This window comes from Gossypium raimondii, chromosome 8 (genome assembly GCF_025698545.1).
Source record: "Gossypium raimondii isolate GPD5lz chromosome 8, ASM2569854v1, whole genome shotgun sequence".
NCBI lineage: Eukaryota > Viridiplantae > Streptophyta > Magnoliopsida > Malvales > Malvaceae > Gossypium > Gossypium raimondii.
This window is the reverse complement of record NC_068572.1, coordinates 58,022,813-58,091,575: the sequence shown is the minus strand read 5'-3', so window position 1 is coordinate 58,091,575 and position 68,763 is coordinate 58,022,813. Positions and strand designations below refer to the sequence as shown.

At 33.0% G+C, this 68,763-nt stretch overlaps 10 protein-coding genes and 1 long non-coding RNA gene across 16 annotated transcripts in view; 3 read left to right on the top strand and 8 right to left on the bottom strand.

The window, feature by feature from the left end:
* LOC105792486 (topless-related protein 3) overlaps positions 1-1,844 on the top strand; it is an 8,121-nt gene extending 6,277 nt beyond the window's left edge. The window contains exons 20-25 of the mRNA XM_012621084.1: positions 1-91; positions 161-289; positions 392-487; positions 813-995; positions 1,089-1,264; positions 1,382-1,844. The exon at positions 1-91 is cut by the window's left edge and continues 89 nt beyond it. Coding sequence (XP_012476538.1) covers positions 1-91; positions 161-289; positions 392-487; positions 813-995; positions 1,089-1,264; positions 1,382-1,601 — 895 coding nt within the window. The 3' untranslated portion in view covers positions 1,602-1,844. The remainder of the gene's footprint in view (positions 92-160; positions 290-391; positions 488-812; positions 996-1,088; positions 1,265-1,381) is intronic.
* A 4,125-nt stretch (positions 1,845-5,969) lies between these two features.
* On the top strand, positions 5,970-12,412 carry LOC105792487 (eukaryotic translation initiation factor 3 subunit A). Of its 2 annotated transcripts, none has more exons than XM_012621085.2 (14): positions 5,970-6,095; positions 6,394-6,476; positions 6,712-7,193; positions 7,868-8,083; positions 8,188-8,556; positions 8,631-8,660; positions 9,276-9,503; positions 9,618-9,779; positions 9,919-10,140; positions 10,236-10,442; positions 10,524-10,730; positions 10,991-11,071; positions 11,209-11,410; positions 11,617-12,412. In XM_012621085.2, the coding sequence occupies exons 2-14, from the start codon at positions 6,431-6,433 to the stop codon at positions 12,162-12,164; spliced, it is 3,000 nt and encodes a 999-aa protein (XP_012476539.1). In that variant the 5' UTR covers positions 5,970-6,095; positions 6,394-6,430; the 3' UTR covers positions 12,165-12,412. The 2 variants fall into 2 exon arrangements, with proteins under 2 accessions (XP_012476539.1, XP_052490375.1); XM_052634415.1 differs by having other exon boundaries at positions 6,013-6,095; positions 6,372-6,476.
* A 3,009-nt stretch (positions 12,413-15,421) lies between these two features.
* On the bottom strand, positions 15,422-16,027 carry LOC128032056 (uncharacterized). The gene is made up of 2 exons (XM_052620313.1): positions 15,791-16,027; positions 15,422-15,694 (listed from the first exon to the last, which is right to left on the bottom strand). The coding sequence occupies exons 1-2, from the start codon at positions 16,004-16,006 to the stop codon at positions 15,542-15,544; spliced, it is 369 nt and encodes a 122-aa protein (XP_052476273.1). The 5' UTR covers positions 16,007-16,027; the 3' UTR covers positions 15,422-15,541.
* Positions 16,028-23,289: 7,262 nt separating this feature from the next.
* Positions 23,290-26,062, top strand: LOC105792484 (single-stranded DNA-binding protein, mitochondrial). Of its 2 annotated transcripts, none has more exons than XM_012621082.2 (6): positions 23,290-23,506; positions 23,805-23,983; positions 24,821-25,029; positions 25,131-25,231; positions 25,513-25,572; positions 25,724-26,062. In XM_012621082.2, exons 1-6 carry the CDS (start codon positions 23,434-23,436, stop codon positions 25,738-25,740), a joined length of 639 nt encoding a protein of 212 aa, XP_012476536.1. In that variant the 5' UTR covers positions 23,290-23,433; the 3' UTR covers positions 25,741-26,062. The 2 variants fall into 2 exon arrangements, with proteins under 2 accessions (XP_012476536.1, XP_012476535.1); XM_012621081.2 differs by having other exon boundaries at positions 23,292-23,506; positions 23,799-23,983.
* Positions 26,063-26,831: 769 nt separating this feature from the next.
* Positions 26,832-30,373, bottom strand: LOC105792483 (probable protein phosphatase 2C 5). Its single transcript, XM_012621080.2, has 8 exons — positions 30,115-30,373; positions 29,105-29,360; positions 28,664-28,835; positions 28,367-28,584; positions 28,154-28,261; positions 27,946-28,071; positions 27,630-27,862; positions 26,832-27,454 (listed from the first exon to the last, which is right to left on the bottom strand). Exons 2-8 carry the CDS (start codon positions 29,312-29,314, stop codon positions 27,235-27,237), a joined length of 1,287 nt encoding a protein of 428 aa, XP_012476534.1. The 5' UTR covers positions 29,315-29,360; positions 30,115-30,373; the 3' UTR covers positions 26,832-27,234.
* A 3,693-nt stretch (positions 30,374-34,066) lies between these two features.
* LOC105792482 (protein DEHYDRATION-INDUCED 19 homolog 3) lies at positions 34,067-36,382 on the bottom strand. Its single transcript, XM_012621079.2, has 5 exons — positions 36,052-36,382; positions 35,691-35,833; positions 35,255-35,332; positions 34,654-34,910; positions 34,067-34,433 (listed from the first exon to the last, which is right to left on the bottom strand). Exons 1-5 carry the CDS (start codon positions 36,125-36,127, stop codon positions 34,325-34,327), a joined length of 663 nt encoding a protein of 220 aa, XP_012476533.1. The 5' UTR covers positions 36,128-36,382; the 3' UTR covers positions 34,067-34,324.
* Positions 36,383-40,771: 4,389 nt separating this feature from the next.
* Positions 40,772-43,342, bottom strand: LOC105792481 (exonuclease DPD1, chloroplastic/mitochondrial). 4 transcript variants are annotated; one of them, XM_012621075.2, is made up of 4 exons: positions 43,049-43,342; positions 41,584-42,243; positions 41,178-41,383; positions 40,772-41,085 (listed from the first exon to the last, which is right to left on the bottom strand). In XM_012621075.2, exons 2-4 carry the CDS (start codon positions 42,219-42,221, stop codon positions 40,871-40,873), a joined length of 1,059 nt encoding a protein of 352 aa, XP_012476529.1. In that variant the 5' UTR covers positions 42,222-42,243; positions 43,049-43,342; the 3' UTR covers positions 40,772-40,870. The 4 variants fall into 4 exon arrangements, with proteins under 4 accessions (XP_012476529.1, XP_012476531.1, XP_012476530.1 ...); XM_012621077.2 differs by having other exon boundaries at positions 43,168-43,342; XM_012621076.2 differs by having other exon boundaries at positions 42,915-43,052.
* Positions 43,343-46,342: 3,000 nt separating this feature from the next.
* Positions 46,343-47,810, bottom strand: LOC105792480 (uncharacterized). The gene is made up of 5 exons (XM_012621071.2): positions 47,476-47,810; positions 47,300-47,387; positions 47,138-47,208; positions 46,768-46,824; positions 46,343-46,680 (listed from the first exon to the last, which is right to left on the bottom strand). The coding sequence occupies exons 1-5, from the start codon at positions 47,584-47,586 to the stop codon at positions 46,552-46,554; spliced, it is 456 nt and encodes a 151-aa protein (XP_012476525.1). The 5' UTR covers positions 47,587-47,810; the 3' UTR covers positions 46,343-46,551.
* A 2,262-nt stretch (positions 47,811-50,072) lies between these two features.
* Positions 50,073-50,993, bottom strand: LOC105792479 (uncharacterized). The gene is made up of 2 exons (XR_001133308.2): positions 50,668-50,993; positions 50,073-50,374 (listed from the first exon to the last, which is right to left on the bottom strand). It is a non-coding gene; the product is annotated as an uncharacterized LOC105792479 (long non-coding RNA).
* Positions 50,994-52,917: 1,924 nt separating this feature from the next.
* LOC105792477 (calmodulin-binding protein 60 B) lies at positions 52,918-55,607 on the bottom strand. The gene is made up of 7 exons (XM_012621069.2): positions 55,397-55,607; positions 55,231-55,309; positions 55,077-55,129; positions 54,500-54,993; positions 54,248-54,408; positions 53,927-54,133; positions 52,918-53,835 (listed from the first exon to the last, which is right to left on the bottom strand). Exons 1-7 carry the CDS (start codon positions 55,492-55,494, stop codon positions 53,224-53,226), a joined length of 1,704 nt encoding a protein of 567 aa, XP_012476523.2. The 5' UTR covers positions 55,495-55,607; the 3' UTR covers positions 52,918-53,223.
* Positions 55,608-62,362: 6,755 nt separating this feature from the next.
* On the bottom strand, positions 62,363-63,296 carry LOC105792476 (uncharacterized). Its single transcript, XM_012621068.2, has 2 exons — positions 63,013-63,296; positions 62,363-62,655 (listed from the first exon to the last, which is right to left on the bottom strand). The coding sequence occupies exons 1-2, from the start codon at positions 63,212-63,214 to the stop codon at positions 62,531-62,533; spliced, it is 327 nt and encodes a 108-aa protein (XP_012476522.2). The 5' UTR covers positions 63,215-63,296; the 3' UTR covers positions 62,363-62,530.
* Positions 63,297-68,763: the final 5,467 nt, after the last annotated feature.

The following is a 68,763-nucleotide window of genomic DNA, read 5'->3' as shown; positions in this document are numbered from 1 at the left end:
GGTACCATGCATAGCACTCTCAAAGAATGATTCGTATGTTATGTCAGCAACTGGCGGAAAAGTTTCTTTGTTTAACATGATGACTTTCAAGGTATGCCTTCATATGCTGGTGTTTTGGATTTACTTGTTGCTTGTCATGCTAATAACTCGTGATTTGCAGGTAATGACAACATTCATGTCTCCTCCTCCAGCTTCAACCTTCCTAGCATTCCATCCTCAGGATAATAATATCATAGCAATCGGAATGGAGGATTCAACTATCCATATATACAATGTTCGAGTAGATGAGGTGACACTTCCCAACTCTTTTGTTGTGTTCTTATTTATCTTCTCCCCTTGTATCATCTTGCTCTCGTGGGTGGTTCCAATGTCCTGTTTTTAACCTTTTTAGGTGAAATCAAAATTGAAAGGTCACCAAAAACGAATAACTGGTTTGGCTTTTTCAACCAGCCTCAATATCTTGGTTTCATCAGGTGCCGATGCTAATGTAAGTAGCAGGCTTGTCATATTTACTTATTTTATTCTTTGTTTGTGTATAAATGATGCAATCAACTAATCATATTAGGGGGAAAAAAAGAAAGATACAAGCATTCTATTAGCTGGTTTTTAAACCTAATTTCATTGTTGTTTTGTGTGTTCCATCATCTCTGAAATACATTTGCACATCTCTCTTTTTTGTTTAGTCTGTATGGTCATGTTCATGTTCATTTTTATTTTTTCCTTTTCTATTTTAATGTCCATGCTTCCTTCAAACAGCGAAGGACTTCAAATATGTTATTATTTACTTATTAGCATCTTGCTACTTTCTGCAGCTGTGTTTGTGGAGCATTGATACGTGGGAGAAAAGGAAATCAGTTGCAATCCAAATTCCAGCTGGAATGGCACCTACAGGTGATACAAGAGTACAATTTCACTCCGATCAAATTCGCATGTTGGTAGTTCATGAAACTCAGTTAGCAATATATGATGCCTCCAAGATGGAGCGCGTTCGACAGGTAGGGAAGTAAAAAAAGTGGTACAGAATTTGGTGATAAAATATTTGCTTTTGATGGAGGCAACGCTTACTAATGCCCATTCATCTACTGCAGTGGATTCCACAAGATGTATTGCATGCACCCATATCTTACGCAACATACTCCTGTAATAGTCAATCTGTTTATGCCACCTTTTGCGATGGTAACATTGGGGTATTTGATGCTGATAGCCTGAGACTTAGATGCCGTATCGCTCCATCAGTGTACTTGTCCTCAGTAATCTTAAAAGGGTAAGTTATCTGTTATTTACATCAATAAGACTGTTTAATTGTCCCTTAATTGCATGAACTGCAGCAACCATTAAATTCTCCGGTATTTGTTTCATAAAGAGGACACTGGTTTTGCAGAAGTCAAACTGTGTACCCGCTTGTTGTGGCTGCACACCCGATAGAAGCAAACCAATTTGCAATCGGGTTGAGCGATGGAACTGTGAAAGTACTGGAGCCCTCCGAATCTGAAGGGAAATGGGGAGTGAGTCCACCAGCAGATAACGGTGTCCAGCTTAACGGTAGGACGACATCATCATCTACCACAAGCAATCACACACCAGATCAATTACAAAGATAGATTTATGAAATGTAGATTATTAGGTTCTTACTTTTTAGTGTTCCATATGTCCCAAAAAGGTAAAACCCTGAATGATTAAGAATGCCCCAATTCTTGTATAATCCTCCTACTTGATTGATAGTTGTTCACTAGTTTTATTTACTTGTATTAACCTTTGGAGTGCTGTTCTTTTTCAAAACAATGGCTGTATCGACTTCTATTGAATTTATTTCCTAATAAAACCCTGTTGTAAGTTTGATTTTTTTTTCTTTTGTGAAATAGTTATCAATAATTCTTACCCATGGACCAACTTTCATTGTTAAGCAGACTTAATGCAGTGAATAAGAGATGATCATAAACATACTTTGGCTTTTACAGCTTCCATACTTTAGAAAAAGTATATTAAAATAAATGAAGAAATAAAACAATCGAGAGGAAAAAACTATCATCAGCCAGCCATCATCAAAGTGGGTAGTCAGGGGAGGGTATACTCTGGTAACAAAATGCCATTGTCATCATACTGAATTACACCAGATTAATTCAGAGGCTTGCACTTTTCTCCCATTAATATCCTCTTCCTCCATACTTCTTCTTCCTTACTTTTTACTCCCACCACCTTTTCAGTTATCCTCTTCACCAACCATGCTATCTTCGGCTTCCGTCTTCTAGACTGCGACCAAGTCATGTCATTGCTTCCATTTCCTTCCTTCATTCCAAGAGTCCCCTTTCCTTCATTGTCGTCCACGCAAACAACACCTGAATCATCGTTGCCAACATTGCTGATCTTTTTCGAGTACGTCTGCAGCAATCTCAGTCTCTCTTTCCTCTCATTTCCAGCCTCCACCACCATTGCCAGTTCCTCTTTCCCTTCATCTCCCTCTTCAGCCTCCACCATTTCCTTTTCATCGACTAAAACCATTACCCCATCATTAAAAACATACTCATCTTCACCATTTTTCTCCGACTCCATGTCAAGGCTTTCAATCATTTTCTTTAACTTCATCATCGCTTCATCGGAGGCAGCCTCAGGGGAGTTGTTATTTTTACCAAACACACTGGAAGCCATTGATCCAACCTTCTTCCTAAAACTCTCTTTCTTGTGGATGGCATCATTTTCACGGCGGCCATGATTTCTTCTTTGCATAGCCTTCACCAACACCTTGGGAATCTTGATTCGTATCGTTGGTTGCGGAAGTGTAATGCTTAAAACATAAGAGAAATGTGAGTTTTGGGAAACCAAAACCCCATTTCTTTCATGAATTTTGGCAGGCATCTTCTTTGTGTGTGTAGAGAGAATATTATTTTGGTTTTTTTAGTTCAATTTTAAGAAGCATTTAGAGTTGTATGAGAAGTGGGGAAGTATGAAGATTTACATGATCCAGTTTAAAACAAATTTTTCCTATAAACTGCATGCTTATATATATCACGTTACAACTTTTTGGATAGATAAATATATGAAAAGGATATTACAACTTTCTGGAAAGATAAATGAAGTGAAGATAAACGGTACTTAGGGGTGGATTGTATTTTGACCCTCTACTGAAAAAATTAGAAATGTATAAATTAGTCCATCATGGAAGGTTAATTTAGATGGTTAATTACTAATTTGGTCCCTGAACTATAGCTAAAATATCATTTTGATTTTTTAAAATTTATTCTTAACAACAATTCTAAAAAAAACAAAGAAATCTTAACAATAAATATAAATCATTAAAATATTAAAAATTATGTTAAAATATTTTTAAAAAATAATTTGATAAGTTCTCTGCAAAATTCTTTATTATTAATAAAAGGAACAAGGTGACAGAGAACAAATTAAGGTGCAAGAGCATCAAAATTTCTGGTTCACTGCTAACAACAAGAAGATATTATGATTGCTTGATCATCAAGCTTATCATGTCAAGACTAATGTAGGAGACGGTAGTCAGTTGATTAGTGACAGCTGAAAATTTTGAGGAGCAAGTGCGTCATATGCCTCCTTACGGGCTTGATACTTTTTTTTTTAAATACTCTTCACATCATTTTTTTTAAATGCTTAGAATCACGCAAAATCCCTCTCCAGCCTATAAATAGAAGAATAATGTGTTTCAATGCATTCAAACCCACATCCTCCTGCATTGATATTAATACTCATGCCAATTGAACTAAGACTCAATCAGCAATTTCACAATACTTGTTAATTAATTAGAATTGAAAACTTTAGGGTTAATGTATTTTTAAACTATATTAAAAATTATTAAAAAATAGTGAAAGTTAAATTTATTGAATTTTTAACATAATTTTAATAATTTATATTTATTTTAAGATTTTTTTCAATTTTTAAAATTATTGTTAAGAAAAATTTTAAAATCAAACTGATATTTTAGCTATAGTTTAGGGATCAAATTAGTAATTAATCATTTAAATTAACGTTCCATGTTATCATTTAATAAAAAATTTAACCAATCACTAATTTATATGTTTTGAAATGTATAATGACTAATTTAACCTTTTTATTAAAATAGATCGAAATGCATCGAAATGCAATCCACCCTAATTACATGGACTTCCGATATTTTTATCAAAGATAAACCACTCTCTTTGGTACAAACAATAAATCAACCTAATATTCATCCAATCCCTTTAATATTTTTAAATTAAAATAAAACTAATTAATAAAATATAATTTTCAAATAAAGGCTAAATATATAAATTGACTCTTGAATTTTGTCATTTTTCTTAAGTTGACCCCTAGATTTTTATCAAATTGGTCCTTAAAGTTGGTATCTGTTATGTAAAGTAATTCTGACCATAAAAACATTTGTTTTTGAACAATTGAGTGATGTGACCAAATTAGGAAGTGACACCTAGAAAAATAGGGGAACAAACATGTCTTTCCTTCTTAATTATTCTAAAAAATTCAAAAGGAGCTTAAAAATTTAAAAGAAAAAACATTAATTTAAAAAATCTAAAAATATGTAAAAAATGAGAATTCAATATATATAAATATGAAAAAGATAAAAATATTTAAAATTTTAGAATTTTAGAATTTTACAAAATCAAATTGAATAAAAAAAATAGTTACAACTCTCTCTCCCTCTCTTTTCCTCTTGTTTTTTTTCTCTTCTTATCTGTGTTAATTGAACTGGTTCGGTTGAGGACCAGTTCGAAAAGTAATTTCGAATTAATTAGATTGAAAATTAGCATGAATCGGTTGAATCAAATTATTTTAATTTTTTAATATTTTTAATATTTTTAATTGAATTGATTAAACTGATCAGATCAATCGAATCAACGAATTTGATTTAAAAAAAGCAGTGCTTCCTATCTTTCCTTCTTTTTTTCTCCCAAAATAAAACCCTACTTGCAACCGCTTCCACCACCCTTCGGTCACCTTCTTTGTTGTTCCACCACCTCCGACCAAATAGTAGGGGATTTGATAATCTCCAGCAACATAAACATCATCCTTCAATTTTTTAAGTATTAAAAAGAAAAAAGAAACATGATAATTTTTAAGATTACTTGATAACGTATATTAATTATGAAAATATAAATAGTTTGATGACAAAAATTAAGCATAAAAAAAAGAGAAATAAGAAAATTGTTGAGAAAAGAAAATATTTAAGAATAAATTTAGAAAAAAAATTAAACTAACCAGTATTATCACGTATTTGAAAAAAAAATTATTTTTATTTATTTTTAATAAACCTATGACAGAAAGAAGGTGTGGAGATCTGACTTATTATTATTATCTATCTCAATTTTTTTTTACTTCATTTTATATGAGCGTAGTATGATCATTTTTTGATACAATGTCTAGAATTACTCATAGACTTTTCTCAGAATAATGCGCATCAACTGATTTGAACTCATATCCTTTTGCACTGACAAAAATACCGATACTAACTAAACTAAGACTCTATCAGTGCATCTCAATTTTTATCTCTACCTTTTGCATCCATCATCAATAACAAATATTAATCCAACATTGAAAAAAAGTTTAATATTTTTCGCTATGAAAAATCTTGGGATTTGCTGTGGACAAAGGGAACATGCCTAAATCATAAGTATCAACTTGGGATAATGTATCATAGAGGTCAAATATATATTTAAACCAAAAAAAAAAATGAAATTTGCTCAAAAATAAGAAGCACAAGGACTTGTTGTACAATTTGACTTAAAAATTTTCACATGAAATGATGATATTAATATGCCACATCAGCTTTCCGTCACACAGAAGTTAACGACTCACTGATCAATGATCATAATGTAAAATTGATAATGTTTGTGACCATATAGTAAAATTTAAAAGTTTGGTGACTAAAACATAATTTTAGGCAAATGGAAGTGACTAAACTTGTAGTTTATCCTAAAGTATATAGGGCCGAATTTATTTGGGCCGAATTTATTTGAAGTTTATTTATTTATTTTATCTTTCTTTTCAAGCAGAAGCCTCAGACAAACCCTCTTTCTTTCTTTCTTCTTCTTCTACTTCAGTTATCATTCATCGCGGCCGCTCTTAACCCTCCTTTTCAGGTGAGTCTCCCATATTCAATCTCATATTTATTTTCTAGGGAAAATTTCATCGTTATTTTTATATCAGATCGGGCTACGAGACCGACTTAATTTTTTTATTTGTATTTTAGATTTTGTGTGAATTTAGTGGATATATTTTAGGAATTGTAATACAATTTCGGATCGTAGTTTTATTTTATTTTTTATTTTGATTGGGAACTTGTATTTGGCTTCCTTCCTAGATTGAAGATAAAGTTTTTTTAAGATTAATTATTCTTTAAATTATTTGATTGATAGAAAACGGCGTTGTTTGTTTTAGGCGACCAAGGGCGGTTTTAAGAATTTGATTCAAAAACATGGCGAATTTTGCGAAACCAGAGAATGCCTTGAAGAGAGCTGAAGGTTAGCTACAAAAGTTTCCTTTATTAGTTTGTTCGTTGTTTATTCAATTTTTTTTTTGTTAATATATGCTACCCATTGTTTAGTATCAGAACGATTATCTGCTGTTAATGTGAATCTGGGTCTTGCAGTCATTGCCCTAATTTTTTAAAAGTTTATGTTGGGTTGTGATATTTAATTATACTTTTATGGTATAATGTGTTTGTAATGTATTGACTTTGTGATGTGGTTGATGCAGAGTTGATTAATGTTGGGCAGAAGCAAGATGCTTTGCAGGCTCTTCACAATCTAATAACTTCAAAGAGATACAGAGCTTGGCAGAAGCCGCTTGAAAAGATCATGTTTAAATATGTAGAGCTGTGTGTTGACATGCGGAAGGGTCGTTTTGCCAAGGATGGTCTGATTCAATATCGTATCGTATGTCAACAAGTAAATGTTAGTTCTCTGGAGGAGGTGATCAAGCACTTCATGCATCTTTCTACTCAGAAAGCCGAGCAGGCTCGAAGCCAGGCAGAAGCCTTAGAAGAAGCTCTTGATGTTGATGACCTTGAAGCTGATAAAAGGCCTGAAGATCTAATGCTAAGCTATGTCAGCGGAGAGAAAGGAAAGGATAGGTCTGATCGTGAGCTTGTTACTCCTTGGTTCAAGTTTCTCTGGGAGACCTATAGAACAGTGCTTGAAATATTGCGGAACAATTCCAAGTTAGAGGCACTCTATGCGGTATTTCCTGTCTTAATGACTTTCCATAAATGTTCATCATTTGTTGCAACTATATCTGTAAATTTTAAATTTTTTACTACTACAGGAAAATTGACAAACCTGTTTTTAGCATTATCATAGGAGGGACTCTAGGTTCTTGCATACTATTTTTGTGTTCGTAGTCTTTCATTGAAAGATGAGTGGAACTGTTAATTAATTTGGTATTTAGAATTGAAGTATTCTTTGTATTACAATCTTTAAGCTTTAAAGGATAAGTTTTGAGTAACATAGGGACTTACAGTTGTTATTTGGTGAATTACAAAGAATTAACGAGGTTACTGAAAAAAAAGGAACATGGGAAAAAAAAAAGATTTTGGTCTTGGGAAAATGATAATTAATTTAGCATTTGGAATCAATGCTTCTTTTTCTTTCTGTTTTTTTTTTTTTTTGGGGGGGGGGGTGGTTAACAATATTTTAGCTTGAAAGGTAAGTTTTCAGGAACATAGGATTTAGTTTGTCCAAAAAAATTGTTTTTGGTCTGGTGTAGGTGATTTCACCTGCACATCCTTACAGTTGAAACATAACGGCATTAATGTCCCTTGTTTTGTGTTTGTACTTGATAATGTCTTGTTTCCATGGTTATATGTAAAAATTTGGAATAACTAAGCTTTCTGTTTTTAAAAACTATCCTGTAGATGACAGCACATCGGGCATTCCAGTTCTGCAAGCAGTATAAACGGACAACAGAGTTCCGAAGGTTGTGTGAGATTATAAGGAATCATTTAGCAAATCTAAATAAATATAAAGACCAGAGGGACAGACCTGATCTTTCAGCACCTGAAAGTTTGCAACTGTATCTTGATACAAGATTTGAGCAGCTAAAGATTGCTACTGAACTTGGACTCTGGCAGGTATGCTTCTTGCCTTATCCACCTTTTTGTTCTTAATGGACGAGTTTGCTATCATGTAATGGATAGATCTTACCTGCTTCCTATTGTTATGTTGGTCCTTACAGGAAGCTTTTCGTTCTGTTGAAGATATTCATGGATTGATGTCCATTGTCAAGAAAACTCCCAAGGCTTCCTTGATGGTGGTTTATTATGCCAAGTTAACTGAAATATTCTGGATTTCAGGCAGCCATCTTTATCATGCTTATGCATGGTTCAAGCTATTTTCACTTCAAAAAAGCTTTAATAAAAACTTAAGTCAGAAGGACTTGCAGTTGATAGCGTCATCAGTTGTTTTGACTGCACTGTCAGTTTCCCCTTACAATCAAACACGTGGTGCATCACACTTGGAACTTGAAAATGAGAAAGAACGCAACCTTCGAATGGCAAATCTTATAGGATTTAATCTTGAATCTAAACTTGAGAACAGAGAAGTGGTATGTTGTATTTTCATTTGATGTGCTTTTGTTTTTCTTGACGTTAACCAACTCTGACATTATGTTTCTTACAGTTGTCAAGGTCAGCAGTTCTCACAGAGCTGGTATGCTTAAATTTTATGAGTTCTTTTTGCTTTGTTTCTTCTTTTCTCTGCATGTTACTTTTTTTTTTATGGCTTGTTTCTCATGAATTTTCAAAGTTTAAATTGTTCAAATAGCCTTTAAAAAAGAAGAAGCAAGATTCTGGATGGTAATGTTGTCAATTACTGATTGTTGATACTCTTAACAATGACATTTCTCAAATCAATTTTAATATGGTAGAACTTAACCCAACTAGGGCCGCTAATCACAAACTATTTGGGTTTGGCTACATCACATAATTTCTCCATTGTTTTAAGGCGAATAATCAATTGCTATATAGGCTTACTCTTTATCTAGGTTATCATAGCCTTAAAAATCTGCTCTATTCCTGGATCTCTTTTTGGTCCTGAATCATTATATTCATGAAGTAATGGTTTCTCTTTGCTATGTTCTTTAAGATAAAGAAATAAGTCTTTGCATTTTTGCAAGTTAGACTTGAGTTCTCTCTCTCTCTCTCTCTCTCTCTCTCTCAGTTGTATGGGATACCAAATAGTACTGGCTCTACATTTATGTGACTAGAATTTTTAATGTCTTTAGAGTCTTGACCAACTGCTTTTTGTTATTTCCTTTTTATTTAGGTATCCAAAGGTGTACTTAGTTGTGCAACTCAAGAAGTGAAAGATCTTTACCATCTTTTAGAAAATGATTTTCTCCCTCTTGATGTTGCATCTAAGATACATCCTTTGTTGATGAAAATATCAAAACTGGGTGGGAAGCTGACTTCAGCTTCATCTGTTGCCGAAGTTCAACTCTCTCAATATGTTCCTTCCCTTGAAAGGCTTGCTACCCTCAGATTGCTTAAGCAGGTCTGTTTCTGTTTTTTGTTAATTTTCTTTTCGTTGTTCTTTTTTATTTTTTACTTGTGTTAAGCTTAAGCATTTGTTTTCTTGTGTTTATGCTTGATTTACTTGCTTCTCCAGGTTTCCCAACTTTACCAGACAATGAAAATTGAGAGTCTGTCTCAGATGATCCCCTTTTTTGAATTTTCTATGGTTGAAAAGATTTCTGTTGATGCTGTGAAACATAAGTTCATATCCATGAAAGTTGACCACATGAAAGGTGCTGTGCTGTTTGGTAATACGGTAAGTTAGGATTTTTGGCTGTTTATGCTTATTTCTTTGTTGGATATTTCTAGGATTTATGCATTCTGTTCACATTTCCTAAAGGCCTCTGTATGGCACATGATAATATATTTCTTTTTCATTATGCTGTCCTTTTCAGGGTCTTGAATCTGACAAGCTTCAAGATCACTTGGCTGTTCTTGCTGAGTCTTTGAATAAAGCAAGAGCAATGATATACCCCACTCCGAAGAAAGCATCAAAGCTGGGTGAAGTTTTACCAGGGTTAGGGGAAATTGTAGACAAGGAACACAAAAGACTTCTTGCACGGAAATCAATCATTGAGAAAAGAAAGGAAGAACAAGAGCGTCAATTATTGGAAATGGTATCCCCATTTAAAACATGAGGTTTCATTATTTAGCAAAATAACAGAAATTTCATAAACTTGTGCCCATGCTTTTGTTTGTTTTGATATGTTAGGAACGTGAGGAGGAGTCAAAGAGGCAGAATTTGCTGAAGAAAACTGAAGAAGCAGAAAAGAAGAGGCTTGCTGCTATGTTTGAGCAACAACGAGCTGAAAGAATTCGTAAGGAAATAGAGGAGCGAGAGCTTGAAGAAGCACAGGCACTACTACAGGAAACTGAAAAGCATTTGAAAAGGGGGAAAAAGAAGCCAATTTTGGATGGGGTAAGTGGCCATTTTTTTCATCCAATCAAGTTCTTTTATTCACATTGAATTTGGTTTTTGACTATGAATGGGTGCATCCAGGAGAAATTAACAAAGCAAACCTTGATCGAGCGGGCTTTGAGTGAGCAGCTTAAGGAGAGGCAGGAACAGGAGAAGAGACTACAAAAGGTTGCCAAAACAATGGACCATCTAGAAAGGGCAAAGAGAGAGGAAGCAGCCCCCTTGATTGAAGCTGCTTTTCAACGGCGATTGGTAGAAGAGAAGGTGCTTCATGAACGTGAGCAACAGGTGAAAATTCCAGTTCTCGATTTTGTTATCCCACCTGTTTTTGCATTTAGAACATACCTTGTTTGCAATTCTATAAACGTATAAAATATTTTGTTGTGCTCAAGTTTGCTTCAACAGATGCCCTTCCTTCATTTGCGTATCCATCTCTAATGGATGGACTGTCAATCTATGTTGCACCATCTTTGTTTGAGAGGTTTTTGTTGCCATTGCCAACCTTTTGATGATATCATCTTTAATTCTTTTTTCCTTCTGACTTGTAGCTGGAAGTTGAGTTGAGCAGACAGCGCCATGATGGGGACTTGAAAGAGAAGAATAGGCTGGCACGTATGTTAGAAAACAAGGTCAGTACCTTTGGGATTTGTGGCTTTATGTTCTTGAGATAGAGAGCTCTTGGCAGAGATGATCTTCTTTGCTGGTTCCTACATCTTTTCCAGTGTTATTCATTTAACATACACATTTTGTTTCTGCTTTTCCACAGATGATTTTCCAGGAAAGAGTAATAAGTCGTCGGCAAGCTGAGTTTGACCAACGGAGAGTTGAGGGAGAGGAGAGGATCAAACAAATAATTCAGGCTCGGAAGCAGGAAAGAGATATTAAGAGGAAGAAAATATTTTTTGTGAGGTCTGAGGAGGAGAGAATCAAGAAGATGCGCGAAGAGGAGGAGGCTCGTAAACGTGAAGGTATATATTTTCAATGAGATTTTTTCTTTTGAAAAAAGCCAGTTTATACTTGATTCATGAATTTCCCCTTCTCACATAATAGAATTGTCTCACCTCTTATTAACTTAAACAAATTTGAGTACTTTGTTCAGAGTCATATCAGTTATGTTTTTCTGTTATTTAAATTCTGTTTTCGTCATTATTTATTGGATCCTTGAAACTTGCAGAGGCTGAGAGACGAAGGAAAGAAGAAGCTGAACACAAAGCAAAAATGGATGAGATTGCTGAAAAGCAGAGGCAAAGAGAGCGAGAATTGGAAGAGAAAGAGAGGCTGAGGCGAGAAGCTCTCTTGGGAAGGGCACCGGAGGGGATTTCTAGGCCTTCTGAACTTCCTGCTGGGTCCCGTACAACCGAGCCTGTCGTTGCGACTCCAGCTGCTGCTGCTGCTGCTGCTGCTCCAACTACTGGGAAATATGTTCCTAAGTTCCGGCTAAGGCCTGAAAGCTCTGGTCCAGCTCCACCTTCTGAGCCTGATCGATGGGGCAAGCCAGCACCGTTGGAGCCCGACCGATGGGCTGCTGGCAGCAGGGCTCCTCCATCACAATCTGATCGCTGGACTAGTGGCAGTAGGGCTCCACCTCAGGATTCTGATCGTTTGGCAGGTGGTGGTAGCAGAGCTACACCTCCAGATTCAAATCGTTTTGGTGGTGGCAGTGGGAGCAGCAAGGCAGAACCCTGGCGACCTTCAAGGGCCAGGAACCCACAACGCGGTTGAACCGGCTGCTGACCGTCAAATGCTGGGTTGGAATGAATGCAGAAATTTTTGTACTTGGGAACTATTTATGGTTGTCAGTGACAAATGACAAACAGCTTTGAGGCATATTGGTTTTTGGGGACGTTAAGACATGATAAAGTTGTATTATGTTTTTTATTTGTTTATTTATTTTTCCTTGGATGGATTACTGCATTTTGTATGTCGAACCTTTTAGACAGAGTTGTTAAGGCTGGATCTTGTTTCTTCAATTTTGTAGGTAGGGTTTTTATTTTTATTTTTTTATATATTGCATTAGTTTCTTTAACTTTTGAATATTATAGGCTTTTCTCTTTGCCTTTTTCTAAAAAAGAATACATTTAAGGTCCTTTAAGAATTGTTGCTATTGGACCTGAAATTTGATTTGAGCTCCACTGAATGCTATTATAGAAGCTCGAATCCAGCTTTAGGTAAAGTTGAGTTATTTGAGCAAAGCTCGTTTACATGATTTTTAATCGAAATTGTGCTTGAATTTATTTTGTATATAATTTTTTATATTTAAATGACAAAATTTACGGTCTGGGTTTTAAGCAGACATATTAACAGCACGTTGGGTTCGCTGTATTGGAATAGAGGTGTAATAACAAATCAATTGTTTGGTTGAATGTAATGGAATAGAGGCGTAATAGTATTCTTGTGTTTGGTTGAATGGAATAGATGTGTAATAGCATAATGGAAAAAACTAAAATGATTAGAATACCTTTAGCATAAATTTGTTTGGGTAAATGATTATTGTGATTGTTATTTAAATTTTAATAAGATTATTAATATCAATAATAAATAATTTAATCATATTTTAACATAATTATTATTAAATATATTATAATTAAAATATATAATTTAATAAAATTCTTAATAATCAATATTCTTATATGAATTTACTCAAATCATAATATATGATACTATAAAATATAATTTAACATAATTATTATTAAATATATTTTAATTTAAAAATATAAATTAATAAAATTCTTAATAATCAATATTCATATATGAATTTACTAAAATCATGATATATGATACTATAAAATATAATTTAAAATAATTAATATTAAATATATTTTAATTAAAATATATGATTTAATAAAATTTAATAATAATATATAATTTCATAAAATTCTTGATAATAAATTTTCTTATATGAATTTATATAATTTAAAATAATTAATATTAAATATAATTTAATAATGATATATAATTTCATAAAATTCTTGATAATAAATTTTCTTATATGAATTTATATAATTTAACATAATTAATATTAAATATAATTTAATAATGATATATAATTTCATAAAATTCTTAATAATAAATGTTCTTATATGAATTTACTAAAATCATAATATAACTTATATTAAGAAAATGTTAGATGAAAATGAAATTCTACATCAAAATCCATATGTTATATAGTTTTACAACATCAAAAAGTTTGAACATTGATTTTTAGTGGTCAGAAAGAAATCTTCTGACCCATTCCAATCGCGCAGCAGAAGGTAAACTAAGGAAAACTAGCATCTGAGTTGAATGATCTGGAATTTTACTCAAAGCTCGATACCGCTCATCGTCGGTTAAACCTTCAATTTCCCATAAGGCTGAATATAAATTTGTAGCTTTCTCTTGGATGATCTGGAATTCTTCTGACTTCTGCTGAACTATCACACCGGAGGCAATACTCCTACTGATTTGATCGCCAATGGCCCGCATGTTTTCGGCCAATAAAGTGGCAGCCTCATCAAATGAAGAATACATATGATCACGAGCATCAGATTTCTTCTTTTTCTTGTTTGAAGATGAGGAACCCCCTTGGTCTCTACCTCGTCGCGGCTCCGCGGCAGAAACATCCATGTCATCCAAAGAGACGTCAACTTCGTAGTCATAGAATGAGTTTCTTTCTTCATCCATACCTGTAGTAGGTACTCCCTCAGCATTTATTTCTTCAAGAACATCAGCAGCTGTTTGAGCATCTTTCCCAGTTGCTCGATCTCTTGCGTATATGGCAGTAAGCTGGTCGTAGTAAGGGAAAGAACGATGTCTGAATTGAGCGGCTTCTTTGTTACTCTAAAAAATGAGGAAATCATATTAGTTATAAGTTTGGTAAAAATAAGATAATAAAGACTTGAAATAATCTTACCTTTAAATAGGAGTCCCAAAGCGCATCTTCAAAGAACAACGAGTGCTTATGCTCGTCCCAACCAAAACTGCTATTGTTTTGGCCATTAAGCATGTCATAGACGATTGACCACTCTCTTTTTAGTAACCTAATCCTCGATTCAATATTAGGTTTCGCCTTCAACATTGCATTTGGTAAAGCCTTTTGTAGCATTCTTTCCAACTCGTTTAAATAACCGGCTTTGAACTAGGTATCAGCATTAAATGTTCTAACATTGTGCAAGTCCACCATGTAGGAAACCAATGCTGCATCTTCTTCTGTAATCCATTTTCTTTTGGTTCCTCGAGAAGCTTGAGAAGAAGCATTTGATTCTGGAACACCTGACATAATTATCTTAAGAAAAAAAAACAAATTATATTAATTACTATTTAATATCATGAATCAAAAGGTGAACACTTTATAAAATTATAATTAAGTTCAATATCATGAATTAAAAGCTCCATACCACAAAAATTTAAAATTATAACACATGCTGAATGAAAAGAAATTAAATTATAATTCAACAAGTTTAGTACAATATAAAAATCAATTCAAACACCACAAAAGTTTCACAAACTAATTTCTAAATGCTTGCCATTCATTGAACATTTGGTTGGCTAGTTCCATCCTCCAAGTAGCCCAAGCATCCGATGGATGAATATTTGCGATATTCGGTTCATCGTCATCCACCACATTACTAGGTAATCCTTCTCCCACCTCCGCTTCAATAGGATCAATACTCATATGGGTTCGGATAAAATTATGGAGCAAACAACATGCAATAATAATTCTATTGTGCACCCTTACAGGATAGAATGATGGACTCCTAAGTATTCCCCATCTAAGTTTTAATAACCCAAAGCATCTTTCAATAACATTACGTGCTGAGGCATGTTTCATATTAAAAAACTCTTGCGGAGAACTTGGCTGATAACCCTGACGCCACTCGTTCAAATGGTATCGTTGTCCTCTAAAAGGTGCAAGAAATCCCTCACAATTTGTGTATCCAGCATCAACTAGATAATAACAACCTATAAAATAATTTTTTTAATGATTAATTTAGCAAAAAAAAGTTTGATCTTAATGAATAATTCAAAGTCCTCTAACTATCCACTTTACCATGAGGAACTTTTAGTCCATGTCTTCTACTAATGGCATCTCGAAGAACCCGTCCATCAGCAACTGAATCTTCTCAACCAGGAAGAACATAAACAAATTGCATATCAGGTGTACAAACACCTAGCATATTTGTTGCTATGTCACATTTTTGCGTTCGATATCTAGGTTTATCAACTATTGGAACCCTAATCTTGATGTGGGTTCCATCAAGAGCACCTAAGCAATTCTATATCACATGATATAAAACCTTGAGTTAGAATACTAATTTAAATCTAAATCAACTAAATGTTGTACAAGCTATATATAAAACTCAGTCCAATACCTTAAACCATTTCCACCTTGTGTCAGAAGAATCAGCTGAAATTGGTTCCGCCTTTTTAAATAACATATCTTGTAAGCGTATGACAGCATTTAAAACACTATGAAATGCTCTACTAACAGTTTCCCCGCACCTTCTAAAGTGATGCTTGATAACTCGATTTTTCAGGTGATGGGAGATGATATGTAAAAACATTGCCACTTGCTCATCAACAAGCATGTTTCTTGACGACTTCAATCCCCCTAACGATTCTAACATCTCATATAGTTTAAAAAAGGTCTCGTGAACTCACATATTCTAAATTTGCATTAAGTGAACTCACATCTTTCATCTTTTTCATTTTCTCTCTGGTAATCTTTTCAATTTGAAAGATCGGTGTACAGCCCAATATATTGCCCGGGCCCACTACCCAAAATTTCAGTACCAAACCCATCTAATCTAAAAACCCCATCAGCCCAATTACAATTAAACCAAACCCAATACCCAAAAACAAACCCTAATAGCCCAAATCACAAAAGAACAAAAATAAACAAAACCCTAGGTGCGCCGCACCTAGGGCTCTCTGTCTTCTGACTTTGGCGCCGCCTCCACTGCCACCGCCGCTCTGCTGGCCGCCGCGTACGTCCCATCGCCATCACCCCACTTGCATCATCAAGTACCTGCAAAGCAACCAAAGCAGTGACAGAAAGAAGAAAAAGAAATAAAAGAATATTTTTTGTATTTTTTGGGGAGGTAGGAGAATCGGTTTAAAAATCGACCTTGGCATCTGTAATGGGGGCTTTTTTTTATTTTGTAAGAGCACTTTAGCAAAAAAATATACAAAACATATTCAAAAACAAACGAATAGATTTACACCAAGGTGGTTTCCGCTTAGATTTCTTTTATTTTATTACTTATTTACTTTTGTCTTTTTTCTTTCTCTCCAAAAAAGAGAGTTCATATTCGAGCAAAGAAATATATAAAAAGAAAGGTGCGAAAAGGGGGAAAAATACCTTTTTCTGAAATTTTCGGCCACCGTGCGCGACACCGGTGTGACGCCGATGCGGGGGGGCCTTGGCCGGAATCTGGACTTAGTCCAGAGAGTTTTTTTTCTTTCTTCTGTTTTTTTTCTTTTCAATGTTCAAATGATTTTTTTTTCTCAAAACACTAATTTTTATACCCCAGTGAAACGGCGCCGTTTTGGCTCAGCTCCAAAACACCCAAAACGACGTCGTTTCACTCCCAGTCCTGTGCGGTGACCCGACCAGGGGGAGGATCCGCGTGTTTTCTTTAAATGGGTTATTTATGCACACAGTCCCTCCTATTTTTCAGCGCATTACAGTTTGGTCCTATTTGTAACACCCCTTACCCGTATCCAACACCGGAATAGGGTACGGGGCATTACCAAAACACATACACTTGTAAACGTATTTAACCGAGTTATAAAATTTGATCAAAATTAAAACTTTCAAAATAATTAACATGTTTCTATAACTTTTCACAATATATCCTCAAAATATTATAATCATAATAATTAGGGCCTGCGAGACCCGATACATACTCATGCAATTTAATACTTCATTTCCATTTCATTCAATTCGCAATTTCTCATGCTCATAATTTAAATCATATTACTAGCAATTTCCATTTAATTCACGTACAATTCAATGACATCAAGTTCAAAACTAATACGTATTTACCATTTAACTCAATGTTTATTGATTATACCATTCAATAACAAATTTATGAAATTCTCAATTTTGCAATGAAATTATCACTTTAGTTTGAATAACAACATCGTCCTGATATAAATACACTACCACTTATCCATTTACTTTAATTCTTTTGGGCCCATTTGTCACTTACCATCCTTAATCAAATTAGGGAACGATCACAGAAAATTGAGTACTTCACTTTCACTTTGCCATAGTATAACTATGGTCTTACGTATAATCACTTATCACTTGTCCCTGATCAGATAAGTGTAGCTAGGCTACCACTTATCACTTTGTCACTTGATCAGATAAGTGTAGCTAAGGCTACCACTTATCACTTTCTCACTTGATCAGATAAGTGTAGCCACTTATCACTTTGTTTCTTGATCAGATAAGTGTAACCACTCATCACTTTGTTTCTTGATCAGATAAGTGTAACCACTTATCACTTTGTTTCTTGATCAGATAAGTGTAGCCACTTATCACTTTGTCACTTGATCAGATAAGTGTAGCTAAAACTACCACTTATCACTTTGTCACTTGATCAGAAGTACTCAAATCCGGCATTCCACTTAATTTGATCATTTATTCGATTTTCAAATTTTTATTTTATTCTCATTTCAACAATAAATACATTTCATCATACATTGTATAATTCATGAAATTAACATTTAATCATTAAATTTCAGCCATATGAACTTACTATTTCATTATCTTCCACACTTGTTTCCTATGCACATTACACAAGATATAAACGTATCATTCAACCATAGTTGCAAGCTAGTGTATTGAAACATAATTCTTTTTGGAACTAACCACATGATAAACCATTCATGACATTATTTCATGCCAAATCATATACCGAATATCCCATACACACATGCTATGAAACTTTATTTTCACACATGAGCTTAAACCATGTCCAATAATGCACAAATTTAAGCATCATTTCTATTTCATCATCTATCAATTATAATCAAACATATGACCAATTATACACAAATCATTCATATATTTCTCAATTTTCCTCCTCCTCCTCTCCATTCCACATCCTTAATGTGTATAACACACTTAAACAACATTAACCATAATTTCAATATTCACTAACATGTATATTCAAAGCTGTTTATCCGAGTCAGAGTCACCAAATTATTTTTATCCGGAGCTACAGAGCTCCAAATTAAGATCCGTTAATTTTCCCTGAAACTAGACTCACATATCTTCATACCATAAAATTTTCATAATTTTTGGTTCAGCAAAATAGTACAGTTTATTCTTTAAAGTTTCCCTGTTTCGCTGTCTGACAGTTCCGACCACTCTTCACTAAAATTAATTATCTCATTGTACAGAATTCGGATGATGTTTTAGCTTATTTCTTCTAAAATAGACTCATTAAGGATTCTAACCATATAAACTATAACTCATAATCATTTTTGTACAATTTTAATGATTTTCCAAAGTCAGAACAGGGAACCTGAATTCATTCTGACCTTGTCTCACAAAATCTATTATATCTCATGATTTACAATTCCATTGCTCACATCATTTCTTTTATAAGAAACTAGACTCAATAAGCTTTAGTTTCATATTTTATTCATCCTCTAATTCAATCTCTACAATTTTGGTGATTTTTCAAAGTTACACTACTGCTGCTGTCCAAAACTGCTTTAGTGCAAAATGTTGATTTCCATTTTGCCCCAAATTTCTGATTTATACAATTCGGTCCTTTCTCAATTAACCCTCAATTAATCTAATTTTCTCAATTAATACTTTACCTAGACATTATAAGTTGTTACACAACTATTGAAATTCAGAATTTCCACATATAACTCTATCTTCAAACTCTTTTACTATTAGGTCCCAAACATTCACTTTCTATTCAATTCTTTCAATAAAATCAGCATATGAACAATTTAAAGCTCTAATTTCATGCTAAATCATCATATACTTCCAGCACATATTCATATCAACTTTCAACTTCTTTCATAAAATCAAAAACTAATGAATTTAACAAGTGGGCCTAGTTGTAAAAGTCATAAAAATACAAAATTTCAAGAAATAGTCAAGAATTGAACTTACTTGTAATAAAAATATGAAGAACCAGCTTGAAGAAGCCCTTCCATGGTGTTTTAGCTGATGAGAATTCAGAAAATGAAGAGAAATCTAGATAATTCCACTTGGGTCCTAACTTTATTAAGCAAATTTTGCAATTTTCCAATTTTGCCCTTAATTCTCCTTACTTTCTTGCTGATTTCATGCCTCTGCCGTCCAGCCCAAATAGACCTTGGGTCTATTTTCCTTTTAAGCCCTCTTCCTTTTATCATTTAAGCTATTTAATCATTTCCCAAAATTTTGCATTTGTTACAATTTAGTCCTTTTTGTTCAATTAATTATCGGAACTTTAAAATTTCTTAACGAAACTTTAATACTAACTTTTTAACACTCCATAAATATTTATAAAAATATTTATGGCTCAGTTTAAAATCCCCGAGGTCTTGATACCTCATTTCGATTCTAATTATTTTAATATTTATTTCTAGTGCACTATTCACTATTTCAAAAATTTTCCTAACTTCATATTTAACTTATACTTACTAAATTAATAATATTTTCTACCCATTTGTCGAATTTAGTGATCTCGAATCACCGTTCCGACACCTCTGAAAATTCAAGCCATTACATTTTTTTTTCGTCGGATTTGTGGTCCCGAAACCACTGTTCCGACTAAGCCTAAAATCGGGCTATTACACTATTTCGCTATTTTCTTTTATTTCTAATTCAGCCCCAAAGTTTTATTTTTCTCTCAATTTAGTCCACTGCAGCACAGTTTTTTGGGACTTTGGTTTATTTACTGTTTTGGCCCTTCTACTTTTCGAGCGCCTCACATTTTAATCCCTTACTTTATTTTATTTTGATTTCAGCCCTGAGATTTCGTTTCCATTTTGATTTAGTCCTATTGTTATTATTATTATTATTATTATTATTATTATTATTATTATTATTATTATTATTATTATATATAGGAGTATATTTTTTTATATTTTTTATATATACTTATATACATACCTACTTTTTTATGTATTGTATAATTTTTGTACATATCCATATACATATTTATATATGTATTTTATTTTCATATATATATATATAAATATTTACATATTCTTCATTTTTTAAAATATGTATTTTATATATGTATTTTATATTTTATGATTCATATATATATACCTATATGTATATACTTTTCATATTTTAATTTACATACGCATATATGTATGAATATGCTTACTTATATATATATATTTTATATAGTAATTTTAAAATATATACTTATATATATATTTTATATTTTATAATTTTATGTATATACATATATATAGTCCCTTTATGTACATACATATTTTTCATATTTTATAAATTTCATATATTTTCTTTATTTTTATGTTCATTTATGTATTTATTTATATGTTTATTTTTATGCTTTAGTTTATTTATTTGTTTATTTGTTATGGTATATGCATGATTGATTTATTATTCGTTTTTGTTCATTTTTATTTACATAATCATGTTTATTATTCCATCATACATATAAATATCATACTTCAAAAAAAAAGGGAAAATATTTCTAATTGAGGCAATATTTAGCGTTTGGAAATTCGAGAAAACGTGCCCTAAGGTGCTGGGTGTCGATTTTTCTCGTTCAACCAAATAGCTAAATATCCTTTTAAAAATTTTACAATAAGGCAATGTTTTGCGTTTGGAAATTCGAGAAAACATGCCCTAAGGTGCTGGGTGTCGATTTTTCTCGTTCAACCAAATTGCTAAATATCCTTTCAAAAATTTCAAAATAAGGCAATGTTTTGCGTTTGGAAATTCGAGGAACGTGCCCTAAGGTGCTGGGTTTCGATTTCTCGTTTAACCAAATTGCCAAATATCCTCTTGATTTTTAATCTATGCTATTCGAGTTTTTTTTAAGGATCGTATTTTAAATTTCTTTAAAGTTTTCAGTTTTTCGACACTAAGACATTAAATAATCAATTAGGTACCAATTTTGGGCGTATCGAGGGTGCTAATCCTTCCTCGTGCGTAATCGACTCCCGAACCCGTTTTTCTAAATTTCGTGGACCAAACTTGTTGTTTTAATAAAATCAAATCATTTTGTTAAAAACAACCACTTTTCGAGGTGATCCGATCACACCTCATCAAAAAGGATCGGTGGCGACTCCCATTTTCATTTTCATTTTCCAAAACCCAAGTCGACCCCGTTTTTCATCAAAAAAATGGTGTCAACAATCGGTTTTTGTTATTGTGGATGGAAACTCATATTTACTTTTTTCAATTTCTTTCCAACTGAGTGAAAATTCAAAGTTCCAGCAAAAATCTTAAAAAATTGCTCCTAAATAGTAGCCTTAGAGACTGGATAGGTCCAAGTTATCCAAGAATTACACACACCATGCATGGGTTATGGACTCTAGCATGCTTTAACATGATGTCGATGAAACTGTTAGAATTGTGTTTGTCTTGTGTAAGTCAATTTGTTAAGTGAAGGTTTTAAGTTGCATTAATCAAAGCATTATGCTTGAAAAGACGGAAGGAAGAGGAGGAAATAGAAATCATAGTATGCTCTAAAGCAGTAATAGAGTTGTGCCTATGCTGTAGTTTTATTTAATAATAATAAAAGCTTACTTTCAAGGAAGATTTCTTAATATGAAACATCTAATGTTTGCTTTTACATTTTGAAATGGTGTGACAGACTGCTTGAAGATGAGGTCGGTTGGTAAAAGAAGTGATTCTGTAGATCATTCATTAAACAATTTGCCCTATTCGTCTTTTCATGTCCAAGAAATAAAACTTTACTCGGAACTTAAGCTAATTAAAATACAGGAATCCATAGAAATTAATCCAATAACACAAACCCATCAAAGTAAATCAATCAAACTTAAAATTTGACATGGTAAAGAAGGAAAATAACCACTCAAAATAAAATGTGAAGCAGAAAAAAGCTCATTTTCTTGAAATGGATCAACAGGGAAAAAAACAACGATAAATTTAGAGCTGCAAACATTAAAGCAGTTTGAGAGCAAAAGAGAGTTAGAAACCTTTACCTTTCAGTTGCAGTAACTTGGAAACCCACCAACTGAGAGCAAGCGAAAGAGTGACAGAGAGAAAAAGAAAAGAAAAGGTTGAGAAGGCCAAGCGTAATGTTGTAAAGAAAAAGAAAAGAAAAGGTTGAGAGACAAAGAGAGCAAATCGGTAGAAACCCCAAGCTAGAAGGAAGGAACAGAAGAGGGAAAGGGGAAGCGTCGATCGGGAGGGTAAACAGGGTATAAAACTTGAAGCAACACCTAAACTGAGCAAAAGAAAGGGATTAGAAATCGGTAGATTTTGGGGATTAGGTCAGTAATGTATTAGACCCGTAATAGCAATACCCTAAACCAAACAAAGGATTAAAAGGGGATTAAGTGGGGCCCACCGATTAGGGGTGTATTGGATAGCCAATACACCCAACCAAACATGATGTAAGTGTTAAAAGATGTTGAATTCGGCTAAATTTATAGTTTGAGATGTTCTAAAAAAATTGAGTTTTAATTCGATTAGTATATGCATTGTTGTGGAAGGTGTGGACTCGAGTGTGTTGAAGCACATTATCTTTCTATTTATTAGTTAGATGATCAGAATTATAATGAGATTAATAAAAAAAATATCTTTATTATAAAATTGGAATAGAAAAGAGGCTTTTCTTTGTTGGAGTACTAGTATTTACAACCCAGCAGGAGTAACAAGCACATTTAAGTTTAACGGAAAAAGCCCCACAAAAAGGCCCATCCTACTTCACCAAAACTAAAACCCTCTTCCCTTTCCCACCTTCTCATTTCAACTGTATTGCTTGCTTCATCATCTCTTCATTTCCCTTGGGTTTTCTGAGTTTGGATCAAACCAAAGAAAACCAGTATGAGTTCATTCGCTATCAGATCGGCAAAGCTCCTTAGACTTTCTGTTTCTACGACACGCAACTCTTCTCTAGGTCTCTCTCTTCTTTTACGTTTATGGTTATGAGATTAAACATATTAATATAAGCAACTGTTTTCATATTTTTCATCTACATGCTTTGTTTTGTTTTATTTTCTACGGCCGGCATTACAAAAAAATTAAAAAAAAAATCTTAACTTCATCTTGTAATATGTTTATTATTTATGCTGATCAATGTGGGTTCTTTTAGCAATTTTAACAAACAGTTGATGCGCGTGAAAGAAATTTTTTTATTAATAAAACTGGAATGCCATATTGGTAAAACTTTGTTCACGAAAATGTTGTAGTTGCAGCGGGTGTGCAACGTACCTCCAAGATGTGGTATTCAACAGGTTCGCTTGATGACTTCGAAAATGAGGAAGCGAAAAACGAAGAGATAGATGAGATTCTTGGCGACAAGCCTAACAGGCGTGAGCCACTGCTCCAAGGTGTCAGACCCGGGAAGGGTTGGAATTTCCGTGGTGTACACAAGGTATAACCTCTTGGTGATTGTGTGATATATAGCACATTTGTTACTGCAAATCTTAGATTGTAAATATGGTTCTTGCCTTTAATCACTAAAGGTGGTATAGGATAGGATCCTTAAGTGAATAGACATGGTACATGTAAAATAATTAAAATAGGCATAGAACTATTTTATATTACTAAAGAAAAACGTAAGGTTAAAAGTAAAATGTAAACTTGCATTAGATATTGTAATGGTTTAACCTGTTCTTTTTCTTATTATGAACATAAAATGAAAACTATTATACCATAATTAATATAAGTGAATTTATTTAATTGATTGAAAAGGTAAGAAAGATATTAATTAATAACATGAATGTGATTTAAACTAAAAATATTATCAAATTTATCATACTATATTACAAATTCCCAAAAAATTAAACCAAATAAAAGAAAAACTTCTGAGGGCCAAACAAAATTTATCATATTTTTAAATAATTGTTAAGAGGGCTAAAAGGCATTTTTCAAAGAATTTGGGGGGTTGCCTTCCCATGTCCCCCTCTCTGTGAGCCCTGCTTAAATCCGCCCTTGATTAGAAACTTAGGTTTTTACTCTTTTTAAGTCCGACACAGGTCTTGGATGCATATCCAGATATGGGTTGAGGATATGATCCTTTTAAGGACTCATCTTGGCAAAAGTTGAACATAACCATGTTGGACATGTACTTGTGTCCGACACCCAGATTGGAGTAAGACAGGTTCTAAGCAATCACCTAGCTTTTTATGTGTGTGTGCCTGTCTCCGTATTCATCTTTTCTATTACCTTTAAAAGGAGAGGTAAACAAAGTATTACGCATTTTTTACAGGCAATTATTTGTGGAAAAGTTGGGCAAGCCCCCGTGCAGAAGATATTGCGAAATGGGAGAACTGTAACTATATTTACAGTTGGAACAGGTGGTATGCTTGACCTGAGAGTTGTACGGGACCAGAACACACCAAAACCTGTCCAATGGCATCGAATTGCTGTGCATAATGATATACTTGGGGCATATGCAGTTCAACAAGTCACAAAAAAGTAATAAATTCGTACTTCTGATACAATCTAAAGTCGGATTATCCTAGAAAATAGCACCGTGTTTATCTTTGTGTGTCTGAGGAATGGATTTTTTAATGCAGCTCTCAAGTCTTTGTTGAGGGTGACATTGAAACTAGAGTTTACAATGACAGCATAAATGGTGAAGTTAAACATGTACCAGAAATATGCATCCGTCGCGATGGTATGTGGCTTTTTATTGCCCTTATTTATCTCCCTTGTTATCCATTTTATTGTTTTAGGGCTCATTTATTTGTTATCTGTTTTTGATGACCTCATTATCGGGGTAGTGCTATATGAATTTGATTTAAAATTCTTGAAGAAAGTAGACACCAGCAAACTGCATTCTGCATTGAACCATGCATTGATAATGTTTATATGGTTTTTATCTTAAGGAGTTCATCACCTTTGTAGATGATGCATTATCAATTGGTGACATTTGTACCTTGTAATATCTCCTTGCAGGAAGAATTCGTGTTATAAAGCCTGGTACAGGTGTTAACAATGTATCCTTTGATGACCTGAGTAAGTTTTCTTTCTAATTTCTCTTTGCTTAAAGTGGCATGTTAATACTAAGTTATTGAAACTACTAGCAAAGGGCATAAAACCTTCTCAGTTAGGTTGCACCTTCTATATCTTCAATCTTCTGATTAATGGACCTGACTGGTTGTGGCAGGTGAGGGATTGGTGTAGTTTGATCTCTAAGGGCACATTGTGGCAACTTTTTCACCGAAAATGGGAGCAGCTGATGCTTCTTTGTATAAAAGGAAGAACCTTCTTATGTTTCTGCTGATTGAGCCAAGATGGAATTAATGCTTAGTTCATTTAGTTTCTATGAACCACTTGGTCATCATCATCTTGTTTTAAACCAATTGACAAAAACTCGATATGGCATTTTTGCCTTTCTTTGCTATTCCTCCCCTCTTAGTTTCTCCCTTTCATTTGAAGAACTGAGAATGTGAATTCATGATAATATTAAAGAGGTTGATATGAGGGACCATTTACGTTAGCAAAACGATTGCATCAACATTTTGAATATTTCCATCCTTCCGGTCCTGATCCAATGTTGCATCGATAAACAAGTTTTAGATGATTTTATAAACCAACTTCAAACCAATTAAGAATTTGTTCATGAACATAAATGAATCAAACTAGTTTTATTTGTGTTAAATTTGTTATTTGTTTATTTAGCTTGATAAAGGAATATAAATGAACAAAAACCAAACTACTTATAAATCAAACTATTCATCGAATATTCCCTTGATGATAAATGAGTTTCAAGTTTTAAATAAAATATCGAGTTTATTCATGAATATAAAGGAACTAAATAAGGTTTGTTCGTATTCAATTTGTTTAATATACGAGCATCAAAATTTTATTCATAAACAAATAAAAACGAATAGAAACCAAACACTGTTCATTTAAAACTACTCTAACAGTATGTGATCAGACTTTTCCTGGCTCAATGGCATGGTCTTAGAGAGGTGCCATGTTGATGCTTTGAGGGCAGAGTAATGTGCAACTGAAGATAGTGGCCCTTGTTGGAGTGAAAGAGTACGTTATGGTTTTAGAAAGGAGTTCTCCATTGAAAGTTGAAACAAATAATGTCTTGCAAGTTGACCTAAAGTCTTCATTCTTACCCTAAAACCTGATTATGGAAGAGATCTGAACTTATTAGGTGTATGAAGCTCACTTTAGCAGGCTTTTTTAAGGCCTGCTCTTGATGGCCTAACAGGCTGTAGATAGGCATCATTGCTGCCATTGAGTTTAGTCAGGCTAGAAAGTTGAGAAGATGCCCTTGTTAATGAAGAAGGACATCTGAAAATAGATATTGAGATATATATATTACACTGCTCAATCTTTCACTTTTACTTACAACATTCATGCTGTTAGCAATCAAAACTTATCACAAATATCTATCACATAGCTTCTTTTTTTCCGGAGTTGGTCGGTAAAACAGACAATGTAAACTCACACGATTATCTATCCGATAGCATAAAATCTTTGTCCGGAGTTTGGTTGGTAAAACAGCCAACGTAAACTCACAAACAATAATTGGCAAAACAACACCTAACTCTATTTCTACCTTGATTCTTAGCCACATCTATTGCAATCACCAGGTAATGCAAAACCATAGCAAGGGTAAAAAATATCACACCATATTTACTTTTGTTACCAAATTAGATGTTATGCGACCACCGTGGGCCTGCTTGGCCTTTTTCCTTCCATGGCATCTTTCTTTTTCCGACAGTTAGTGCAGAGAAACGGTCCTTCCCAGTGCTTAGAACCGTGTGAGAAAAATGGCCCAGAGCTCATTGTTAAACCCTCAGCTGGAGGTTGATCTACTTGACAGACTGCACATCGGAAAATTCCGGAGTTTGCATTCGTGGGGAAATCCTTACCCAACCTGCAACGGAATGGTTGCAACTAACATGTCAAATGTAGGGCAATTCATTTAAGATCATTGATCCATATTCTTTCCCACATGCATTGACACCCAACATGAGTATTACAAAGCAACAAGCAAAACTGGACACTGATTAGCATTTAGAAGAGCAGAGAAGAATTCAAATGATATGAACCTTTCGGCAAGCACAGCAGAACCCTCTTCAAAGAGCTCCTCAACAACTCCAATGGCAGAAAGTTTATTTGTAGTCTTGTTTGTGAAATTTAGAGATTTCTTCCTGAAAAGAATTGAACTGAGCATATTCTGCTTCTTCCTTGGAGTTGAAGGTAGGACCGGTTGGTCAGACGGGATAATATCAACAACCAGACAGGTTGTATCATCCTTTAGGCCCCTCGACCTCAAAGCTTCCTAGAAAAGAGTAATAAACATGATTAGATATCAAAGCAAATTGAGTGGATAATACAAGGAGAAAATACCGGTCAGGTTATCACCTTAACAACCATCTTTGCTCCAAGGTCTGCTGGTAATCCCCGACAAGACTTGGCAGCCATGTCTGAAGATAAAGCATCCCAAATACCATCTGAAGCAATAATAAGTCGACCTCCAGCATTTGACAACTAAATTAAAATGGAAAACAAGTTTCAGGTTTGACTGTTTGGAAGGAAAAAAATGCATCAGCAATAAGGATGAATATGTAACCTTCACTTGCTTAACGTGTGGTATCGGGACAATAAACTCTCCAACATCTGTGTCACCGATTGACCTAGAGAGGCATAACCCACCAGGCCAGCAACGAAGTGGACCAACCTACAAAGATTCAATCCATTAAGATAAAGGAGTTACAAACGTTCGCAACCTTCACAAACAATCCATTCCACCACCTATAATTCCTCCAATTGAAAAGTAGATTACCTCATTGCCCCCGAAAACATTAAGCCTTCCTACTTCACCCCCGCTGGCAGTGACACGCTCCCTTTCTTCTGCATTCTCTTCTAGCCTATGATCTACAGTCAGGAGAGAAACTATGCCCCCTTGGGTGTCTAATATACACCGAGAATCACCCACGGATGCAACAGTGACAGTCCATGCATCAATCACAACAAATGTGACTGTTGTCCCGGAAGTTTCCCCTGTCAGACAGATAGGTAAGCACGCAGCAGAATTTGACTGAGTAAAAACAAGTGCCATGAAATAGAATCGAATAAGTACCTCTCTGCTGAAATTCAATGTCCGTTTTCACAAAGCCAGCAACCAGAGCCCGAGGAAGGGCTTGAAGCCACTCCTCCCTACTGATGCCTTGCGGTATTGCACTCAAGATGTTACTCAATAAGTTCTCCTTTGCAAAAATGGCAGCTGATATACCATTATGCCCATCAAAAATCTGTGAATAAAACCAATATTAGGAAGCTCTAATAGTATTGCCAAATTTAGATTTATCAACTTGATCAGCAAGGGAGAAAAGAAGAAGAATCCTAAGAAACTTTGGTTATCATTTTTATGTGGACAAATTAAACAATATCATGCATTGAACAAAACTCAACACGGAATCTCTTCCTTCCCACAATACAATTCAATTTCTCCCGTTTTCGTTCTTAATTTCTTGAAAACCTAACAAGACTTCATGTTTTGAAAGAGAAAGGAAGAGAATACCGCGAATACTGAAAATGACGTTGCTGGATTCCCGGGAATCCTCTGACAATCAAGTTTAACCAGAAAGTAATCTTCTCCTTTTTTGGCCAAAGCAGCTTGTCCGTACTTCACGAAAGGCTTCTCAACTTTCTCGTTTCTCAGCTCACGACCGATCAAGGTCGCAAGCGGAACAAGAGGTGGCTTCATCCTCAATACTTCAGCCTGGCTCATGTTAGTTTAGGTCTTAACATCTCCAAATCTCCAAAACACCCAAGTCCTAGCAATCCAAATGAAAACTATTTAGCATCACCACATCCAAAGATAAGAAAAACTTGCCAAGTCCATATATAAATGCTTAAAAACCCAGTTTAGTTCGATAAAAATCTAAAAGACTTGCAATAAGTTAAACAGTATCAATAGGTTAAAATCAAATTCCAAATTATCAACAATTTCATATACTATATAACTCATTATTAATCTTTAAAACACATTTTTACCACTAAAAAACAGGATAAAAGTGAAACAAACAGATCAAAAGCTTCCCACAGCTTTTTTTCATCTTTGATTATATAAAATGGAAGACAAATCCAGATGAATTGAACTGCAAAAAAACCCAATGCAGCAACAACAATTGAAAGAAACGGCCTTACACACTTCACTACTTCAATTCACAAAAATTAAAACAAAAACCCAGAAAACTGATCTGAAAATTTCCACATATTACTCATCTGTATTGAACTTTACACTAATCCCCAAAAAAGCAATGAGACAATGTACAAAACTTATCATCCAAAGCTAAATTCTTTACTCATTAAAATAATCGAACTCAAAAAATGTTACTCTTAACCCATAAATCTACAAAAAAAGATTAAATAAAACCAGAAAATCAAAACCAAGCCATTTTCAACCGTTTGATGAGAAACCCAAAATTCGATTCAAGATCCAAAATTTAACAGTAAAAAAAAATCTGAAAAAATGAACTGCCAAAAGCCCCAAAAAAGTGAACTTTTAAGAAACCCAAAAGAACTCACAGTTGAAAGATGAACAAAGTTAAACTTCAGATCGAGCAGCTATGGAGATTCATTGGGTGTCTGTTCATTTTCTGTCTGCATGTATAAAAAGCATTCCTTTTGTTGTGTTTTTCTGGCTTCCGAAAATCAAAGCTGAAAAAAAAAACTAGAGAGAGAAAGAGATAGAGAGAGATTCACAGTGATTTGATTGAAAAAAGAGTAGAGAAAGTTAGGGAGAGAGAGAAACGCGGGGTTCAGGTGCTGATTTTTGGACAAAACACTTCGATAATGACATTTATGTCCTAAATCTTAATCCTTTTTCCTTATAATAAGGAATAAATTATGAAACAAAAATAATACCTCTAAAGTAACAAAACAGCCCCTTTTTAATAATTTATTTTAAAATGAGGGTAAATATTAAAATTATACATGAAATTTGAGTTAACCGGTAATGTTATATATAAAAATTGATTTTGCATGATTTTATACATGAAATTTTAATTTGATTATTTTTTACAAATTATTAATAAAATTATCGAATTAACACATGTTACACACAAGCAATTATATTAATCCAATACGAAACTAAATATATGTCTGTATTTATTCTTTTTTGGTGAAGAGAAATCAAACTAAAGAAAAACTAGTTATACATAAAATCTTTAAACGACACTATCTCTTGCTTTAACGGCAGGAGTGGTTGCTAAAAGCCTCCCTTAGAATCTCTTTAAATACCTCCAAATTTTGCCCCATATCGAACGCCATTTTGGCCAAACAATCAGCAATGCTATTAAGCTCCCTGGAAATGTAATATATGACCCAACTTCTAATGTTGCCTAAACGTTGATGAATTCTTCTAATAAAAGTAGAATTTGAAACCTATAAACATAATATTTATCTTTTTAATATATTATATATGACATGTTTTTTAAATTTAAAGATTTTGTCTTTTTACATAAATCTCACCATGATCCCAAATCCCAATACTATTTCACTGTCTAGAGCACCATAATTTAACTAGCTTAAAGAAAAAAAACTATTTAATTTTCAATTTCTTTATTTAGTTTTTCCCCTAAAGGAAATAAAAAAGTTTATTTTTTATCAAATATTCTTGAAGAAAACTACGCTAACTGGCCTTTTGTACAAATATTATTCTACAATAAAATTAATTTATTTTATTATTTTTTATGAATTTTAAAATTACTCCATATTCAATATGAAAATTGAACTCTCGACCTCTACTTAAAGTAGGAAAGACTTTCATCACCTCACTTACATCATTTTAATACTCATGATGTAAAAATATTATTAAAAAGTAGGATGAGATTATATGGTATGTAACTATCAATTCATCCTTAAAATTGAATATAACCATGATGTAAACATATTATTAAAAGGGTAAGATATAGGGATGTGAAAAAAAAAGTGAAAGTGGTTTTGACTTTTGATTTTTTTTCCCCTTATTTTTCACCTCCTATAAGTCTATATTATGAAAGAAAATCTCTATCAAATTTCCTTTTCTTAATGAAAATTGGGTTTGACTTATTTGCTCATTCATCGACAGAGAATTCTTTTCTGTATTAAAAAGAAATTAAAAAAAAGAAGATAATGGGAATTTGCTGTGTTTTGGCTGGCAAGAAAATAAGGTGGGGTTGAATTTTTCCCGAGAAAATAATGGTGGGGCTGAGAGAAAGCTACTTGTTGTTTAGGTGAGGATTAAGATTACCAAAGTCAGGGGTTGCTTGTTTAAGACAAATTAACAAATTTATATTCTTTTTCATAAAAAAAACATTTGTTTATTATTTTTCTTGTATCAAATTATTCAAGAAACCTAATGGATAAATCTAAAAATATACATAAATTTTAGTATATACAATGTGATAAATAAATTTGAATTTTTAATTATATATAAAATTTATTTTAATTTAATTTTAGTAACTTTTAACATAATATTATTTACGATTACGAATTACATATATCAACAAATATTTTAAAATATGTATAATTAAATAAAAATAAAATTTCATATATATATAATTAAATTAAATCAAAATTTATATATCATGTTATTTTCATCACATTATTGTTTCTTTTCTTTATAATCATAGTCCACCTAGTGGAAATTGCAAGCTGCCTCTCACTAATTTCCATATATATTATATCTTTGACTTTGTATGTATGAACTAAAACTGGGATGATAATTTAGCAAGAAAGATATGAAATAAAAATTTAAGAAAAAATAAAGAAATCAAAATATTGGGTTATATTATTTTGTATTATTATTATATTTAGAATATTTTGGATATATTAAATAATTTATATTGAAGGGTAGCTAGCCTAAACTTTGTGGGAGTAGTTGTCTTCCTCTTTAATGGAATTTAGTGGAATAAATATCTCAAATTTTTTAGATAAAATAAAATAAAAAAGGGAAGAAAAATCAAGGCGTTTGCTGACTTGGCCATGTGCTTGTGGGGCCTACTTAGGGTTAGCCACTTATCTCAAACTCATGTGCAAGGCAAAGTGGGCATGCAAATGCATCAACGTTCAAACAAGCAAGTGGATGGATTGTTATGATTCTTCAAATGTGGCTAAAATTTGTTCATTCCTTCTTATAGCCTTTATAGATAGCATTACTTCTTTCTATTAATCAATCTATGGGTTTTAAGGATTGTTCCAGTCCTGTGGACACTTGAATAATTTTGTTCGTTTTTATTGGAACTTTGCATTGTTTTCATTTCATCACATGGTTTAGGCTGGGCTAAAGTATAGTTTTTAACTACGTAATAAGTACTTCTTTTTTAATCGTGTTTGGTGTTTAAAGTTTTGGTACTAAAATTATTTTTAATATGATCGTAAGTATTCTCATCAGTTTTACAGCTTAAAATTATCTCTGTTCGAATCGAAATGATATTTAAATAATTCCACTTTAATATAATAATAGTTTCAAGATTTAAAATCAATCCAAATACAATCAAAATGAGGATGCTTTACTCTTACCAAAAAATATGTCCTGTCTATTTAATTTTAAAAAGTTACAAAAAAAATCATTAAACTATTTAAAGTTTTCATTTAAGTCATTGAAGTATTAAGTTAATTTTTTTTATTATAAAAGGTCTGGGTAACGAGCTCCAAGCGATGATTCAACGATTGGTAGGTGAATTAGTACTCATCGACGAGTAGAAGAACATACTTTAAATCCAAATCAATCTGAGAATTAATGTCAAAGATTAGAGAAGAATGCTATTTGAATTTTGATTCACAAATTTGTAATATTCAAATCTATTTTTTGAAAAAAAATCAAATTATAAAAGAGAACGAGAATGGAAACTTCATTTTAGTGTAAACAATACGAACATAAAGCCATACAACAATAACTTAAAAGAGAAAATGAGGCGCTATAGGGTCTAAAATTTTCCCAAACCCAACACCACATCAAGCTCTATTTGGGTGCGTGTAAACTAGACCTGTCCATGGGCCGGGCCGGGTCAGGCCCGAAAAATTTTTTTGGCCCGCCTCCTAGACCCGGGCCCGGCCCGAAATATAGGCCTAAAATTTTGCCCAGGCCCGGCCCAGGAAAAATATCAAAAGTCCGAGCCCGGCCCATTTTTTAATAAACATTAAAAAATCTTTTAAAAATAAAAAATAAAATAAAATATTTTAAAAGTATTTTAAAATTAAAAAATAAAAATAAAAAATATATATTTATTATATTCGGGCCGGGCCGAGCCAGACCCGGGCCAAAAAATGGTGCCTGAGGCTCGGCCCATTTTTTAAACAAACCTCTTTTTTTGCCCAAGCCCATATTTCGGGCCTATATTTTTCCCCAAACCCTCCCATATTTCGGACGGGCCATCGGGCCGAGCCGGGCCGCCTGGCCCATGGACAGGTCTAGTGTAAACTTAGGTATAGAGTTTTAGCTTTTCAATGGGCTTCAACTTTTATACTTTTGGATTGAGCACGTTAGGCCGAGTAATTCCTTCCAATAATATTTATGTAATCTCCATCACTAACTCTTAAATATGTTGTTGGACAAAATAAGAACTTCAAAATAAGTCCATCATCGAACATTAAAAATTACACTCATTGCTACACCTTATTTCAACATTTTGCTTAATACATCATCAACATATTCACCACTAACAGCTTAACAGACCCTTGATTGAAAGTGGGATGAAGGCTCTTCCCTGAACTTGATGTCCATCAGGAACCGGTGTCCGAAATTGCAGCAGCTTTATAAGATATCATCAACAATTGTAGACAACAGCAGCCCTTGAACGCATTCACATCTCTTTGCCTTCTCTTCCTGGTCCTTAACAGAAAGGGGTGATGATTGGATAGTTCTGTCATCGAAACAAAATATCAGAAACATAAAAAGCCTAAAACCTCGATAGGAAAACACAATGTTGTTAAACATCTGCATGCCGTTTTCACTTAGAACTGAACTTTTTGAGATGTCATACCAAACAAGAAGGCTATGAAAAGATCCATTAGTAAGACTGCCTCAAGCAACCATGGGAGAAAAAAGGGACAACCGGATTTTAAAACACAGTTAAAACTTACCTTTCGGACTTATTCACGTCAGAACTTTTGTTATTTCTGCTTGTTTCAGTAGGAAACGGAGGCTGATCACTAACAAAATCATCAATCATTGGTAGAAAAAACAAAGACAACAATGGATCAGGTGCTGAATTGGATGAAGACACTATACAAGAAGAACTCCCCAAGAGGGTCTGTAGGTTTCCTTCCCTCAACTCTTTCTTCAGAAGGGAGAGTGTTGAATGAGATCCACCTTTACGTGATTTCCTCTTGCGCTGCATGTAACCACTCGTTAAGGAAACAAAAATATCTAAATCATGCCCTTACAGTGATGTAACGGTGACCAACAAAGCTAGCAATGCTACTACTACACCAAACAGGGAGAGAAGGACAGGAGACTCATCTTAAATGTCCTTTGATGATCCGAGCATCAAAGAAAAGGAACAAAGATGAAAAAAATAACAGGTAAAATTGAGAATCAACATCAAACTCTACATCTTTAGCAGACACCGATAATGATTTTAAGGTACATGGCAATATGAAAAGAAAGAACTCAAAGATACAACTTAGAGAGGAAACTTGAAAGACAATTCGTAATAAATAATAACTCAATAAACAAGGATATCTTGAATATATTTCCATGTTGTAGCGTTAAATGCGCAACCATATCAACCCCCACCCTCAATGCACAGACCGGACATACCTGTGAACCAAAAAAAACATCACAAACAGAATTTAGATTCAATGAGCACATTCAAATTGGTTAAACTCGAGCTCTTAGTCCAAAACTTAATAATCCAAATCATCAAAATCCATAAGTACTCAACCATCAAAAGACTCATTTGAGCTTTTGAGGCAAAGGCTTAAAATCTGAACTACCAGGGGCCATAACAAACAAACCCCTTAAAATTCAAAGCTTAACTTAGTTAAGTGAACTATGCTACTTTGAACAAAATCTTAAAGGGTGATGAAAAAAAATAAGAAATCAATATACCCATCTTGCTAGTAAAAATATATAAAAGGGCAGTGAGGAATAAATAAATAAAAGAAAGAAAAAATACCCCATTTTTAGCCTCCACAGGATGCTCATCATCAATGTGACAGCACAAGCCAACGATATCGAAATACTCTGAACAAAAAGGGCATGGAAATTCCTCTCTTATATCATCTTCTTCATCTATTTCTTCAAACCCCATTAACATATCTGCATTTTAGACCCATTTCCAAACATCAAATCATTTTCAATAAAAAAAATAGGTAAAAAAAATTCGTCCTAAAAATCTAATCTTCTTGTAATCAATTTAAGTCGAGTTACTTCCTTTCCCTTAATTTTCCACCGTACACAGCTAAAAAAAAATCAAATATATGTATTTAATCACAAAATGGAAGTGCAAAAGAAGATGGGGTTTTATTAAAGCTTACTAGATCGTGATTCAAGAGATGATTGATATCTCTTAGAAGCTGAAGAAAGACGAACACTCCATGTATCAGCATCCATTTCTAAATCACCCTCTTTTTTTTATTATTTTGGACCCAAAGTGTAAACAATAATTTCTGGAGTTAAACCTTGAATTGTTTAGAGCTCTGATCTTAGATTTTTTTTTTAAAAGTAAATCACTGAATAAATAAAAAAACCAAGAAATTACAGAGTATGAAGGTAGTTAGGTCTTTGGTGTTGGATGTGAGTGTGAGGAAGAAGCTGATTCCTTTGGTTCCCCTTTGGAGGTGAATTTCATCGACAAAAAGGTTTTCCCATTTATCAACTCTTGGCCTTTTATAGCACAGTTTTTTTCTATTTATTTAAATGGGTAAACTCATAAATTGTCATTAAACAAAGGTTAATATTACAATTTGGTCACTTAATACTTATAAAGCTATATTATGGTTTCTATATTATTGTATTGTTACATTTAAGTCACTCTTTTGTTAACTTCGGTAACCCACTTAATGAAAACATGATGTATATGCTTTCATCGTTATTGTTTAAAAATACTGTGAAAAGTTAAAATGTTTATTTTAAACGTAATGTTATAAAGTAAAAAAATTAATTTAAATCATATTAAAATTTATGATAACACATTATTAATATTATGATTTATGAAATATAAATTTTAAATACTTTTAAATAATTAATATAATTTATTTGTAAAATTTAATTTGAATATATAAATCATATTTATAATTTATAGTTAATATAAATGCATAGCAAATGGTTAAATTTTCATTTTCTGGTTTGTTTGAAAAATTCAGAAAAGAAATAATTAATTAGTCTAATATTTGAATTAGGGGTGTAATCAAGTCGAGCCAAGCTTGAATATTGTTAAGTTCAAGCTCGAGCTTGATCGAACATCTATTTTTAAGCTTGAACTCGGCTTGAGATATAATCAAGTTACTCGAGTTCGATTAAACTCGTTTACCAAATTTTGTACTCAAGCTCGAACTCCATTCAATGATTAAGTTTAGGGTTAATAAAATATATTAAGGGCAATAACTTAATTTAATAATATAAAAATATAAAAAACTTGATAAAACATGCAAGGTGTTTGGGTCAAGTATTACCAAGCTCGAATTCGGTTTGATCGATAGCTCGAGCTTAAGTTCAGCTCGATAATTAACGAATCAAGTTTAAATTTTTTTAATCGAATTCGAGTAGCTTGAGAGCACCAACACCTCATTTACGCCCTATCCCCAATCTCTACATAATTGTACATTTAGTAAATAAGTGTATTAATAGATTTCCCCCTCAATCTAATCCATGCAACTGCTCTGTCTACTGTTTCGTTGTCTCCATATAAAGTTTATAGGAGCGTTCTATGGTAGCTTCAAAATAAGAGTTATGAGAGATTTCCCCTTCAAACACGCAATAGCCCACTGAAACTCTTGATTCCATCTACTGGTCGTTCTGTTAATATTGCAAAGCTTAAGGACTTCTCCCCAAACTTTCTTCAAATATTCACAATCAAACAACAGATGATGTCTTATCTTTTCAGCCAATTTGCAATAACTATCAATGTTAACCCCATGGATTGGAGCCTCACTTTTATAGGTAACCAAAGAATTCTATGCCATGGAACCTTACCATCTTTCTGTCCTTATTTTTGTCCTGCTAACAAGTTTAAGCAATAACTAGCTTTCTCTCCAACTCCTAGAATCACTCTCCAATTCCAACTTTTATTACGAAAAGAAGAAACATGTCACAAAGACCAATCTTTCAAGCTTGCAGCTAAGTTATTTATAATGATCCCTGGATAGCTTCAATACGGTTAATCATATAGCATGGTTTCATATTTCAAGATTTTTCAATCCAAGCCCCCCTTTTGATTTGGGCTTACAAATTTGTCCTCAATTGACCCTTGCACCCTTGGGGCCTCGTCTTTTCTCTGATTAATAGATTGAAGTACAGCTTTTGGCAACAAAAAATTGTCTACATAAAAAATTCTGAACTTGACCGGATAAATTGCATCCTCCCTGCATAGCTTAGATGTTTGGCTGAACAAGAATAAATACAAGTTGAAATCTTAAGGGAGAAGAGTCTCTTAGTCACAAAAGGAACACCTAAGTATCGTATAGCCAATTTCTCTATCTTAAACCCAGTGATATGATGTATTTCATGTTGGAAAAATACGAAAGTGGTGCAGGACCAAATTTTAAAAATTTTAATACAACTTAGAATCAACTCGATTCGTTAAGAACTATAAATCATTGATAATTTAGTACCTAGATTCATTTTGATCTGTTTCCACAAGCTGGAAAAGCTTATTTGTGGTCAATCTCTAACTGTCGACAATAAGTTACACTCCTTGATAGAAAGATCATATGTCGTGTTGTAGAACTTGAAATTAGGTAATTCAAAATTGCTGTGAAGACAACTTGATGATTTATTATTTGAGAACAAAAATAACACAAAAAGGAGGTCAAAATATTTTAGGAAGTCGAAGTTAATCCTATGAAACTAATCTTGAACTTCCCATAGGGAAATCCATTGCTTTACAAAAATTATCATATTTCAAGTTCAAGTTATTCAAAAACTGTTTCAAAGATAACTCAAAGCTATAAGATTTGGGAACTAGAATCATGAAAAAAGCTGGCCAAATTTGACCTTATGGAATTTTACGAGATTAATTTCAGATTCTCACATTACTTCAATTTTTACTTTCAATCGGTTGGATCTTTTCCGCTACTTTCTAACACATTGATGGGTGTCAAATCGATCAAATATAAATTACCATACCTAAAACCAAAATTAAATTAATAGTATAGGGAGGAGGGTCAATCGCACAAAGACTGGTCTATCCAGATTTGTATTTCATTATAACTAAAATGTGTCGCTAGTATTTTTGTGCCACGACTCATGCTAACCTGTACATAATAGAATGGAGGATTAAATATGGAAATAAACAAATAATAGAAATTAAATAAAGAAAATAACGAAGTAGAAATAAGTAAAATGAAATTAAAACTTAATAAACCAATCAAATGAAAGCTCTAGCTTCAAGCTGGATTTTGATTCTAGCTTCAAATCGAGTCCGAAAAATAGTTTTTCTCCTCCAATCGATAAGTCGTTTATAGAGATCGAAGAACAATCTAATTCGTCCGCAATGACAAATTAACTGTGAGAATAACCCGACAACTAACCCTCACCAAGTGAATAACCTTAAAAGCAACTTCCATAACTTAATTCCTCAGCAGCCTTGCAAATTAGAAGAATCCAACTCAAATCAAGAGTCTCAACTATGCGGGCCGTTTAAACTTGATCGTTAACTCTCTTGACGGATCCAACCACTCATTCAATTGGTAACGTATGTTTGTTATTCAGTAAACTGAATATGCCAATTACGAATTGTATCGATTCACCAACTGTTTGTTGTCCAACACTGAATCAGGGGGCACCCTTCTCAAAATGATGCTAAAATGATGTGTGAGGCGGCTGAGTTTATTTCCTGAATTGAAGAATTAACGAATACCAACGTGGAAAGTATATGTGAGATTTCAAATCTCACAATTGAAACACCGTTTTAATTACCGGTATTTGGCTAGATTAAATCTAGCTACTCATTATCAAAGAACAAAAAAAGGAAATAATTATAAAGGAAATTCTATTGAAAAATAAAAGTAAAACAATGTTTCTGAACTGGGCATCCTTCATCCTAAACTATATATATACAACAACAATGATAAATATGACGACTAGGTCTGGTATAAATGTTATTGTCAGTGTAGAAGGACATGAGTTTGAGTGCGCTGAAGCGCATTATCCTCCTATTTATAGGTTGGGAGGAGCTATAGGTAGTTCTAGACATTCTATAAAAAAAAGCAGATATGATTAGAACCTATAAAAGATTGTTCAAAATAATAAATAATAAATAATTTTAAAAAAAAGTTTTGTACGCCAACTTGAGCTCTCATGCCAAATTTTTCATGCAATCCACATATCAACTTGTTTTTCGGCACATTGAATAATTTTTGTGCCTACATAAAAGATGATCAATTAAGCGCATTATCACTCATGAATCGCACGTCTAGTGGACATTATTCCAAACCCTAAACACAGGCCCTAACTCAGAACTTCATAAAAAAACGATTCTGATCAGACTGCATCTCTTTTAATCGAACGAGTGAAATTACAAATAAAATAAATAGTTTAATGTTTTCTAAATGATTTGTTTGAGATATGATAGTTGGCTCCACATGACTTTATAAGGGACGCTTCCTTTAGAATTGGTGATGGAAGATAACCCTACTTTAATCAAACTAGGAACTGTTTTAAAGTAGATTTCATTATTTATATTTCGCCATTTGTGAAAGTGGTATCTAGCATTCTATAGGAAAGGTTTTAGGCGTAGAATGAATGCATAGAAGCTATATGACTTTAGCCTTGCATTTATCCTTGATGTGTTTGATAGATCAGGTTGTTATCAAGAAGCTTTGTATAATAGATTCATTCTTTAGGTCAGTACTCATAAATATAGATCTGATAACCGAACTGCGTATACAATCTCATACTTCCTCTCTTGAGCTTACTTGTTACAACATTCTTTAGGTCAGTAATCATGTGCTTTCTTATGTTGGTAAGCTCAGAGAGTAGACATATATAAGCATGAAATGGATGTTAATTTCCAAATAAACATGATTCATATAGTGATTGAATCACAAATGCAGCTTAGCATTTTATTGGTAAGAATGGAGTTTAAGGAATACAACAAACAATTAAATACAGGATAAACCACCTCGAAGCAAAGGCTCAACTCTTTTTCCTTTTATTGTTGACATATTCAAAGGCAGTGAAAGATCTTGTGACAAGATTTGGGAGTGTGAGTTTCAAGTCAAATGTTAACATCTGTAGAATCATTGATAAGGTTCTTACATCAGACATGGCTCTGTGTGCTGAACCAACTAATGGGATCTTGTAGTGCTCTCGAAGTGCTTGTAAGGATATTCCCGAAGGGAGGTTGGACCCTGTGGATAAAAAGGAATTTGATTTCAATATCAAAGCTTTTAACTTACAGCTAAACCATATCAACAAAAAATGGGAGGGAAAAGAGAGAGACCTCCGGACTTCATCAGTTCACGGGCGAGAGAAATGGTGTCCATAAACAACCAATTCGGAGGAATCTCGTATGAGCAACGACTGAATTCATTGATTAAAAACGGTAAATCAAATGCAAAACTATTGTGAGCACCCCACAATACATAACCCCCAGGTTTCTGACGGCTTTTTATAAACTGCAGCAGGATTGGTATTAGTTCCTCCATCCTACAAAAGGTCCATACGGCACATCCTGTTATAAGCAAAACCTAATAATTTGGCTTTAGATGCAATTAGCAGTTCGCCAATGTCATTATCCAGCAATCAATGGGGGAAAAGTTTCAAATTTAACCACTACCACTACCTAGTAAACAAATTTTCTCGTTTTGATTTCATAAGTGGTGGAAGAAACCCAAGAAATACTGTACCTTGGAACATCACGCCTACAAACCATGTTGCTTGTGATGCCATGAATATGAGAATTTGCAACATAGCATCCGGGATTAACCAACGTCTGGAATGTGCTGTTTTCACCTCCTGCCAGATCCTGAAGAGCTATCTCGATGATTCGGTCATCTTTTCTACTAAGGCCCGAAGTTTCAGTATCATAAATGATAAACGTTACAAGGTCAGCTAAGTCTTTGTTCTCTGCAATCATCTGTTTAATACCACAGTACTCAATCTGTTGATGTTTACTTGTTTCATCTGCTTTATTTAAATTCAATGCAGTGCTTGTTGACACCTTTTTATCTACAATTTTACGCACAAGGTTACTTGGTTTAGCAGCCTGGTTAGTCTTGTTTCTTCCACCTGTTTTTGTTGTCATAGGCCTTCTAATCCATCTTCTTCTGTAACCTCCTTGAACCCCATACTTGGAAGCAAGTGGCTTGAGGCTCGAACTATTTACATGACTGCAACTTATATTGCGGAAGCTTTCCCAACAAAAGTTAGCTAAGCCATGGATACTGCCTCTGGGGGCTTGCAACATTGAAAAGTAAATGGCAGCGGATCTCATCTGAATTTGATCTATAACAAGGCGAGGTTTTAATGGATAATTATACCACATCAGACAAACAATGGACTCCAACCTGAAAATGAAGAACAGTTGAATTAGTAAAATAAGAATAACAGATAAAATCTCAACCATATCAAGCCTCAAAAAGATTTAAGTTCATTACATAGTCAAACTAAGACCCAAAAGAAAAGGTCCCTACATGATCAAATTAAGACCCAAAATATGAAAACCCAAGTATCACTATGATAATGAACCAAAACCCTTAAAACCTTGAATAAAGGAGCTGAGGGGAAACCTTAACAAAACAAGTTTCAATGGAGAAGTTTACAGATCAGACATTACTGAAAACAATTGAACAAGCCATCAAGGAGTGAACTTCAACCCTAAATTTGCACCAAAAAGTTAAAATGGGGTTTTTTTTTTTTTTACACAAAAAACTGAACCCAATGATAAATGTTTGTTCGTCTGACATCAATACCACAATTAATGGCGAACTGTTACTTTGGCTCTTAACAAAACAAGACTAACTATTTAATCAAATAGCACAATCTAAATGAAGTTAATGCAACCATGCTCTGAAGGGGGGAAATAAGAACAAAACTTCAATGTCTTCACAAAATACAAATTCAGAGATTCGCTCCCCCCCCCCCCAAGAAAAAAAACCCCTAAAATTTGAATTCAAAATCTTAGTTTTTTTTTTCTCTTCTGTTATCCATTGAGAAGCAACTTTTTTTTTTCTTTTACCAAGCTCGATTGTGAGTTCTTCTACTTCCCTTCGCATTTCTCAAAACATAATAACATCAAAACCTTTCTCTTATATCCTTTCAATTTCCAAGCAACCAAACACATGAGAGGGAGGGAGAGAGAGAGAGGCGTGCCTTGTGCAGGGAGTGATTCGAGACGTGAAGCAACGCGCATTACGTGTTCGAAAAAAAGTTCCAAACACACACTTCTGAAAGTGAGAGAAAGAGATTTTCCTTTTTTCAGTTTTTCTTACCTGGAGATAGAAAATGGGGTTAGCCCCTCGTCTTGAGGTTGAGGGATGGTGGAGGAGTGGGCTTTCGGCTTTCAGTTGAAGTTGAGCCCCATCATCACCTATAAACTCGGATTCAGCACATTTGCATCGCCCGATCCGTACGTCTCGGGTCCTAATTTGGCTTATTAAAATTGGGATTATCGATGTGAGATTCACTTTGACTGATTTTTATTTTTATGCTGCATAAATAGACCCTAATTTAAAGCTTCAATTGCAATATACCTTCCTCCAATCTTAGCTTTATTTTAAAAAAACAATTAAATTAAACAGTTAATATGCGATCAGAAGCATTAAACCTAATTTAGACATCTTATAAAAAAAATGATATTTTCTCTTAAAATATCTGATTAGTTCGGCCTAAGATTGAGTTGGACTTAGTGATTTCAAGGCCTGCAATACATACAATGGAGGTATGAATGCAATTAGGGGTGAGCGTTTGATTGAATCAAGTGAAAAAATTTCGAGTTAATCGAATTCATGAGTCCTATTTTATCATCCTAACTTAATTTGAAATTTTTTCGAGTCAAATCGAATAAAGTAAAATTAAAAATTAAACATGTCAAATAAAAATATTATTACAGTATAATTAATTTAATGTTAGAGCACATAAATTTGAAACCATATATATTTGAATCATTAATTAGGTCCTAAAATTATTTTTTTATTTTTTATTTGAACTTTTTAATATATTTTTTATAAATATTTTTTATTTTAAAAATTATTTTGAATTTTTGTTGAGAGAGGTAAATTTGCTTATTTTCAAAATTGACAGGGACAAAAGGGTATTTACACTAATCTGTTATTCGAATTATTCGAATTATATGTTGTCAGATTCAACTCGAATCGAGTTATTCGAGTTGACTCAAATAATTCGAATAACTCGAATAATTTTACCAAAACAATAAACCATTCACGATGTTTCAAAATAAAAAAATTAAAACGTGATAACATAAAAATAAAAAACAATTAATGTAACACCCTTAACCCTTATCCGTCTTTGGAACAGGGTTACAAAGCATTATTAGACTGCTCAGATCAAATTCAAACATTTCATATCACTTAACATATTATCAGAAACTAATCATAATCACTCATATTGTCCCTTATATGAGCCCTTGAGGCCCAAAATACACATTTGAAATAAATCGGGAACTCTGAGAATTTTTCAAAAAATATCAAAAATTTTCAAATAAGCATGGGATACGACCGTGTGCCCTATTTCGAATGCCCATACGGCCTAAGACATGAGTGTGTCTCTTGACCGTGTGAGCCACACGCCCTAGCCACATGCGTGTGTGTCCCCTGCTTCTTTGAAAATTTTTGATATTTTTTGAAAAATTCTTTGAGTTCCCGGTTTAGTCCCGATTTATTTTAAATGTGTATTTTGGGCCTCGAGGGCTCATACAAAGGGCAATATGAGTGATTATGATTAGTTTATAATATGTATGTTAAATGATATGAAATGTTCGAATTTGATCTGAACAGTCCGGTAATGCTCTGTAACCCTGTTCCGGTGATAGATAGGGTTAAAGGTGTTACAATTAAAACATGATAAAAATAAAAATACACCTCAAAAGTTAAATAACAGATTTATACAAGTATATAATAATATTTTCAAAGGATTAGAAAAAACAATTATTTAAGACATACAATATAAGAAACGGCTACAATATCACTTTTCATTTAGACCCGATGATAATTGGGTCAGGTTCGGATCAGGTCAATGTAAAATTTTGAGTTTATTTTTTAGGCTTGAGCTCGATTTAAAAAATGAGCACTAAACTTAACCTAGATAAAAATGCTAAACTTGAGATCGGTTCGATCTACTGTTATTAAATTTATTTATATTATTTTTATATAAAAATATATTTAAAAAAATATAACACATCAAATAGACTAAAAATATTAAAATAAATATTTCTCACAAATTGAAAATACAATACTTAAATAACACTAAAATAGTTATAATTTAGCAAGTAAATATCTTTAAAATAATTGTAAAATTAACAATAAAATAAAATTTATACAATATTCAAATAATAACAATAAAATAATAGCAATATTACAACAAAAATTTTTACAGAAAGACTTTGGCTGTAAACGGGCCTTTTCGTTGTTGGTTGATTGATTTTGAAAACTACTATTTACATTATGATTGAGCCATCAACGCCCATACTCAGTAGTTTTTTTTTTTTTTTTGTCCCTTCTTTCAAGCAAAAACTGCCACAAAACAATGGCATCAAAAGAAAATGCAGCTTGGTGTTGCCAAGGTTGAAACCCAGATGATGATGATAAACTTGATTTTGTTGAATTATGAGTATGAAGATGATCTTTGCAACAATACTTTGATGGCCAGAACCCAAATAACCTCATCTTAATCCATCAAAATCGCCACTGGGCTTCTAACCACCATTTTTTCTTGCTGAATGCTGATGAGAGTGATGCCCAGAAACCAAATTGGGGTTTGTATTTTATTGGTAAAAAACTTTTTCAGTCCCTCTTCATTTCAAAATTCAGTAAATTAGTTCCTTTCAAAAAAATTGCAATTTAATTTTTATCAAGTAACAATAACAGTTCATGTTTCTCATTTTGACCATGATTGATATAATAATAAATTTAACCATTAATGTTCATATTTTGTCATTTTGACCTTAATTCTTAAACATTCAACAAATTCAATCTCACCATTTTATCGGATAAATTTATTAAATTAAGGGTAAATTTACAAAATATATAAACTTTAAGGACTAAATTTATTATTATATCAATCAAAACCATGTATAATTGATAAAAAACCATTAACATCGTAATTAATTATCCTTATTACTCACTTTCGAAATTGATAGAATTAAATTGTTCTAAATTTTGAGAGGGATCGCTTTGGTAAATTTCAAAATTGAGAGGGGGATTGCAGGGTTCTTTTACCTATTTTATTCTTTCGTTCAAAATGTATCAAATATTAACATTTACACCCAAATATATGCCACCCAGAAATTGTTTTACTGGCACAAAAACCTGTTTTAATTCCTAATTGCATAAAGCAAATTGGTGCTTGAAAAGCAAACCACCTGCAGTATCGAGTGCCGTTTCCATTACAAGCAGCAAAAAGTAAAAGAGCTAAAAACAGAACACACCATTGATGCCAATGCCAATTATCACACCGATTTCTCTAAAATTATTTTAAAAAGGTTCAGAAATTCCCAAGTTCCACAAGGTCCTAATTGGCTAAAACTAAACAAACCCTCTATTTCTCTAATGAAGGAAATTAGGCCTTACAAGCTCATTGGATTACCTAAGACAAAGGGAGGTTGAATGCTAATGGCTACCTCGCGTTTACATTTGTTCTTAAGTCTTAGATGCCGTGAAATGCGCCTTCTTCGTCTCCGTGAGATCAGTGTTGACGTTGAAGCTCATACCATCTCCGCTGCCGACCATATCGGCGAACATCTTTTGCAGATCCTCCAAACTAACCCCCTATGTATCCCACCAATTTATCAATTAGACTGTCGATGATATCATACATTACATATACAACATTTAAAAGGAAAATCAAGGGATCACCTCGTCTTTCACATTGTTCATCATCGAGATCATCTCTTGCATAAAGTCACAGAAGTCCTGCTTGCAAAATTTACAAAGTTCAGGGAGGAAAAAGATTTGATCTTAGCAAAATTAAATAAATATTAAAATATGCTCCAAGTCATTGTATATTTAAAATTTAGTCCCTTTACTTTTCAGAACTGATGTTATAATGAACTTAGAGGAAGTCCAATAGTACTAAGAAATGGAGTTGCATTTTTAAATCCAAAAGATTGAGGACCAAATTATTGCAAGTAAAAGTAAGAGGACTAAACTCAAAATGTAAGAAGAGTTCAAAGACCTGGAGCATGTTTTAACCTGTAAATAAATATACATGTATATTTTTACGCACTTGGTCATCATCTTCCAAGGGATCGTAGAGACTGGCGTCATACATTGATCTCTTGGACCCGTTTGAGAGAACTGTGAAAAAGCGAACGGCCAATTTGATGGACAAATAAGGTGATAAAATTCGACGGCGATAGCATTAGAGGGAGGGATTCGACAATGTTACCGGAATAAGCTTCTTGGATTTGCTGAAACCTGAGTTTCGCTTCGCCGGCGACCGCCGGATTTGTGACGTATCTGTCCGGGTGCCATTTCTTCCAAAAAAAGGAAAAATAAAACGTCAAAAAGAATACATTAAACGGTTTTAGAAATTAATGAAAACCAGACAAGCTTTTTGATTACCAGAGCAAGCTTACGGTAAGCAGCACGGATATCGGAGAAGGAGGCGTCCTTGCGAATCCCGAGAACAGTGTAGTAACAAGATCCGCCGTGGGATTCTCCTTCCCGGTCCATCTTAGCCGTCCAAATCTTTTAGCTCTTAAGAAAAAGACAAACTATAGAAAAACCATAACTTTAATGAGATCTTAGAAACAGGAACAAAAGGTTAGGAACAAAAAAACCAATGTACTTTTTGAGAAAAACCGAAACACTAGTTTATGTTGTCGCTGTTAGGATTATTTTCAGATTTTTTTGTTTTTTCTTTTTTAGTTTGGAGAGCGAGAAAAATATCTAAGGAGAAGAAGGATAGGAAACTTCGAGAGAATTAAGCTAGATATTTTCTTGGCGGGGGTTATTGAAATGCCGCCGGATTTGGGTTTAAATTACGAGATTTGCCATTGGGCTTCGGAATCTTCTGGGTGCTTACCACGGTACCGTTTTTCTCTTCATCCTATCCGTCACTCTTCCCTTCCGTCACGTAAACAACTTTGGATCCGATTTAAGACTTCTTTAATGTTCGCTTAAACTTGAAATTTTAAAGGGTTTATATAAAAATATTATATCCGTTTAAAGCTCTGAAATTTGGACAAAATACAAAAAAAAAAACCCTATTTTTTAAAATTTACCGAAATCGGCCCGGTATTTTATTATTTATCGAAATGGGTCATTTTTCTCGAAACCGCGTCCACGTCAGCGCGATGTCAGGGGACGTGTCAGAACATCGCGTCCACGTCAGCGCGTTTTGCTTACGTGGACACAAATCGTGCCTATGAGGACGCGATTTGCTGACGTGGATGAACAGTTTATATTTTTTAGCTTGGAAAACTTTGAAAGGCCATAACTTTTGGCTCGGTTGTCCGATTGAGACGATTTTTTTTATTTCAAATAACTTTTCATCGAAAAAGATCCTTTTTTGCCCCTAAATTTCGATTTTTTCGATTTAAAATTGAATTTTGAAACATTCAAATCATTATTTTCCTTATTTATTTGAAGTAAACACCAGATTTTTTTTACAGAATTGTTGTATTATTTTTCTGATTTGACACGTGTATGGAATAGGTCCGATAAATCGTTAGAACGTAGTAATATAATTAAGATAATAACAGTATTTCTATAATGTGTCAATTAATTAGTTTAGCTTAGTTGGTTAAGATGCTTGTTCTTTTCCCTTAGTACCTTTGTTCAAATCTTGTTGGTAACAATTTTGAATCTTTTTTGTACTTATTGCTATTGATATAATATTGAAGAGTTAATTGATTTAAAAAATAAATACAAGTGCAAAAAGATTCAAAATTTATTTTTTCAAAATACCAAAAAAGTCCTATATTTTTAAAATTTATCGAAATGGGCCCGGTATTTTATTTTTTGACCGTTGGGTACTGTTCACGCGCGAGCTGAAATCGCGTACCCTGACATCGCGCTGACGTGGACACGATTTTCCGAAAAAAGGACCATTCCAGTAAATAATTAAAAAATGGGCCCATTTCGGTAATTTTTAAAAAAAGGGGCTTTTATTGGTAAATTGCCCTTGAAATTTAGGAAGGTTGTACACGTAAAATATAAATTTTATAAAAAATTTAAATTATTTAAAATATTAATTAAGTTCGGCTTAAATTCATGGGTGAATTTATTTTATAAATATGAATGAGTTTAAATAAAATTTGAGATTCATATATTTGATTAAATCAAATTTAAATAAGTATAAAATATACTAATATTATACATAAATTTGACTTTTCAACAAAATCTCTAATATAATTTTCTAATTTTATACAATTAAATACGTGTTTGTATTTAACTAAATGTGTATTCAATAATTTAATAAATAATTTTAAAATTATTAAAAATATAATTAATTATATTTTTCATTAAATATCTTTACTTATTATAAAGCATTTGGTTGAACTTGGCAGTGTAATTACTAAAAGTATCTTAACTTCACAAAATAAGAAATATTAATAATATTTTTAGTTTTTATGTATTTTAATAATTTTTTAATAAATATATGTTATTTTTTACTCACATTGTAGATGTGTCGTAATTTAGTAATTAATTATGTTGTTTTGAATTAAAATTACTTAATATTTTTATATAAAAATATGAAATTAAATGAGAATTTAAATAAACTAAGAAAGTATAAAATCAAGAGTGATAGCCACTCCTTTTTTGCAGCATCCTCTATTCGGAATTTAATTTAATTTAATTTGAAAGCCATATTTTGATCTGGCCGTTTTTGGGATGCCCCTAATAACCAACGAATGGCAAGTGTTTTTTCTTGTGTGGATCCTATTTCAATGAGAACTTGATGAGTCGATTCGGCTACATGTCTTGCTTTTACTGCTATAACGGGAGTTACTCCACGTATTGCTTGACATAAAACAGATAGTGAATTTGTTTCTATTTTTTGTTGAATCTTTTTCAAGGCTTGATAGATAATTTAATAAGCCAATGATTTTTTTTTCCGTGTTTTAGAATACGATTAACCAACATGTTAACTAATCGATTACGATAAATTGGATCGGATTTTACAATTTTTTCTTCGTGACATGAGCATAAAAGGGTTCAAGAATTCATTTTCTTTTTATAATGACTATGTAAGAGCCCATTTTTGCCCGGGCCCAAAATAGAAACCCAAAATCCAGAATTAAAAAAAATCCATTTACAATTAACCCAAACGAACTAGCCCAATTTTCAGCCCAAACCCAGTTTTTTTAGCCCAATACCCCAACCAACCCTAGCCCACAAAGAACAAAACTTTTCAGCAAAATAAACCCTAGCTAGCCGCTGCTTTGCGTGGCCTCTTCGTCTGCCCCTCGCGCATGCACGCCTCTGACCAGCCGCCACCCAACGCGTCTGACACCATCTGCAAAAAGCAATAAACACGCAGCAGAGAGAAGAAAGCGAATCGCAAAAAAACAAAAGAATAGAAGCAAACAGTTGTAATCTCGGCTATAAAAAGCCACTCCGATTTCTTTGTATGCTTCTTCGGGGACTTTTTAGACAAAAAAATCAGAAATCAATAAAAAAGGGTTGTTGTTCCTATCCTCGGTTTTTTTTCTTTGTCGATTTATTTACTGATTTATTTATTTGTTTATTTCTTTCGAAATCGTTTTAAAGAAAACTATTAATAAATAAAAAGGTATAAGAGAGGGTTACCTGAATCGGTTTGTGCCGTCGGTGGCCTCTCGTCGGCATCGGATCTGGATTCGGAGAGGGAGGGTCGAGAGCCTCTATTTCGTTGCTTACGGGGCTCAAAGACTTAACTTTCTGACTAAACCGGAAACGGGCTTTAAAAGCCTGCTATTGCCCTTCGTCGGCCGTCGGATTTAGTGGCGGTGCGGCGGACAGGTGAACGGCGGTGAGAAACCCAACCGTCGGTAGGCATTGGGGGGGGGTTTCAAAGAGCCTCCCATTTTTTTTTCTCCTCTGAAGAAGGAAGAATGAAATTTCAAAAAAATATAGTTTAAATAACATAAACTAAACTGCGCCGTTTAAGGGAGGAAGATCTGCAGATTATTGCCCTAATGGGTAATTTCCCTTTGGTCCCTCCGATTCCGCGGCATAGTCAATGCAGCCTTTTGTTTTATTTAATTTCGGCCACATAATTTTGCACCTGCTCCAATCGGGTCCTCCGCAAAACGTTGCATGTGCGGGACAGGGAATATTGCACAATCGATCCCCATGTCCTCAGCGCCTTTTATTTTAGCCCCCCTAGCCAACTGTTTCATTTATTTACAGTTTTGACCCCCCATAATTTTGTCCATTTCCAGTTTCGTCCTTAGTTCTTTAATTTCTTTAAATTTTTATTATTAGTTTTGTTTGTTTTGATTTCATTTTTATTTGCTTTATAACTGTGTAAATTTTTTTATATATATTATTACATTTAAATAGTTTGATTTCATTTCACTTTTACGTTTTATTTACATTAAACATTTTGTTTATACATATCCTTTTCTATATAACATTCCAAATTTTTATATTGGTTTGCTTTTATTGTTTATTTTATTTTATGTTAAGATGTGTTATATATATATATTAGCTATTATAAACTGCTTTTATTTTGAATTCATTTTAGGCATCATTTCGTTGAAATCGTTTTATTATTTTAAAATTGTTTTATATACCTTTTAAACGCAACTTATTTTTTAAAATGCTTCATTTGTTTTTCGTTTCTTACATATTATTAACCCTAACTTTCTTGTTTGGCATTACTTATTTTAAACTCGTCACTATTGTTTTAACATCCTTTTTTACATCTTATTTGATTTTACTTTACTTTTACATTTCTTAATTGTTTGTCTAATTAATGGGTCTTTATTTATTAATGTTTGTATTTGAATGATGAATATGGTGTGATTTTTGCTATCGTGTGTACTATAATTAGTTTACTCGTATTTTCATATTATTGCCATACATTTGTGTAATTATCCATGCCCCAACAAGTTGTCCAATGTGGATTGCTTTATTTTATTCTAAGTAAGATAAATGCTTACCTTCAAATGGATTACCCGCTATTATTCGAAATGGAATTTTGTTAAATAAGGCAATTTTTTGCATTTTGGAAATTCGGAAAATTGTACCCTAACTTACTGGGTCTCGATTTTCTCGTAAAACCCAGATAGCAAAATATCCTTTTGAATTTCAAACACATAAAATTTCCAAAATAAAGGCAATATTCTACATTTAGAAAATTCGAGAAAATCGTGTCCTAACTTACTGGGTTTCGATTTTTTCTCGTTGATTCTAAGTAACCGAATATTCTTTTAAAATTAAAATAAATGAGGTTTAAATAAAAAGTGAAATGCAAACTTACTCTCAAAGTATGAGATGTCGGGCCCTAACTTACTGGGCGTGGCCTCGTGTCACTTCGAGATAAGGAGGCATTTTTCATTTTTTGATTTAATTAAAGCATTTTTAAATCAACATTATAAAGAGGGATCGTATTTTTAAATTCTTTTCAAGTTTTTGAATTTTTGACACCAAGACATTAAGTAATCGACTAGGTACCAATTTTGGGCGTATCGAGGGTGCTAACCCTTCCTCGTGCGTAATCGACTCCCGAACCTGTTTTTTTGAATCTCGTGGAACAAAATCATTGTTTTAATAAAATCTAAATCGTTTATTAAAAACAACCGTTTTATGAGGTGACCCGATCACACCTCATCAAAAAAAGGATTGGTAACGACTCCCGTTTTTGTTTTTGCTTTTAAAATCTAAGTCGACCCCGTTTTATCAAAAAATGGTGTCAACAGACTAAAATACTTTATTTTGGCTTTTTGACCCAGGAAAGGAGTGTATAGGGACGTCCCGTCATCTATATTTCTTTTTCAATAGTTTAATGGCACATCAGTATTTTCGTTCTAAAAAATTAAAATCTAAATGAAAATCCTAAAATTTAAGATGAAATTACTAATCAACAGATCAACATAAGAATTTATTATTTTTTTAACTTTCAAGCAGCCTTGTTTTGATTGCAATTGTTAATTACAAGTTACAAAGGTGAAATCTACAACCACATAAATGAACCTAAGAGAAAATACTACTACTTGCCCTCGCCTACAATACATTACAATACATTTCCATAGGAAGAAAAAACGCTACATAAGATTTAGAAACCTATGCTGAAACATCTAGGAGACTGATTATTATCTCCTGATTGCATTAAACATGTAGGAGATGCTTAATTGCTGTGCAATTGATCTTATATATTATTCATGTACATATACCTTGTTGCAGCCAGTCCTGCCGCCGCCTTTTTGCAGCGCCGCGGCTGATTGATTTCCATTGGATAACAGCTCGTACCTTCAACCACCTGTTTTTGGGACACACTTCTCTTGTCTCTCCGATGCTTCGGTCATGTACATTGAAGCTCGGGAAAGAAGACAAGAAGCTTATAGATGATGTTTCATAGTCTGGTGTGAAAATGAATCCACTGCCTTGTGCCCATGCTGGAGTGTTGTCCTGATTTGTACCGAAACCGTCGTCCGCGAAAAATGAAAAACTGTTGTCTGCATTGTAAGGGAAGATCCCTTCCATTCTAAAACTACTGTTTCTTAGCATTGGATTAAGTGGTTCAATTCCCTGTAAGGGTTTGGGATTTTCCACTTCATAGGAAAATGATGTTGAGGATTGGTTCAATCCTAGTGGCATGTCTGGTCTTGTACCTGAGAAATCAGGTTGCTGCAGAAGTAAATTAGAGGTGCCTACTGGTTCAGGCAGCAGATCGGTAAAGGGCATCGAAGGGCCCATAATTGCTCGCCGATCAACTGGGGTCAGGTTCCAAACATTCTTGTAAGCTTGTCTCTTTGCATCTTCCACTAAAAGCTGCAAAATGAATCAGACAAATCATTCAGTCTTATGTCTTAACATAAACAAATCTCATGGATATCATATATATGACATATAAAGTACAAACCTTCTGAGAAAAGGTTAAATTTTCCACAGGTAGGTAATCTTGGCCATCAAATGTTACTTCAACAACCTTGTAAATAGAGTTTAATATGAGTCGAACTCTTTGTGCAGTTCCATGGTAGGCATACCATTCGTCATCATCAGGAACACATGATAAAGCATGTTCTATGATTGTTTCCCATACCCTGTTTGAGATCCCACCACCTAGTATCTGCAGTTATGTCACAATTCAGACAGGTCAGCACTCAGCAGATGAAACAAAAAAAAAAAAAGAAAAGAAAAGATCAAATGTTGTGATTGACATGAAATTTTTTTCATTTATTACATTGCGTAGTGCGATTGGATCGGTAACAAGCAACCGTAAGAAGTCCTTCACGGTATGAACGTTTTTACATGCCAAACGTTTATGGAAGGCGCCGTCTTTTGCTATTCTTTCGAGACGCCATACTTCGTCATGAAGGAGCGGTGGGTAGTGCTTCTTGTACACTGCATACAAATAAAGTTTATGTGTTAATCGAATAGAATTATACAGAGAATATATAGGATTGAAGTTGAAAACAGAGTATTCAAACTTTACATTCTCCCCGGTGATCCTTCACCATGAATGCATCACTTGTAGCTTCCCTGATTGTCACTTCACCAGCACTCCTTTGCACAATTCTAGCTCCCAACCGGAACTTTCGACATCTTATCCAGCTCGAATTGTCGGTGAAAATCACATTATCAACAGTACCTACACCATCTACCAACGTAATGTTGAGATCTCCAGTTACCAACGGCCTTCTACCTTCTCGTTCACGAAGAACACTGGCATTGAATTCGTTTTCGGTCCAATCTTGTCGTTCATCAGTGCCAAACTCACCGTTAAGGACGACAATCTCGACCTTAATAGAAGACAGCGAGCCAGACGAGACCATTGCCTGGCTAGTTGCATCAACTAGGATAATCCGAATGGGATTACCATTCTCAGCCTCAACCTTGCTGCCTGTAAATATAGTTGAAGGCGGTTTATCGACGAAACGTAACTGCAGCCTTCGTCCTCTTGATGCCTCGATCCGATTAAGCGAAGGCCTAAAAAAGAATCAAACCAAAAACCAACTTAGACTTTTGTAATCTATTACATAAAAAATTGCAAAAGAAGCAAAATAGCTAACCTTGAAGATGGATGAATGGAGGACCTAATTGCAGCTTCCACTGCCTCGTGAACCTACGTTCCAACAATGATCAAAGGTACAAAGCATAAATATACATATTCCCAGCTTAATAAATTCAATTCATTGATACATAAGATCATGTATGTGATCTTACCCATATTCTAAGCATTGGTTCAAGGTTGAGCACAATTTTATTAAAGGAAAGCCCTCCGACACCCATTATGTTTCTAATACTGCAAAAAAACAACAAATTAAAGAAAACCCAATTCGAAAACATGTAAACTATTAACTTATAAAAAGAAAAAAAAGGGCCAACTCACTTCTTAAGGTTAGTTCTTCTTTTTGGTTCAGGGACCATAACTTCATTCCTTTCATCATCACCATGATCAGGAGCAGGCCTCTTAGTAGGCAACATCATGAAAACGGAAACAAAATATAAAAAGAAAAAGAAGCAGAAAACACTGTGAGCAAACAAGCCCTTAAACCCAGTTGTATCCAGCTAGTTCTATATAAATAAGCTTTCCTTGACTTGAAAACTCAACTCACTCACTGAAGGTACCTGGAAACTATTCGAAGCCACTTGTATAAAAACACGTAAATGTCATTAAAGTCAAGGAAATATTGTATTTAAAAGATAAGAAAGGAGAAAAGGTAAAAAACCCTAAAACAAGAAAACAACACTATTTTATGCTAATTTTGGTGAGTATATACTTTAAAAAGGATCAACCTCAGACTTAAGTTGTACACATCACTGAACCAGACTTTAACTAAAAAAAAAAAACTGCTAATAAAATCATTGGGACCATTAACGATTAACGAAAGTGGAACAACAAACAACGCGCTATCATCATTGAAATTTGAAAAGTACATAAAGAAAAACAATAAAGTGTACTGTGAAAACGAGTCATTCATTGAAATATTATTCGATTTTAAATGTAATATTAGAGGATTATGAAACAGAAAATGTTGGATTGTAGTTGTTTTTATGACAAGAGAAATATGAAAAAAAACACGGTTGGATTGCATTAAATTAAAACGCGTGCATGAAAAGAACTCAAAAAGCATATGCATTGTGTTGTTTTTCCACAAATACCGCGTTGCGTCTAGCTTTGACTGCTGAGAATCGCGCGACATGTATTGAAAATCGCATTCCCTTTTTCGCTTAACTTAATTTTCTAGAAAAATAAAATGCTTAGATTCTAAGCAATTATGTGTGTAATGTTCCTTAAAATTTTAATTAATGTATTAACTATTGTTATTTGTGTCAAAATTAAAAATTTAAAATTCGAAAAATATAAAGACTTAAAATAATCCAGTTGAAGAATATGCATTGAATCTACGATTGTGCGCATGGTACATGACTAGTAATTATTGAATTTAACTAAATGGATTTAACTGTTGTTGTTTGGATTAGGATTAAATTTTAAAATTTCAAAAGTACGAGGACAATAATTGACTAATTCAAAATATAGAACTAAAATGACCAAATTATATAATGACTAATTGCGAATTTAACCAATATATATTGATACAATTTCTAAAGTGGAAGACATTAATGCATCTTCTCTAAATTATAATAACAGATAATAATACCAATCGAGTTAAAATTTAATTGACTATACAAATTTATAATTGGTTTGGTGAAAGTATGTATATACACAAACAATCAATAAAAGGTTTTATTAAACTATATATTAATGGGTGAGTATTTGATCTACTACAGTGCATTTTTAACTCGACAAATAGAATTATAAATTTGTAATGTGTCTTATTTTTAAAATTTTAATGTACTTTATATACATTTCCCATCAATTCAACCTTACTTTAACAACATAACAAATAACAGACCCGTTTTTGATATTTTTGGAACTCTAGGTGAAACAATAAATTATGACCCCTTTTAACAAAATTATAAAATGTAATATAATAAAATAAAACATATACTAATAATTTCATTAAAATAATATGTTTTATTACATTAGCGAATAAGATATTTTCTAACAAAATTTTTAAAAAATATTTTCATTTAACCTACTTCTATGTCATCAACAACCAAAACACAAAAAGTCATAAAAAAAAATTGGTTCTGTGAGCATTCCGAAATGTAAAATCATTAATGATAACATTAACATCAATGTTTTCTAAAAAATCCTTCTTGATTGATAAAATTTTCAAACCATTCAACCATTCTCTATTGATAGAAAATGGGCCCCTTTTCTTTTTTCTTTTTTTGTCTGCAATAAAGCTTCGATCAGAAGACTTAAAATGTTGAAGATTTTTTTTTATGTTAAAAACTGAACTTAAAGAGGTGATGGGTTCATAGAGTAGAAGCATTTCATTGGGTGCTTGAAAAGGCAAATCATGAGTATTGCACAAGGATGAATTAATGAGGCAAGTGGTGAGCTTGGCCTTCGAAAATGATAAAAATACTTAAAATTACAAAAATATTATAAATTAGTGCAATAACAAAGTTGCACGTTGCCCCCTCCCTCAAATTTATGATTCAAAATTGGCCCTCTAAAATGATTTTTTAGCTTTGCCCTTGGCGTTGCGTATGGTTGAACTCGAACTCTACCCTATAGCATTTTCATCCATAAGATCCCTATATGTTTTTGACTCCAATCATGTGTAATACGAATGATTTGCCTTCTCAAGCACCCAACAAGGAGCTTCTACTATATCAATTTGTTGCCTCTTCAAGCACTCCGACTCCCAGTAAAGTTGAGGGACAAAACTTCTCACTGGGAACAATATTGACTTGTTGAGGAGTTTATTGGCTCTCGATGGATAACACTTTATAAACTTCTTTTGACAGAGTTTGTCTCCCTTAGAGGTGTTCATGAGCTAAGTTTGAGTTTAACTTTTTCAACCCTAAACGAAGTTGAGTTAGATTAGCCCGTTATATAAAATATATTCTAATTAAATTTAAATAAAAATAATATTTTTTTGAACTTTAAAACAGATCATTTAAATAGATTAAACTTAAACTTGAATTCTTTTCAAATCAAACAAACCTATTGTTGACACCATTTTTTTTGGATGAAACGGGGTCGACTTGGGTTTTGACGAAAACGAAAAAAAAACGGGAGTCGCCACCAATCCTTTTTAATGAGGTGTGATTGGATCACCTCGAAAAGTGGTTGTTTTTAATAAACGGTTTGGTTTTATTAAAACAACAAGTTTGGTCCACGAAATTCAGAAAAAGCGGATGCACGGAGTCGGTTACATACGAGGAAGGATTAGCACCCTCGTCGCCCAAAATTGGTACCTAATTGATTACTTAATGTCTTAATGTCGAGAATTGAAAATTTTAAAGAGATTTAAAATACGATCCTTTGTTTTAAGAGACTTATATAAAAAGTTGTTTGTCTAAAAAAACTCATATGATAAAATTTAAAAGGGGTATTCAATTGTCCAAGTCAGATGAGAAAATTGCAGCCCAATACGTTATGGCACAATGTCTCAACTTTCCAAACATTGAATATTGCCTTTGTTATTTTTAAGAAAATCCTCATCCCGAGGAAAGCAACGTGTCACATCCAATGCGTTAGGACACGACATATTGAATTCTCGATAATGAGCTTTTATTCATTTTAAAAAAAGTAATCTCGATTATTTAGATCCAACAAAGAAAATTGGAACCCAATGCGTTAGGGCTCGATTCTCTCGAAGATCTAAAATACCGAATATTACTTATTTTAAAATTTATTTTTTGAAATCTAAATAAAAAATGGGTGTAATAGAATAATGATGATAATGTAAGTAAAATAATACAAGCACAACTAAGATGAGCAACAAATAAAATACATAATAAACAAATAAAAAATACATGAAATAATAAATGAATAAAAATCTAAAGCATTTCATAAAAATAATGAACACTTCAATAAATGAATAAATAAATATCAAATAAAATAACGATAACAATACAATTATAAAATGAAATATTTATGTATGTGCATCTATAAATTATAAATTATATGAACGTATATACATATATAAAAAAACAAATATGCATATCTATGTATATATATATATATATATAAATTATAAAGCATAAAAAACATAAGTATGTATATATAGGTATAAATTGAGAAATATATGCATATGTGTACATATATATGAAGTGTAAAGTATATATATCATATAAGTATTTATATCTATATAAAATAAAAAGGTTATGTACGTATATATATTATAAATATGTATGTATGCGCACATATATATAGTAAAATTTGAAATTAACAAGACATAGATAATGATAATAATAATAATAATCATAATAATAATAACTTATTAGTTTTAATAATAAAATAACCAAGATATAAACAGAGGGCTAAATTGAACACAAAAAATAACATTTGGGGACAAATCGCAAATAAATTAAAGGGGAGGGACTATCCTGAACACGCGCGAGACATGGAGGGACTAAAAAGGCAATTTGTCCTTCTCCTTTAAAACGACGTAGTTTCATGGAGGGCTAAATTGAAATCCAAAATAAACTAACAGGGTAAATTTAAAAATATAAAAAAAACTAATTGCGAAATCATCAAAAAGTGGAAGGGCTAAAAGTGCAATTAGCCCTTCCATTGAAAACACGCGGATCCTCCTGGTAATGGGTCGGGTCGACCGCGGGTTGTGTAAAACGGCGCCGTTTTGGCGCTAAAACACTCAGACAAAATGACGTCGTTTCGTTCTGTCCATTTAAAACAATTTTTTCTTCTAAAATTCCATTCTTTCAGCCTCTTTAACAAAAAAATTCAGAGAAACAAAAAAAAGGAAAAAATGACTCAGCCACCCCCCTTTTTGGTCTCGGTTCGGCCAAAGGGCCACCATCGATCCCGCCGTGAGCGGTGGTCGGAAGCCCAAACATCGGGTTTTTTAACACCCTGCTTCGTGGACCGACAGAAGACCAAGTCTTCATGCTTTCGGGGTCGCGAAAAAACAAATTGTCGCCTTCCTCGCCCGATTTTGGTGACCCAAAGGAGGATTCCGGCGACGACACTGGCGGAGCGATTCAGGTAAGGTTTCTTTCTCCGTTTCCCCTTTTATTTTGTTTAAAGATTTGTAAAGTAAAAATAAAATAAAATAAAATAAAATAAAATAACAAGAAACGCAAAACAGAAAATAAAAAGAGTAGATGCACTGTAATGAACCTTGCTTTTAATCTGCTTGTTTCTTTTATTAACTTTTTTTTGTGTTACAGAAGTTGTTAAAAAAAAAACCCCTTTAAAATTACATATTGTTGGGTTTTTATAACCGATTGTGTCATCATTTCCATTGCTATGATTGTCCTTTCTTTCCTCTTTGCAGGCGTTTGAAGCGGTGAGAGATGAGTGGCAGTTAGTGATTGGTGGCTTCTTGGTTGGCGAAGCGAGGTGGGTAGCTGGCGGCATCTAGGGTTTCAGAAAAATGAAACCCTAGTTAGATATTTTTAGGAAATTGGGCACAGCTATTGGGCTTGGGTTTGGGTGTAAATGGGTTTTGGTTTTGCTGGGTTAGGTCTGTTAGGGGCTAAATTTGGGTTGTTGGGCTATTCGGGTTTTGTATTGTAATTGGGCCCGGGTTTTTTTAAAATTGGGCTTGTACACCTATCCGACTGAATTCATGAACCCATCTAATCTATCTGCTCAACAAATGCTAATTAATATTAAAATTTTATTAAACATAGAATAACTTAAATACAATAACAAAATAGATGAACATTATAATTATAAAACCTGCAAAATCTTGGTCGTGATTCCCCAAGTAAAAGCACGTTATCAACCAAATCTACAAAATAGCTAAGAAATGGTAATTCCAAGGGTTATATATATAATTCCGAGAAAATCATAAAACCAAAATAAGATAATAAAATCGACCCTTCATTCCTAAGTCTCAAAACTTTATTTGAGTCTAAAATAATTAAATACTCCCCACTTGTTTCACCATGTCACTTTCACTGTCGGCCGAAATGTCCCTTTTTTTTCTAGCAAAAAAGAAAAATGGTGGCTGGTGATGTTTTTGAATTATTGATCATTTTCAACTACTCTTTTATTGGGAAAGAAATTAGGAGTAGAAATTAAAATGTAATTCTTATGATAATAAAATATAATTTTATTATTTTAATATTAAATTAAATTTTATAATTTTCAATGCGATCAAAGTACAATTTTATTTTACTAATTTAAATTTTAAAATTTTAAAGATTTAGATAGAAAATTTTTCATTTTAGAATACTCGTCAACTCCTAACTATGCCCTTGTTTGATATAAATTTATTTTTCCTATACATAATTTAAATTGCAACATATTTTTTTTATCACGGTACTACGAGTTTAATTCGAAATCTGATTGTTAATGATAAACGTGCAAGTGTATACAGTTTTATAAATAAAAATTGCACATTTGTTTTGGTTCAAGCTGAGACTGTGATTGCATGCATATTTGAATATTTTATTAAGTTGATTTTTCACGTTAATTCTTGGCAACTTCCTGGCATTTACGGTCTCTTCTTCCTCCTCCCTACCAACAACTTTCAAAGAAATCATTGATCCTGAAAATTCCAGGAACTTATGTCTCTATTTAATTTATACACATATATACATACTAGTTTAAGGTTTTTTTATATAAATAAAAAATAATAATTATATAAATGGAATTAGTTGCATATTATTTACAAGAATGATATGTATTAAATAATAAAATTCAATCACCCATACTCTCAGGCGACACCAACCCCAACAGTACACCCATTATAAGCAATTCATTTTAGCTGAATTTTTTTTCAAGTAGTGTCGCCAATTAGGGTGGCGACATCAAAATTTTTAACCATATTAATTGTATAAACATAAAATATTGAAGAAATACTGAGCAAATACAATTGAAAATACTAGTGTCACCTAACACATTTTGTATAGGCTCAACGTTTGCTAATTCAACGAATAACTCAATTGGTTCAACGTTACAGGGTGAGCAATACAGTGCGATTATAGTCTCCATATCATATCCTTTGCAAGTTGCATCATCAATAATTTATACGGTAAATATATAATAAAAAAAAGAGAAAATGACGAGGTATTAAAAATTTCAGTGTCACCACCCTAATTGTCAACACCACTTCAAAAATAATTTTTCTTTTCGACTGGAATGATTTGCTCATGATGGGTGTCGTATTGGGGTTGGTATTGCCTGACAATAAGGCATGATTGAATTTTACTATTCAAAACATACCATTCTCCTAAATAATTTGTAATATATCTCATTTTCGTCATTATTATTTTTATATTTTTTATTTAAAAACCTTAATTTTAATGACATAAATACAAATCGTAACATAGCAAATTGTTGGATAAAAATTGTACAGCCCAATATTTGTCCAGCCCAAATACAAAAATTAAAGCCCGAAATAACCCTGGCCCAAAACCCAAAAACAACGGCCCAATTGGGCCCAAAAATTAAAAAAATCATGGAACCCTAGGGTTCCTTGCCTTTCCAGCGCCGCTTCTCTGTCCCGCTCCCATGCGCGTCGTACGCTACTGTCGTACCTACTCTCTGCTCGCACCAGCCCACCGTCACGTCCTCTCCGCGTTTCTGACTCACTGCAAAGAAGGAAAACACGCAACCAAGCATAGAGACAGACCACAAACAGGGGAAAGAGGGACTAATTCATTTTTTTTCTCTCTTCTTCTTTCGGTTATAAAACCGACTATTGTAAAAATAGGGGGGATTTTGTTTTTCCTTTGATTTTTCTTTTTCCTTTTCGGGAAGAGCCGAGTTTATTGTAAAAGAAGAGTTTTCTCTTCTTTCATTTTGGCTATGAACATTAAGGAAAATAAAAATCCAAAATAGATTTTTGAAGGTGACTTTTTCTTTTTTTTTTTCATATTTGCGTTTCTGCTTGTTTATTTTATTTTATCTTTTACATAAAAATAAGAAAGAGGGAGAAAGGGGCTTACCGAGGACGAACGTGGCTGCGCCGTCGGAGGGCTTCTCCTCCGTCGCCGTTTCGGATCCAAGAGGGGCTGAGAGTTCCCCTCTTTTCTTTGTTGTTTTCGTGGGTTGAGAGATCTGGGATCTCAAGGACACCGTGCGAAAGGGGCATGCAGGCCATTTCGCGACACCGGCCACCGTGTACGGTGGCACTAAGGCAGAGACCATGGCCGGATTACAGGCCTGAGAGAGAGAGCCTTGCTCTCTGTTTGTTTGTTTGTTTTTTTTAAAAAATGAGATGAACTGATTTTTTTGGGGTTTTTTAAACATTTGTACCAAATGAAAAACGACATCGTTTCACCTGAGGGTCTCAGCGACAAAACGGCGCCGTTTTGCGCGACCCGCGCGCGACCCGACCCGTTACCAGGAGGATCCGCGTGTTTTCATTTGTTGGGCTATTTATGCCCGTAGTCCTCCCACATTTTTGTTTGTTTTAGTTTAGTCCCTTTTTATTTTTATTGTGTTTTTAAATTTGGCCCTATAATTTCGGCTTTATTTCAATCTGGTCCTTTGAAGCTGTGCGTTTTGGAGAAGGGAAAATTTCCCTTCCAGTCCCTCCTTATTATTCACGCATTCAATATGGTCCTTCCTTTTTCATTTATTTATAGATTTAGACCCCAAAATTTAATTTTTTCTTCGATTTAGTCCTTTTCTTTGTTATTTTGGTTGTTTTCCCATTAGAATTAATCAATCTAATGCTATTATTATTAATTATTATTGTTATTATTTACTCATTTCTACCTTTTAATCTTAATTCTGTTATGTACATTAAATATATATGTTTCTACAATATATATATACACATATTTTGCTAATATATATATATATATATATATATATATACATACTTTTTAAAAAGTTGTAAATATATTTTATATTTCATTTTTTGTACGTACATACATCTATATCCATATGTACATATATATATTTATACACTTCTATTTCATATATATATACGTATATCCCTACATATTTTTATATAAATATCTATGTGTACGTACTTATGTATGTTTTTATATTTCATAATTTCAAATATATACATATATATATTCTATATATTTCAAAATCTATATTTTTCTTACATATATTTTCTATATTTATAATTTGTATACATATTTTCATGTATAATAGCTTTAGAATATGTGTCCATACATGTTTTCATGCTTCCATAATTTTATACACATATATATCTTTTATATTTTTACAGTTTTATACATTTTCTTTGTTTATTTCTTTATTTACATTTTCATGATTTAGAATGAATGTTTTGATTTTATTGCTTATATGCTTGCGATTGTGTATTATATTAGTTTGTCTTTGTATTTATTTCGTAGTCTTCGTTCATATTATTTATGCTTGTCATCGTATTCATTTTTATTCACATATTGACACCCTGTTTTATTTCATGTTAGATTAATTTTATTTGATGTATAAATTATGATTTTATTTGAATAAGCAAAATCCCGTGTTTAGATTTGCGAAGGTCGTACCCTAACTTACTGGGTTTCGATTTTCACAATAAATCTAAATACATGTTTTTTAAACTCAAGTTTTAAATGATCTCGGGAACTAAGAAAGATCGTGTCCTAACTTATTGGGCATAATCCCTTTTCTAAACCTGAGATAACTAAATATCTTTTAAACAAGTAAATTTTAGCATTTTTCATTCGCGTATCGGGAATTCGAGACATTGTATCCTAACTTACTGGATATGATTCTCTTTCTCGAATGACGTGAAATATCCTCATTTTCTTGAAAATTTTCAACGTTTTAATTCAAGGATCGTATTTTTTAATTCTTTAAAGTTCTCAATTTTCGACACCAAGGCATTAAGTAATCAACTAGGTACCAATTTTGGGCGTATCGAGGGTGCTAATCCTTTCTCGCATGAATCAGACTCGAACTGTTTTTCAATTTCAGTAAACCAAAAGCGTTGTTTTAATAAAAATTAAATCGTTTATTAAAAACAACTACTTTTCGAGGTGACCCGATCACACCTCATCAAAAAAGATTGGTGGCGACTTCCATTTTTGTTTTCTTTTTCAAAATCCAAGTCGACCTCGTTTTTCATCCAAAAAATGGTGTCAACAAAAATAATATGAAAAATTACTTTAATATTTTTCATAGAAATATGATTAACATCTTCTTGTTATATTTATTTAAAATATGAAATTTAAAATTGAAATTTTATATTAATATTTAAATTTGAAAATAAATATATAATATTTCTATATTTTATCTTTTATTTTCATTTGTATGGGAATGTTGTTAAAAAAGAGAGTATATTATGCCTCCTTTATGTGTCTCTAATAGGTGAATTACATACCATACATATCCTCACTGAGCGCATTTTAGGCATCGATGAACATCGATGAACACCATGACAAACTTTACTATATCATATTCATTAGATACACGTAAGGTCTCAGACTCATTTACCCAATTATCTTAAGATGTCATATCCTTAACCTAAGATGTCACATCATCGTCACTGTAAGGAGACAATGAATAACTCTGTTACCAGCAAGCTCAGAACACGTGGACTTCTTTGTCCCCTACACATATACATATAAACCCGATCACAATACTTGAGGGAGAGTGGACCAAAACACTTAGAACCTTGACCTTTTGCCAACTTGAACCAGCGATCCTCCCAAATCTTTCCTCATTCACCAGGGACAGTGGCTCTCCACCCCAATTTAGGGTGAATCGTCTCCACCACAACCTTCTTCTCCTCCTTATTGGTTTTACTTGTCAACAATTTGGTGGGGTGAACATGGACAATAATGGCCAATCCAGGTTCTAATGTTTCCCCAGCTAACGAGCGTAACCCTTGTGATGATCAACAAAAACCCCAGAGAGATGTAGTTGGACAAACCCAGACGAATACAACACAAGAATGTCTGTATGCACAACCTAATCCCCACCAACAAACACAATATAACCCTTAAAAGAAAACACATCATAACCCTAATCAACAATCCTACCAATACCCCCCACCATGGTATTGCAATTATTACCCCCCGGGCATTCTAATGCCCCTCCAACCGATCAAAACTCCCAGAACCCTTTGTTAGGATCCCAACAGTTTACTGAGATGTAGGAGAAAATAAAAGCTCTAGAAGAACAACTGTCCACTCAGTAGAAGAGATTCGAAGAATAACAAAAAATTATCTAGGAACAGTCCGAGAGGCAAAGACAGATCGATATAAGGAATGAGAAGAATGAAAAGGTAATTGAAAAGTTAAGAACAACTAGGGAAGCCCAGAGGCAGAACCCCTAGGAGCGAGAAGATGAAAAAGCTTCTTCCACTCACAAGCAACAACTCAGTAATAGAAGTATGACCGATCCTGAAGATGGTGGTAACAGTCGAAGTTGGAGAATGAATGAGAATATATTTGAGGAAAAATCCAATAGTTAAAGAAGGGGAATGCAAGATTACGGGAAATTAGAGTCATCGGGGTTACCCATAAGACATACTAATGAGCCCATGGTTGTTGAGAAATTACACCATCATGTTCCCCCAATATTCAAGTTTCCCAAGATGCTTTATGATGGACGTGGGGATCCCAAGACCATTTGGCGCACATATTAATCATATGAATGTTTTGGGCGCTACAAACAAAGTAAAATGCAGAGCATTTTCCCTGACTTTAAAGGATTTTTTACTTGGCACTTTGGCATCATTCTATCTCCAACCATATGAGTAGATTTTGAACAATTAAATCTCTCTAGCAATCACCAGCATATTTAATATCCATTAGATAGCAAGAAGATGAATCTTTGAGAGACATGAAAAGGTTTAATGCTACAACTCAAGCTTGAAGTAAGTAATGTTCTCTTTTCTTTTTACTTTTGTCAAATGTAAGAAAAATCAAAATGATTTATGATCTTTGGCATGATAAGTACAAAAAAGGGTAATGTGAAAAGATTATTGTCTCTTTCTCTTTCTTTTATAGAGTTAAGATTGATATGCTATTTTACTGTATTATTTTTCACTATCTTTGCAATTCATTAATTTCAATTAGTAATGTTTAACAACTCACATATCTTGCTTTAAGACAAAAGGAGGAAATTTTTTGTTTATTTTGGAGAGGTATGATTCTTTACAAGAGTTTGTACTCAACTTTCTAATTTTAAGTTTAAATTTATACTAATTATTTTTTATTTTATGTTTAACTATTGTAATATATATATATATATATGTAGTAAAAAGTTTTTCCTATTTTATTACATTAGTAATCAAATCAATCATTAGTACTTTTCCCATACATCATATGATGATTGATTCTTTTAAACATTGAAGAGAAAATACCATATTTTAAGATACTATGGTCACTATTCCTTTTTATATAATATTATTTTGTAGTGCTTTACTTGAAAATAATAGAAATTCAGATTTATCAACTACTGTTGGGTGTAGTGGTAAAACACATTGTATTTTTAAGGTGAACACAAATTTGAAACTTGAAAGCAACATTATTGGGAAGAGTAGTTACAAATCCCAAACTCTGAAATAGACTTGAGAATACAAAAAAAAAAAATACAGAATTTTTTTTTTAGAAAAAAGGTCTTTATAGAAAAATATTGGTTAACTTTTGCTAGTAGTCCTGATACTATACATAAGTTATGAATTTAGTCTATATACTTTAATTTGATTATTTTCAACCTTTGTACTTTTTGAACTTTGAAGTTCTAGTATTGACCAAATGGTAGCCATTAAATTCATTAAGTTTTGTTATTTTCAAATTTTGATGTGGCAAACATATTTTCTCGTGTGTAATGTCATGTCAACTTGTTATTTCCACATATTAACCACGAAAAACCAGTTAGTAGATTTAACGACGGTCATTTGCATCAAAATTGAAATTTTAAAATTTTAATAATATAATGACTAAGAATGATCCAATTGGAGAACATAGATTAAATCTAAAACGTTATGCATAGTACATGACTAATAATAGAATTTAACCAAATAGATTTAGTTGCTACATTTCTGTCAAGACTAAAATTTCAAATTTCGAAAATTATAGAGACTAAAATTGATCAATTCAAACAATACAATTATTAAAATTGATCAAATTAAAGTATAGGGATTAAATATACAATATACACAGAGTAGAGGGACTAATAGCAGAATTTTACCAAAAATGCACGACCCAAGAATTGAACAAAAAAAGAAGCCCTTTTCTGAAGGGAAAAAACAATCCATGAATTTTGTATGCAAAATTTTGGATGAAGGAATGTTTAAACTCAAAGAAAGCCCACCCGAAGAAGCTAAGATAAAAGAGCAATTTTCATTTCACAATTATTTTAGCCCATTACTTTTCCCGTTTTGTTTTCCAAGAAGGCTTTCAGTACTAAAAGTTTTAGAATAAAAGAAATAGAAAATGTTAAAATAATTAGGTATAATCATAAATTTAGCCCTTAATATTTATCTATTTTATCATTTTGGCTTTAACTTTTATTTTGGATCACATTGACCCTAAAATTTCAAATTTTAATCAAATTACATTTCTTTGAGACGAAAAAGCTTACTAAATTGTTAAAATTTTAATGATCTTGATGTGATAGCTTGTGTAGTCTATGTGTACTTCATTGTAGGGGTGGATAATTTTTTAAACTTTTCTGTTCAATAACTTTTGAAGGTTAGGATGAAAGTAATCGAAAAAGGGCTAAAGTGAAAAAGAGAGTTAAATATATCATTATACGAATAC

Coding starts and splice junctions, on each gene's coding strand:
- LOC105792487 (XM_012621085.2), top strand. CDS start 6,431: ATGGCGAATTTTGCGAAACCAGAGAATGCCTTGAAGAGAGCTGAAG. Junction 7,194..7,867: donor AGTTAGAGGCACTCTATGCG/GTATTTCCTGTC, acceptor ACTATCCTGTAG/ATGACAGCACATCGGGCATT. Junction 8,661..9,275: donor CAGCAGTTCTCACAGAGCTG/GTATGCTTAAAT, acceptor CTTTTTATTTAG/GTATCCAAAGGTGTACTTAG.
- LOC128032056 (XM_052620313.1), bottom strand. CDS start 16,006: ATGCTTGTTGATGAGCAAGTGGCAATGTTTTTACATATCATCTCCCAT. Junction 15,695..15,790: donor CAAGGTGGAAATGGTTTAAG/GTATTGGACTGA, acceptor CATGTGATATAG/AATTGCTTAGGTGCTCTTGA.
- LOC105792484 (XM_012621081.2), top strand. CDS start 23,434: ATGAGTTCATTCGCTATCAGATCGGCAAAGCTCCTTAGACTTTCTGTT. Junction 23,984..24,820: donor ATTTCCGTGGTGTACACAAG/GTATAACCTCTT, acceptor CATTTTTTACAG/GCAATTATTTGTGGAAAAGT. Junction 25,030..25,130: donor GTTCAACAAGTCACAAAAAA/GTAATAAATTCG, acceptor TTTTTAATGCAG/CTCTCAAGTCTTTGTTGAGG.
- LOC105792483 (XM_012621080.2), bottom strand. CDS start 29,314: ATGAGCCAGGCTGAAGTATTGAGGATGAAGCCACCTCTTGTTCCGCTT. Junction 28,262..28,366: donor ATGTTTTCGGGGGCAATGAG/GTAATCTACTTT, acceptor GAATCTTTGTAG/GTTGGTCCACTTCGTTGCTG. Junction 27,455..27,629: donor TCTGCTGTGCTTGCCGAAAG/GTTCATATCATT, acceptor ATTCCGTTGCAG/GTTGGGTAAGGATTTCCCCA.
- LOC105792482 (XM_012621079.2), bottom strand. CDS start 36,127: ATGGATGCTGATACATGGAGTGTTCGTCTTTCTTCAGCTTCTAAGAGA. Junction 35,333..35,690: donor CTGTGGAGGCTAAAAATGGG/GTATTTTTTCTT, acceptor TTTGGTTCACAG/GTATGTCCGGTCTGTGCATT. Junction 34,911..35,254: donor AACATGGAAATATATTCAAG/ATATCCTTGTTT, acceptor ACGAGTGGTTAC/ATGCAGCGCAAGAGGAAATC.
- LOC105792481 (XM_012621075.2), bottom strand. CDS start 42,221: ATGTGGTATAATTATCCATTAAAACCTCGCCTTGTTATAGATCAAATT. Junction 41,384..41,583: donor TGTAGGCGTGATGTTCCAAG/GTACAGTATTTC, acceptor GACCTTTTGTAG/GATGGAGGAACTAATACCAA. Junction 41,086..41,177: donor TGAACTGATGAAGTCCGGAG/GTCTCTCTCTTT, acceptor TTTTATCCACAG/GGTCCAACCTCCCTTCGGGA.
- LOC105792480 (XM_012621071.2), bottom strand. CDS start 47,586: ATGGACCGGGAAGGAGAATCCCACGGCGGATCTTGTTACTACACTGTT. Junction 47,388..47,475: donor CTTACCGTAAGCTTGCTCTG/GTAATCAAAAAG, acceptor TTTTTTTGGAAG/AAATGGCACCCGGACAGATA. Junction 46,681..46,767: donor TGAACAATGTGAAAGACGAG/GTGATCCCTTGA, acceptor TGGGATACATAG/GGGGTTAGTTTGGAGGATCT.
- LOC105792477 (XM_012621069.2), bottom strand. CDS start 55,494: ATGATGTTGCCTACTAAGAGGCCTGCTCCTGATCATGGTGATGATGAA. Junction 55,130..55,230: donor AACCAATGCTTAGAATATGG/GTAAGATCACAT, acceptor GTTGGAACGTAG/GTTCACGAGGCAGTGGAAGC. Junction 54,994..55,076: donor TCCATTCATCCATCTTCAAG/GTTAGCTATTTT, acceptor ATTCTTTTTTAG/GCCTTCGCTTAATCGGATCG.
- LOC105792476 (XM_012621068.2), bottom strand. CDS start 63,214: ATGGTCTCTGCCTTAGTGCCACCGTACACGGTGGCCGGTGTCGCGAAA. Junction 62,656..63,012: donor CGCAGCCACGTTCGTCCTCG/GTAAGCCCCTTT, acceptor CCTTCTTTGCAG/TGAGTCAGAAACGCGGAGAG.